At 46.2% G+C, this 72,089-nt stretch overlaps 3 protein-coding genes across 5 annotated transcripts in view; 1 reads left to right on the top strand and 2 right to left on the bottom strand.

Moving 5' to 3' along the window:
* The window catches only part of LOC120942581 (microfibril-associated glycoprotein 4-like), a 17,649-nt gene extending 11,082 nt beyond the window's left edge, over positions 1 to 6,567 (bottom strand). Inside the window, exons 1-2 of one of the 2 annotated variants that reach the window (XM_040355561.1) lie at positions 6,505 to 6,567; positions 2,933 to 2,999 (exon numbers count right to left, since the gene is read on the bottom strand). In XM_040355561.1, coding sequence (XP_040211495.1) covers positions 2,933 to 2,999; positions 6,505 to 6,510 — 73 coding nt within the window. In that variant the 5' untranslated portion in view covers positions 6,511 to 6,567. The remainder of the gene's footprint in view (positions 1 to 2,932; positions 3,000 to 6,504) is intronic. The other variant, XM_040355559.1, reaches the window with a different exon arrangement.
* A 7,550-nt stretch (positions 6,568 to 14,117) lies between these two features.
* Positions 14,118 to 33,115, top strand: LOC120942975 (microfibril-associated glycoprotein 4-like). 2 transcript variants are annotated; one of them, XM_040355986.1, is made up of 6 exons: positions 14,118 to 14,224; positions 16,697 to 16,781; positions 21,886 to 22,055; positions 23,285 to 23,372; positions 25,843 to 26,037; positions 32,749 to 33,115. In XM_040355986.1, the coding sequence occupies exons 1-6, from the start codon at positions 14,219 to 14,221 to the stop codon at positions 33,006 to 33,008; spliced, it is 804 nt and encodes a 267-aa protein (XP_040211920.1). In that variant the 5' UTR covers positions 14,118 to 14,218; the 3' UTR covers positions 33,009 to 33,115. The 2 variants fall into 2 exon arrangements, with proteins under 2 accessions (XP_040211920.1, XP_040211919.1); XM_040355985.1 differs by having other exon boundaries at positions 14,119 to 14,224; positions 23,276 to 23,372.
* Positions 33,116 to 40,256: 7,141 nt separating this feature from the next.
* Positions 40,257 to 70,489, bottom strand: LOC120942974 (microfibril-associated glycoprotein 4-like). Its single transcript, XM_040355984.1, has 6 exons — positions 70,239 to 70,489; positions 60,920 to 60,998; positions 57,097 to 57,260; positions 55,061 to 55,157; positions 47,797 to 47,991; positions 40,257 to 40,630 (listed from the first exon to the last, which is right to left on the bottom strand). The coding sequence occupies exons 1-6, from the start codon at positions 70,242 to 70,244 to the stop codon at positions 40,380 to 40,382; spliced, it is 792 nt and encodes a 263-aa protein (XP_040211918.1). The 5' UTR covers positions 70,245 to 70,489; the 3' UTR covers positions 40,257 to 40,379.
* Positions 70,490 to 72,089: the final 1,600 nt, after the last annotated feature.

The following is a 72,089-nucleotide window of genomic DNA, read 5'->3' as shown; positions in this document are numbered from 1 at the left end:
GGGGGCCCCATAATCTTCTAATGCCCGGGGGCCCCATGAGTTGTCAGTTGTCAGTTGTTGGCCTGAGGGGTGGGGGTGCCGGTGACACTCGGAACAGTTTGGAGCCATTCCGAGCCATTTGGAAATACTCGTAATCACTCAGAAATACTTGGAAATACTCTGTTCCCAAACTTTTCCGAGGGTTTCCGAGATCAGCTGAGCTGTCCCTAGTATTTCTGAGGCTCCCTGGTGCCCCCCCCCCCCACTCTGGCCACATGCGTTATTGCATGCCATAGAAGTCAATGCGGAACGAATTATCTTCCTTTCCATTGACTTGAACCACTGTAGTGTGGTGTATGTCTTCTGTCAAATTTGGGAGATTGTAATTCATTTGTATCTGTCTTATTTAACCACTTGCCGTCGCCGCACCGTCATTTTACGTCCACAAGGTGGCTCTCCTAGGCGAGACCACGTAAATGGACGTCCTACCCTTTAGCCGCCACTAGGGGCGCACGCGCGCCGCCGGAGGCGCGCGCGCGCGCCCCCCGCTCGCCCCCGACTCCCGTGCGTGTGCCCGGCGGGCGCGATCGCCGCCGGGCACACGCGATCGCTCGGTACAGAGCGGGGAACGGGAGCTGTGTGTGTAAACACACAGCTCTCGTTCCTGTCAGCAGGGGAAATGCTGATTTTCTGTTCATACAATGTATGAACAGAAAATCAGTGTTTCCCCAAGTGAGGCCACCCCCCCCCCCACAGTTAGAACACACCCAGGCATACTTAACCCCTTCCACGCCCCCTAGTGTTAACCCCTTCACTGCCAGTGGCATTTTTATAGTAATCTAATGCATTTTTATAGCACTGATCGCTATAAAAATGCCAATGGTCCCAAAAATGTGTCAAAAATGTCCGAAGTGTCCGCCATAATGTCGCAATACCGAAAAAAAAATCGCCGATCGCCGCCATTACTAGTAAAAAAAATATTAATAAAAATGCCATAAAAATACCCCCTATTTTGTAAACGCTATAACTTTTGCGCAAACCAATCAATAAACGCTTATTGCGATTTTTTTTACGAAAAATATGTAGAAGAATACGTATCGGCCTAAACTGAGGAAAAAAAATGTTTTTTTATATATTTTTGGGGGATATTTATTATAGCAAAAAGTAAAAAATATTCATTTTTTTCAAAATTGTCGTTCTATTTTTGTTTATAGCGCAAAAAAAAACAAACGCAGAGGTGATCAAATACCACCAAAAGAAAGCTCTATTTGTGGGAAAAAAAGGACGCCAATTTTGTTTGGGAGCCACGTCGCACGACCGCGCAATTGTCTGTTAAAGCGACGCAGTCCCGAATCGCAAAAAGTACTCTGGTCTTTGGGCAGCAATATGGTCCGGGGGGTAAGTGGTTAAAAATTTCTTGTGTGTTTTTATATTGGTCTAAATCTTTATTCTCTATTATAGTGCTCTTATATACAGTGCCGGATATTAAAGTTCTCCTGAAGAAGCCATTGAAATGGTGAAACATGTAGAGACCCAATCAGCTTGCGCTTTCTGTTTATATATCAAGATCAAATGTTGAATGTATTCAATGTATTCATTTACCGTATATACTCGAGTATAAGCCGAGGTTTTCACTTTTCAGCACATTTTGTTTTTGTGCTGAAAATGCCCCCCTCGGATTTCACCTTTTTGCGCCTGATCTCCCGGGAATTTGGGGACCCGGTACCGGCCAGCGGTAGGTCCCATGGACCCCAAACTTGGTACACATATAGCCCCTTTCTTCCTCTGCAAGTGTGAAAAGTTTGTTGTCCAGGTAACCTACGGCCGAGGAGCACTGATTTTTCAAAGTCGGGCACCCCTTCCATAGACTCCCATGTTAAACGGTCATTTCTCTGGTAAATTTGGGGACGCGGTACCGGCCGTATTTCCCCTGGACCTGCAACTTGGCAATAATGTAGCCCCAGTACTCCTCTACAAGTGTGCAAAGTTTGCTGTCTGGGGGACCTACGGCCAGCAAAGAAACCAATTTTTCAAACCCGGGCACCCTTCCTATATACTCCCATGTTAAACGTAAGTCTAGTCATGGACACAGTGAGGCATGGACACAGTGAGGCATGGGCACAGTGAGGCATGGACACAGTGAGGCATGGACACAGTGAGGCATGGACATGGAAACAGTGAGGTAAAGTGAGGCATGGACACAGTGAGGCATGGACACAGTGAGGCAAAGTGAGGCATGGACACAGTGAGGCATTGGCACAGTGAGGCATGGGCACAGTGAGGCATGCACATGGACACAGTGCGGTAAAGTGAGGCATGGACACAGTGAGACATGGACACAGTGAGGCATGGACACAGAGAGGCATGGGCACAGTGAGGCATGGACACAGTGAGGCATGGACACAGTGAGGCATGGACACAGTGAGGCATGGACACAATGAAGCATGGGCACAGTGAGGCATGGACACAGTGAGGCATGGGCACAGTGAGGCATGGGCACAGTGAGGCATGGACACAGTGAAGCATGGGCACAGTGAGGCATGGGCACAGTGAGGCATGCACACAGTGAGGCATGGACACAGTGAGGCATGGGCACAGTGAGGCATGCACACAGTGAGGCATGGACACATTGAGGCATGCATATAGACACCCTAGACTTATACTCGAGTCAATAGGTTTTCCCAGTTTTTTGTGGTAAAATTAGGCGCCTTGGCTTATACTCGAGTATATACGGTAAATTGAACTTTTAATCTATTAAATTTATATATTTTTCTACATTTTTGTATTTCTTGCATCTTAAAAATTCCACCAAAAAATCTCTCTTTATGTTACAATGAAATAAAACTGTAATTATTGAGCTCCATTAAATTGGTTGCCCCGGGACATTTTCCTATAATTAACATTTCCGTCCTTCATATCAATCACGTGACACCGATCTTCCGGAATAATTTACCTGGTGATGGATGGGCGGGGCTTCCGCTGACGCGGTGAAATTGCCACAAGAAGAAAATCATCAGGATCTAGAGAGAAACGTGGATTGGTAAAGAGGGCCTGTCACATCTATATCAAACAATAAAAGATCGCCACCATATCAATGACGTCAACATCACACAGATATATAAAATTAGGCGGTTGTGAGCGCAATTTTGCGCTCATTTATGAAATGCGTGAAAAAAGGCTCATGGCGCTTGTGGTGCCAATTGGTTGTAAATGGCACCCCAAACGCGACAAAACGGGGATGTATTTTTCATCCGATAAATGTAGCAAAGCGGAATTAACCACTTCCATACCAGGCACTTACGCACCTTCCTGCCCAAGCCAATTTTCAGCTTTCAGCACTGTCGCACTTTGAATGACAATTGCGCGGTCATGCTACATTGTACCCAAACAAAATTGGCGTCCTTTTTTACCCACAAATAGAGCTTTCTTTTGGTGGTATTTGATCACCTCTGCGATTTTTTTTTTTGCGCAACAACTAAAAGAAGACCGAAAATTTTGAAAAAAATTAAGTTTTTATTTTTTTCTGTAATTTTTTTGTAAATAAGTAAGTTTTCTCTTTCAATTATGGGCACTGATATGGTGGCACTGATGGGCACAGATGACATGGCACTGATGGACATCGACGAGGTAGTACTGACGGGCACAGATGAGGTGGCACTGATTGGCGGCGCTGGTATGCGGCACTGATGGGCACACATAGGCGGCACTCATGGGCACACATAGTTGGCACTGATGGGCACTCATGGGCGGCACTGATGGGCACTCATGGGCGGCACTGATGGGCACTCATGGGCAGCACTGGGCACTCATGGGCGGCACAGATGGGCACTCATGGGCGGCACAGATGGGCACTGTGGGGTGGCACAGATGGGCACTGTGGGGTGGCACAGATGGGCACTGTGGGGTGGCACTGATGGGCACTGTGGGGCGGCACTGATGGACACTGTGGGGCGGCACTGATTTACTTGTTGCCAGTCAGTGCCCATTTGTGGGCACTGATTGGCATCTTTTTTTTTTGCATCCTTTTTTTTTTCCCCAGACTTTTTTTTTCAGACTTTATTTTTTTTTTTTTTCAGACTTTTTTTTTTTTTACTTTTTTTCTCTCAATTTTTGTTGTTTTGCCCTTCCCTGGTGGGCATCCCTGGTGGTCCATGTGGCGATCCGAGGGGGGGCTGCGCTGATAAACAATCAGCGCGAACCCCCCTGTCAGGAGAGCCGCCGATCGGCTCTCCTCTACTCGCGTCTGTCAGACACGAGTGAGGAAGAGCCATCGACGGCTCTTCCTGTTTACATCGTGATCAGCCGTGATTGGACACGGCTGATCATGTGGTAAAGAGTCTCCGTGAGAGACTCTTTACCGAGATCGGTGTTGCGGGGTGTCAGACTGACACCCCGCAACAACGATCGCCGCGATGCGCGCCCCCGGGGGCGCGCAGCGGCTAAGAATCCTGAGGACGTCATATGACGTCCGGTCAGGATTCTACAACCACTTTGCCGCCGTCAATCTGTCATTGGCGGGCGGCAAGTGGTTAAAAAAACAAACGAACATCAAAGTTCGGAAATGGTAAATGCTTAGCCCATAAGACCTCTATCACATTGAGGCGTGGAGCCGCGGTGACGGTATAGCCGCGCTATTTGAGCGTTTCTATTTCCCATAGAAAGTAATGGAAACGCTTGATTCAAGCGACTAGCGCGACAACGAGCGTTTTCTACGGGCGTTTTGTCGCTTTAATCAATAGAAATTTTCACCCAGGCAGAAGACAACAAGTGATGAAAAGATGATCATTTTTCCTATTGGCTAAAATAAAAAACGTTGAAGTACAAAAAAGTCGGACGACGCTGTATGCAAACGCGCAAATAAGCATGAATATGCACGACAGAACGCAGAAAAAAAAAACGCCGGGAAAAAAATTACCTACGCTCAGATGTGAATGCAGCCTAAGGGGTCTATTTATAAATGTTTTTACCCAAGACTTACACTGCTTTTCAATTATAGAGCAGAGGGCATGGAGTGGGGCCGAGCTGTCTAAGCACGACCCGGGATTGAGCATGCCTCCATAGCATGCCTCGATAGCAAGTGGCTTGCTATGGAGGCACTCAGCTGGGGGGGGATTCAAGAGCGCCAGCAGGGCACCCCAGAAGAGGAGGACCGGGCTGCTCTGTGCAAAACCAGGAGCAGGTAAGTATAAAGGGCCAGATTCAAGAAGCTATTGCGCCCGCGCAACCATAGGTTGCGCGGCGCAATAGCTGTTTTGCTCCCGCGTAGCGAATGCCCCTGATTCAGGAACATCGCTACGCGGACTGCAGCCTAGGATATGACAGACATAAGCCTCCTTATGCCTTCATATCTCAGGCTGCATTCTTGCGTTGGCCGCTAGGGGGCGCGGCCATTGTGATCGGCGTATAGTATGCAAATTGCATACTACCACCGATTCACAAAAGTTGCGCGGGCCCTGCGCACGCAAGGTACGGAGTTTCCGTACGGCGACTTTAGCGCAAGGTTGCTCCTGCTATAGCAGGGGCAGCCAATGCTAAAGTATAGCCGCCCTTCCCGCTCGTGAAATTTAAATTTCATGTCGTTTACGTAAGTGATTCGTGAATGGCGCTGGACGCCATTCACGTTCACTTAGAAGCAAATGACGTCCTTGCGACGTCATTTGCTGCAATGCACGTCGGGAAAGTTTCCCGACGGAGCATGCGCTGTTCGCTCGGCGCGGGAGCGCGCCTAATTTAAATGATTCCCGCCCCCGGCGGGATCATTTACATTAGGCGCCCTTACGCCGGGCTATTTAGCATAGCGCCCGCACAATTTACGGAGCTACTGCTCCGTGAATCGCGGGCATATCAAAATATTTGCGTGGGCGCAGAGCAAAAATCGTTGCCCTTTGCCCACGCAAATATTGCGCGGATCTACCTGAATCTGGCCCAAAGTGTTTGTTATTAAAAGAAAAATGCGTTTACAATCACATTAAAGCGGAGGTTCACCCGCACATGACACTTTTTCCCCTTAGATGGATGCTCGTTTTGTCTAGGGGAATCGGCTAGTTGTTTTAAAATATGATCCGTACTTACCGTTTACGAGATGCATCCTCTCCGTCGCTTCCGGGTATGGGCTGCGGGAATGGGCGTTCCTATTTTGATTGATAGTCTTCCGACGGTCGCATCCATCGCGTCACGATTTTCCGAAAGAAGCCGAACGTCGGTGCGCAGGCGCAGTATAGAGCCGCACCGACGTTCGGCTTCTTTCGGCTACTAGTGACGCGATGGATGCGACCGTCGGAAGCCTCTCGGAAGACTATCAATCAAGAAGGAACGCCCGCTCCCGAAGACCCATACCCGGAAGCGACGGAAGAAGATGCATCTCGAAAACGGGTAAGTACGGCTCATATTTTAAAACATCTAGCTGATTCCCCTAGACAAAACGAGCAGGAATCTAAGGGGACAAGAGGAAAAATTAAATAAATGGGTGAACTCCCGCTTTAGTGTCACGGGGGCAAATCAGGGGAACACATGGGTCTGACTTACCTTCATGCTGGTCTAGTTGTCTCTCTACTCCACTTACCATCTGACGCTCTCTCTCTATATATATATAGACCAAGTGGCACATTGGAGGGAGGTGGAGGAACTGGAGAGATTTGGGGAAATCCATGCGGTTTCTCATAACGGGAAGTCTTTCAAGCATCTCTGATACAAAACTTATTAAAAAAGAACAAGCAAGTCTTACAAAGAAATTCTGAGAAATTCTGAAAAGGAGGACAAGGCGTTTCCTGGACTGTAGTGCCTCTGGGGTAAGAGAAGAGGAACACTTGTCTACGATAAAAGTCAGGAGTTGTTTACAACAAGGAACTGTTAACCACTTGCCGACCGCCGCACGCCGATATACGCCGGCACAATGGCAGCGGTGGGCAAATGGGCGTACCTGTACGTCCCCTTTAATTTGCCATCTAGCGAGCACGTGCGCGCCGCCAACGGGGCCCACGTGCACGCCACGTACTCCGTGAGCGTGCCCACCGCGAACTCGATTGTTCGCCGGTGGCCCGCGATCGTGTCACGGTGCGGCAGAACGGGGGAGATGCCCATGTAAATAAGGCATTTCCCTGTTCTGCCTAGTAACAAGACAGGGATCTACTGCTCCCTGTCATCGGGAGCAGTGATCTCTGTCATGTTCTAGTGAGACCACCCCCCCCCCCACAGTTAGAATCACTCCCTAGGACACACTTAGGCTCCATTCACATCTAGGCGGACGAAATCGCGGCGTTTTGTCGCCGCAAATCGCGGTACAAATAGCGGCGTTTTGTACCGTGACAAAACGCCGGTATTGTCCGCCTAGATGTGCCCCAGATTGACCCCCCTCTATGGAGATGCTTCCCATCTCCTAGCCGAACGCCGAAAGACGCCTGAAAAAAAGGCCCGGGACCTTTTTTCAGGCGGCAGGCATCAGGCGTCCGGCGTGGAGATGTGAACCATCTCCATAGAGGGAAATGTGTTTCCAGCCCTCTGGCGGCAGCGGCGTAGCGCTACAGGCGTAAAAACGCCTAGATGTGAATGCGGGCTTAGAGCCCATTCACACCTAGGCGTTTTGTCGCCTGTAGCGCGACGCTCACAAACGCCAGAGGGACCAAAATACATGAAAGTCTATGGGGATGGTTCACATCTGAACGCTGATGCGCCTGACGCCCATCGCCTGTAGCCAAAAAAAGTTCCGGACCCTTTTTTGTCGCGCGTATCGGGCGGTTTGGGCGTATTTGAGCGTTTCCATTTCCCATAGAAAGTAATGGAAACGCTCGATTCAAGCGACTTGCGCGACAACAGGCGTTTGCTACGGGCGTTTCGTCGCTAAATGAATAGAACTTGTCGCCCATGCAGAAGATTAAAAAAATCTACCAACATAGCAACAAGTGATGAAAAGATGATAGTTTTTCCTATTGGCTAAAATAAAAAACGTCAAAGTACAAAAACGTCGGACAACGCTGTATGCAAACAAGCATGAATACGCGCGACAAAACGCCGGAAAAAAACACCAAAAAAAACGCCGAACGACCGACGCTCAGGTGTGAATGCAGCCTTAACCCCTTGATCGTCCCTAATGCCGTGTACAGACGGTCGTTTTTCGTGATGAAAAAAAACGACGTTTTTGAAAACGTCCTTTAAAATGACCGGGGGGGGGGGGGGGGGAAACGTCGTTTTATGTCTTCTGAAAAACTACAAAAAAAAAAAAATTCGAACATGCTCGAATTTTTTGTGTCGTTTTTCAAAACGTCGTTTTTTGTGTCATTTAAAATGACCGTGTGTGGGCAAAAATGACGTTTTTTAAACCCGCGCATGCTCAGAAGCAAGTTATGAAGCGAGCTTCAATGGAACAGAGTGCCGTCGTACGTGCTGAACGTAAACCGCGCTTTGCTAGAGCATTTTGAAAAAAACGATGGTGTGTAGGCAACGTCGTTTTTGAAAATGAAGTTTCAAAAACTTCGTTTTATTTCATGATTTAAAACGTCGGTTTTTTTTTCATCACAAAAAACGACCGTCTGTACGCGGCATTAGGCCTCGTACACACGACCAGACATGTCCGATGAAAACGGTCCGCGGTACACACCATCAGACCAAATTCCCCGCGGACAGAATACGCGGTGACGTGGCGGCGGCGATGACGCTGCGACGTGCGCGAACCCGGAAGTTCAATGCTTCCACGCATGCGTCGAATCAATTCGACGCATGCGCGGGATTTCGGGCCAGCGGACATGTCCGATGAGTCGTACTGACCATCGGACATGCTAAGCATGCTAAGAAACTTTTGTCCGCTGGAAACCTGTCCGATAGGCCGGAAAACTGTCCGGTAGGCCCTACACGCGGTCGCACATGTCCGACGGACCAGTTTCCGCGGACATGTTCGGTCGTGTGTACAAAGCCTTAGTGTTTAACCCCTTCCCTGCCAGTGTCATTTACATGGTAATCAGTGCATTTTTATAGCACTGATCGCTGTATAAATGACAACGGTCCCAAAAATAGTGTCAAAAGTGTCCGATGTGTCCGCCGCAATGTCGCAGTCACGATAAAAATGGCTGATCGCCGCCGTTACTAGTAAAAAAATAATAATGATAAAAGCGCCATGCATCTATCCCCTATTTTGTAGTTGCTATAACTTTTGCGCAAACCAATCAATAAACGCTTATTGCGATATTTTTTTTTACCAAAAATAAGTAGAAGAATACGTATCGGCCTAAACTGAGGGAAAAAAAAATTATATTTTTTTGAGGATATTTATTATAGCAAAAAGTAAAAAATATTGCTTTTTTTTGCTTAATAGCGCAAAAAAAACAAAAAAACGCAGAGGTGATCAAATACCACCAAAAGAAAGCTCTATTTGTGGGGAAAAAAAGGACGCCAATTTTGTTTGGGAGCCACGTCTAAAAAAATCGCTGATCGCCGCCATTAGTAGTAAAAAAAAAAATCTATTAATAAAAATGCCATAAAACTATCCCCTGTTTCGTAAACGCTATAAATTTTTCGCAAACCAATCGATAAACACTTATTACGATTATTTTTACCAAAAATAGGTAGAAGAATACGTATCGGCCTAAACTGAGGATTTTTTTTTTATTTCATATCTTTTTTTGAGGATATTGGGCCAGATTCAGGTACCGCTGCGCACTTCTTATGGAGGCTCAGCGTCCCGTTTTTGCCCTGCGCCCCCCGCAAATTATCTGCGCTACGCTTCATTCACGAAGCAGTGGCCACGTAATTTGCGTGGGCGCTCCTCAAAAATGCCCGGCGTAATTTAAATGATCCCGTAGGGGGCGTGGATCATTTAAATTAGGCGCGTTCCCGCGCCGAACGTAGTGCGCATGCTCCGTCGGGAAACTTTCCCGACGTGCATTGCGGCAAATGACGTCGCAAGGACGTCATTTGCTTCAAAGTGAACGTAAATGGCGTCCAGCGCGATTCACGATTCACTTACGCAAACAACGTAAAATTGAAACTTCGCGACGCGGGAACAACGGGTATACGTAGCATTGGCTGCCCCTGCTAGTAGCAGGAGCAGCCTTACGCGAAACCCGACGAACGGAAACGACGTAAACTGCGTACGCAGGGCTCGCGTAGGGTAGTGAATCGGCGTTAGTATGCAATTTGCATACTATACGCTGACCACTACGGGAACGCCACCTAGCGGCCATCGTAAGAATGCAGCCTACGATACGACGGCATAAGAGCCTTATGCCACGCATATCTTAGGCTGCAGTCGGCGTAACAAGGTTCCTGAATCAGGAGCATTCGAAACGCCGGCGCAAGTAAGCAATTGTGCTGCGTAACTATGGTTACGCAGACGCAATTGCTTTTTGAATCTGGGCCATTTATTACAGCAAAAAGTAAAAAATATAGCATTTTTTTTCAAAATTGTCGCTCTTCTTTTGTTTATAGCGCAAAAAATAAAAACCGCAGAGGTGATCAAATACCACCAAAAGAAAGCTCTATTTGTGGGGAAAAAAGGACGCCAATTTTGTTTGGGAGCCACGTCGCACCACCGCGCAATCGTCAGTTAATGCGACGCAGTGCCGAATCGCAAAAAGGGGCAAGGTCCTTAACCTGCATAATGGTCCGGGGCTCAAGTGGTTAATAAGGGGTCTGAAAGACCTGAACCCCCCCCCCCCCTAAGGATTTTTTTTTTTATATACGGCCCGATATGCAGGGGACCCCAGATTTTGACGTTTTGGCTTCTTTTGGTGTAAAAAGTCCTAAATGTGTTCTGAAAAAGCCAACGTATGCATTCCCGGTATAAAGAACGACGGCTTCCTCTTCCATTGTTCTGATGCCGCGTACACACCATCGTTTTCTGCGATGGAAAAAAGCGACGCTTTATGTGCTTTAAAAAAACGTCATTTTTCAAACTTCAATTTGAACAACGACGTAGCATACACACCATCGCTTTTTCACAACGCTCTAGCACAGCGCAGTTCCGTCAATCACGCACTACGTCACTATAAAGGGTCGTTTCCATGCGGAAGACGGCCTCTTTTGCTGATATCGTGTTGCTGCGTGTTAGTAAAAGTTTGGTGAGATACGATTCGTGATTTTCAGTGACTGTGCTTTAAATTTCGTTTTCTTGTCTATAAGCTGAAAAACACCTTAACGAATGTGCTGATTCCATTCTGAACAGTCGTTTTACATGAATGAGCGCTGCCGTCTCCTAACTTGCTTCTGAGCATGCGCGGGCTTAAATCGACGTTTTTACGTACACACGGTCAATGTTTAGAACACAGAAAACGACGTCGGCCAAAAACGACACATAAAATTGAAGCATGCTTCAATTTTTTTCTGTCGTTTTTTAGAAGACATAAAACGACGTTTTTGCCCACACACGGTCAATTAAATTGACGTTTTTGAAAATGACGTTTTTTTCCATCGCAGAAAACGATGGTGTGTACGCGGCATCAGCCATCTAAGAATCTTTGTTTTTCAGAAGGAAAGTCCCAACTTAAAGGGGAACTCCGGGAAACATACAAAAATAACAGATACGCTGCGGTCTGTCTGCAGACATAAAACACCCACTTTTGTTTTTTCCGAGTCGCCCCACAATATGGGTTTTATTACCTATTGATTCTGCCGGCAGATTTGCTATTTTCTCTTTTATTTTCTATTTTCTACTTACAAGTGTTACTGAAGTTGGGCTTTTGTCCTTTATTTAACCACTTCAGCCCCCGGACCATTTGGCTGCCCAAAGACCAGAGCACTTTTTGCGAATTCGGCACTGCGTGGCTTTAACTGACCATTGCGCGGTCGCGTGACGTGACTCCCAAACAAAATTGGCGTCCTTTTTTCCCCCACAAATAGAGCTTTCTTTTGGTGGTATTTGATCGCCTCTGCGGCTTTTGGGCCAGATTCACGTAGATCAGCGGATCTATAGATCCGCTCGATCTACGTGAATTAAGATCCGCTCCCGCAAGTTTGAGAGGCAAGTGGCTAATTCACAAACCGCTTACCTCCAAACTTGCGGCGGCGGATCCTAAATCCCCCGGCGGAATTCAAATTCCGCGGCTAGGGGGAGTGTACTATTTAAATCAGGCGCGTTCCCCGCGCCGATTTAAATGCGCATGCGCCGTCCGGGGAATTTCCCGGCGTGCATTGCTCCCACTGACGTCACTAGGACGTCAGTGGTTTCGACGTGAGCGTGACTTGCGACGCGCGTGTTTGTGAATCGGCGTACGCAAACGACGTTAGAAAATTCAAATTCGACGCGGGAACGTCGGCTATACTTAACATTGGCTGCGCCTGATAAAAGAAGGGGTAAGTATACGACGGAAAAGCCGCTACGGAAACGTCGTAAGAAGACTGCGTCGGGTCCGCGTACGTTCGTGAATTTGCGTATCTCGCTGATTTACATATTATTCAGTGTAAATCAGCGGGAACGCCCCCGGCGCCATTTTTAAATTGAAAAAAAGATCCGACAGTGTAACACTGTCAGATCTAGCCCTATCTATGTGTATCTGATTCTATGAACCAGGCGCATAGATAGGACCAGTGTAAGTCAGAGATACGATGGGGGATCTGGAGATATCTGTAGATAATACACCGTCGTATCTCTTTGTGAATCTGGCCCTTTATTTTTTGCGCTATAAACAAAAATAGAGCGACAATTTAGATTTTTTTTTTTATATTTCTTACTTTTTGCTATAATAAATATCCCCCAAAAAAGAAATTCTTCCAATACTTCTGGTGACAACCTGGAATTTTTTCACTTTAGAGGGATTTCCTCTCACTTCCTGTTTTGTTTATGGGACAGGAAGTGAAGGGAAACACAGATGGCAAAAACCTAAAACCTAAAACAAAAAAACAACTTATGGGGTTTATAACTCTCTCTTACTGTATACAAAATGAAAGGCCTTTAGTTCTGCTTGAACCGCTTGCCGACCGTATACTGTACATACACGACGGCAAGGCGGCTCCCCTGTGCAGAATCACGTACCTGTATGTGATTCCGCACCTCAAGGTCTGGGGTGCACACGCGTGCCGCCGAAGGCCAATCAGCGGGTCCGGAGGACGCGATGTCCACTGACCCCTCCCCATTGTTCGGGAGACAGGAAAAACGTCAGTCTGCCTATGTAATCAAGGCAGATCGCTGTTCTGTGAGATGGGAAGGCTGTGATCCTGTGTTTCTACTACTGTAAGCATGAACACGGATCTCTGCCTTCCCACAGTACAGTCACCTCCCCCACACAGTTAGAAAGCATACATTTAACCGATTGATGACCGGCTCATGCCGATATACGTCAGCAGAATGGCACGGCTGCGCAAAGTGATGTATATATACGGCAATTCGAATTTTGCGCTGTTCATGCGCGCGCCCCTGCTGCGAGCTCCATGACCGTGTCCGTGGGACCCCAAGGACTCGATGTCCGCCAGTGTTCCGGGATCGGGTCACAGAGCTGCAGGATGGGGAGAGGCCAGTGTAAACAAGGCATCTCCCTGTTCTGCCTAGTGACACAACACTGATCATAGGCTCCCTCTCATCGGGAGCAGCGATCAGTGACGTGTCACAGTAAGCCACGCCCTAGGACACACTTAACCCTTCCTAACCCCCTAGTGGTTAACCCATAAGTGGCCCATCAGTGGCTATCAGTGCTTCCCATCAGTGACCATTAATGCCACCTATTAGTGCCCATCAGTGCAGCCTCATCAGTGCCCATCAGTGCTACTTCATCAATGTCCATCCGTGGCTGTCAGTGCTGCCTATCAGTGACCATTAATGCCACCTATCAGTGCCCATCAGTACAGCCTCATCAGTGCTGCCTAGCAATGCCCATCAGTGCAGCCTCATCGGTGGCTATCAGTGCTGCCTATCGGTGACCATTAATGCCGCCTATCAGTACAGCCTCATCAGTGCCACCTATCATTGCCCATCATGTGTTTCGTGACCGCCAGTTGTCATTCTATATGTGACAGCGCTGAAAGCTGAAAATTGTCCTGGGATTGTGTTGAAGGGGTTAAATGTATATGCAGTCTGACTTCATTAGAGTAATCAAATATTTACCCCCAGCTGAGCTCAGCAAAGAACACCAGGCCAAAGGTCCTGCTATTATTAACCAAGGTCCCGCTATTATCTACCAGAAATGCATAAATCACGATAAGCCCTTGGCTCAGATTCCGAGGATGATGGAACCATTCTTACAACACTGGGTGGGGTTTAGAAGCACAGATATAAATACCCCCCACCCCCAGACCAGCCATTACACTGGGAAGCTGAACAATGCAGGTGAGTTCAACAAATCCTACTGGATGGGGATGAAGGGGAATGGATGTAGGACCCACTTTAAGTAATGGAGATTGACCCAGGGGCGTTTGCCTGGGGTGCCATGTTTTAGGAGGGCGGCGTTTGTACCGGGATAATGCAGCTGCAAGCATCGTGTTTTAGAGCCTGGCGGTCGGCTCTCTTGTAATAGCAACCAGAGCGGCTAACCAACCACTCAATTGCTATTACAAGCAGCGGGAGGGGACGTTACCGGCTTTCCCAGGTTCTCCCGTCCCACCGGAGACCCAGCCGGTGTGTCCCGGGTCGGCTTTGATTGGCTGTCCTTAACAGTAAACTGTGTATATATATATATTTTAACAGAGACCCTAAAGAATAAAATGGCAGTTGTTGTAATATTTTCTGTCACACTACATTTGTGCAGCGGTCTTTCAAACTATTTTTTTGGGGGGGGGAAATTTCACTTCAATTAATTGAAAATAAATAACAGTAAAGTTAGCCCAATTTTTTTTTTTGTGAAAGATGATGTGACACCGAGTAAATAGATAACTAACTTGTCACGCTTTAAAATTGCGCACACTTGTGAAATGGCGCCAAACTTCAGTACTTTTTTTTCTACAGGTTACCAGTTTAGAGGTACAGGGGAGGTCTAGCGCTAAAATTATTGCTCTCACTACAACGATCGCGGCGATACCTCACTTGTGTGGTTAGAACGCCGCTCACATACGCGGGCGCGACTTGCGTATGCGTTCGCTTCTGCACACGAGCACGGAGGGATGGGACACTTTCATTTATTTTTTTACTATTATTTATTTATTTATTTAACGTTTTATTTTTACACTGTCCCTTTATTTATTTATTTTTTCTCTTGTATTCCTATTACAAGGAATGTAAACATTAAGACCCCTTTCACACTGGGGCGGTTTGCAGGCGCTATTGCTCTAAAAATATCGCCTGCAAACCGACCCTAAACAGCGGCTGCTGTTTCTCCAGTGCGAAAGCCCCGAGGGTTTTCACTTTCACACTGGAGCGGTGCGCTAGCAGGGCCGCTCCAAAAGTCCTGCTAGCCGCATCTTTGAAGCGGTGAGAGGAGCGGTGTGTTTACCGCTCCTCCGCCGCTCCTTCCCATTGAAATCAATGGGAAACCGCGGCTATACCGCCCGCAATGCGCCTCTGCAGAGGCGCATTGCAGGCGGTATTGATCCTTTTTCTGCTGCTAGCAGGGGTTAAAACCGCACCACTAGCTGCCGAATACCGCTGCAATTAGGACGGTAAAGCGCCGCTGAAAATAGCGGGGCTATACCACCACCCCCATTGTGAAAGGGGCCTAAGGATGACAGGTCCTCTTTGTTGAGAGATCTGGGGTCAAAAACACCTCACATCTCACATTTACACTTAAAAGCAAAAATATATAAAGAAAAATTGACATTATGACTTTAGGAAAAAAATAATAATTGTTTATGGAGGTCACTCCAGTCCTCCAAGGGCATAGAGCTGAGTTGGGGCCATCTTGCCTGCACTCGACTTTCTGCCTAGGCTTCGGCCGCATCGGAAACCCCAAAGGGGGGGGGAGGGGGGCTTGGTGATCTTGCGAAGCTGCCGTTTAAAGGGATTGTAAACCCTCCTGCTTTTTCACCTCAATGCCTCCTATGCTTAAGGTGAAAAAACTTCTGTCAGTGACCAGCCCCCCCCCCCCTCTGTTTTACTTACCTGAGCCCTGGAATGTCCCACGCCAAGGACGCGCTGTTTCTCTGCCCGGGGTTCTCGACTCTTCATTGGATAGATTGATAGCAGCGCAGCCATTGGCTCCTGCTGCTGTCAATCAAATCCAATGACATGGGTGCTGGGGGGGGCGGGGCTAAGTCCTGCATGCGGCTGCTATGGACGCAGAGTGTATGACATGGGAGAGCGCTTCTCCTAGGGGGGTTATCTGATGCGGGGAGGAGCCGCGAGAGCCGCCGGGGGACCCCAGAAGATGGTGTTCGGGGGCCACTCTGTGGAAAACGAGCTGCACAGTGGAGGGAAGTATAACATGTTTGTTATTTTTATTTTTCTAATTGAACCTTTAGTGTCACTTTAACCACTTCCCTACCGCACGCCGTCATATGACGTCGCTGACTTCCGGGGGGGGGGGGGGGGATATCTGAATGATGGGGGAAGCTATAGGCATCATTCAGATATCATTCTTTCCAGCCAGCGATTCTGTGCCCCATAAGAACGATCATAACTTCCGCCGCTTGATCGTTCTTATAGGCGATGGGAGGGGACGTCCTCCCGCCGCCATCCGGTGCTTCTCCGGGCTCTCCCGTGCCATCAGAATCGGCCGCCCGGGTTCCCGGATGTAAACAGATTGTGTCTTTTTCAACCTGACTAACTCTGTAACTATGTAATTCTGTAACTATAATGTAACTCTGTAACAATGTAACTCTTTAACTCTGTAACTCTTTAACTCTGTAACTCTGTAACTCTATCACTCAGCCCCGATCGTTGGACCTCGCTTTGCTCCTTGTGTTCTGCTTGGCTCCTGTTATCGCCTTCCAACCGCCTCTCAACAAGAATCACCGTGAGTATTATTTCCCTCTTCTACTTTATTGTAAAACACGTCAGATATTATTTTCTGTACTGGGATATCAACCTTCCCTAAATATTTGTGAATGTGACTAAGAAGTAGATTACGAGAGCCAATGTTTTATCGGAAGATTTACTCCCCTTTCCTGACCGGGCCAGTTTTTGCGATTCGGCACTGCGACGCTTTAACTGACAATTGCGCGGTCGTGCGACATGGCTCCCAAACAAAATTGACGTCCTTTTTTCCACACAAATAGAGGTTTCTTTTGGTGGTATTTGATCACCTCTGCGGTTTAAATTTTTTGCACTATAAACAAAAATAGAGCGACAATTTTGAAAAAATACTTTTTGCGATAATAAATATCCCCAAAAAAATATATAAAAAAATATATTTTTTTTCCTCAGTTTAGGCCGATATGTAATTCTTATATACAGTTTTGGTACAAAAAAAAAAATCGCAATGAACGTTTATTGATTGGTTTGAGCAAAGGTAATAGCGTCTACAAAATAGGGGATAGTTTTATGGCATTTTTATTAATAATTTCTTTTTTTTACTTGTAATGGCGGCGATCATAGTTTTTTATCGTGACTGCGACATTATGGCGCACACATCGGACAATTCTGACACTATTGTGGGACCATTGGGGTAGATTCAGGTAGCAATTACGCCTGCGTATCCATAGATACGCAGCGTAATTGCTAAGTAGCGCCCGCGTATCGACTTTCTGTATTCAGAAAGATCGATACGCCGACTGTAGCCTAAGATATGACTGGCATAAGGCTCTTATGCCGTCGTATCTTAGGCTGCATTCTGACGCTGGCCGCTAGGTGGCGTTCCCGTAGTGGTCAGCGTAGAGTATGCAAATTGCATACTAACGCCGATTCACGAGCGCCCGGCGTTCAAGTTTTACGTCGTTTGCGTACGTCGCTTCCGTTGTAAGGCTGCTCCTGCAATTAGGAGGCGCAGCCAATGGTAAGTATAGACGTCGTTCCCGCGTCGCGATTTTTGAAATTTACGTTGTTTGCGTAAGTGAATCGTGAATGGCGCTGGATGCCATTTACGTTCACGTCAAAGCAAATGACATCCTTGCGACGTCATTTACCGCAATGCACGTCGGGAAAGTTTCCCGACGGAGCATGCGCACTACGTTCGGCGCGGGAACGCGCCTAATTTAAATGATCCACGCCCCCTACGGGATCATTTAAATTACGCACGCTTACGCCGGCCACTTTTACGAAAAGCCCCCGCAAATTACGGAGCAAATGCTTCGTGAATGAATCGTAGCTCAAGTAATTTACGGAGGCGTAGCGTAAAAACGGGACGCTGCGCCGCCGTACCAGTGCGCGCCCCTACCTGAATCTGGGCCATTGTCATTTATAAAATGATCAGTGCTATAAAAATGCATTGATTACTATGTAAATGACACTGGCAGGGAAGGGGTTAACCGCTAGGGGGCTAGGAAGGGGTTGAGTGTGTCCTAGGGAGTGATTCTAACTGTGTGAAATTGCGAACGTCAAGAACGCAGTCACGTACGACGTCACAATAAAACGGAAGTTCCCTTCCCTTTGGGCTCCTTCTGCTAATCTCATGTTAGTAGAAGTTTGGTGAGAGACGATTCGCGTTTTTCAGCTTCGTGCTTTTCAGTCCGTTACCGTTCTTTGCAGCGTGACGAATGCGCTAGTTTTACCAGACCGAGCGCTTCCGTCTCGTACTGGATTCAGAGCATGCGTGGAATTTTGTGCATCCGAATTGTCCACACACGCTCGGAACTTACGAGAACGGATTTTGTTGTCGGAAAATTTGGAGAACCAGCTCTCAAATTTTTGTTGTCGGAAAATGTCCGATGGGGACTACACACGGTCGGAATTTCCGACCAAAAGCTCCCATCGAACATTTGTTGTCGGAAATTTCGAGCGTGTGTACGCGGCATAACAGTGGATATCCAGTGGAGCGGGATCAGTCTTCTAGCCACTGTCATCATGTGAGTGACCAATTTCTTAGCATATTCAGGTCGTCCTGGAAAGGATAAGCCAAGTAAGCAGTGTAAATGGTCTGATGCTGAGGACCAGGGCAGGACTTAGGGTGGTGGGGGCCCCTGGGCTTAATAATCAAAGGGGCCCCCTGGAGCAGAGAAGCAGGGGGTTGTTACTGCCGACCGATCATAGTTGTTGAGGGGGGTGGGGGGCTGGTGGGTCCGCCGACCGACCTATCAAAGTTGTTGGGGGGGGCAATGCGCCGACCGATCAAAGTTGTTGAGCTTGGGAGGCAGCCGCTGGACGGACTTCTTTTTCTTACTTCCTCCCAGGGCTGGCTTCAGTTATTTTGGGGCCCCTTACACAGCTGCAGTGAAGGGGCCTCCTGGAGCATCGAAGTTGTTGAGCGGGGGCCTGCCGAGAATTACCTCCATACACCGAAGGTGTTGAGCGGGGGGCGAAATTGCGGGAGTGGGTTGCCACGATTGCCGTGAACGGGGATGGCCGCGAAATTGTGTGAGGGGGTTGCCGCGATTGCCGTGAAATTGCGGAAGGGGATTGACGTGAAATTGCATGAGGGGATTGCCGCGAAATTGTGTGAGGGGGTTGCCGCGATTGGGGGGTTGCCGCGATTGGGCCCGGGGCCACCTATTGGGTGGGGCCCATGGGCTTGAGCCCAGTTAAGCCCAATGGTAAGTCCGGCCCTGCTGGGGACATTTCTAGTTCTTGCTGCAGCACTTGGAGCATGTGGGGTCAAAAGGTTGGTATGAAGGAACATTGGCAAAATATGTGCTATAAAGACCCCGAGGTTCGGACACATTGCCAGCAATTTTTGGGGACAGTTGGGTTGGGTGCGTGTGAGGCCGGGTACACACGGACAAACATGTATGGTGAAAGCGGTCCGTCGGACCGTTTTCACCATACATGTCTGCCAGAGGGCTTCTGTACGATGGTTGTACACACCATCGTACAGAAGTCCGCGCGTAAACAATACGCGGGGCGTGTCCGCGGTGTCGCCGCGTCGATGACGCGGTGTCGCCGCGTCGATGACGCGGTGTCGCCGCGACAATGACGCGGCGACGTGGGCGGCCCGCCTTTAAAATGCTTCCACGCATGCGTCGAAGTCATTCGACGCATGCGAGGCACGGCGGGCGGCTGGACATGTACGGTAGGTCTGTACTGACGACCGTACATGTCCGAGCGGGCTGAATTCCAGCGGGCTGTTTTAAAACAAGTCCAGGAATATTTGTCTGCTGGGAAAAGGCCCGGCGGGCAAATGTTTGCTGGAATTCGGCCCGCTCGCGCCCACACACGACCAAACATGTCTGCTGAAACTGGCCTGCGGGCCAGTTTCAGCAGACATGTTTGCTCGTGAGTATGGGGCCTAAGACCTCCGGGGTTCTCTACCAAAATTTACTGTATAGTTAGTTTCCAAATACAACACACATGTAGAAGGCTTTGCAGTCACTTCCCATATTTCCTCCCAGCATACAGGATGAATGGGGCGTTGGAGAGTGGATCCCCATCTTGTCATATAAAGGTGTTGGTCCTCAGGAATCTGAGGAGATTCATGTAGAAGCTTTGAGAGGAAGGAAATGGGTCTCAGTTGAGAAGAGTCTTGGCTACAAACCTGTTCAAAGGCTGTGGGACGCTGTAAAATCACAGAGGATCAGGGCTTGTTTCCAGCAGGAATGTGGGGGAGTGCAGTTCCGGCACCTCCAGCACTGAATGTATGCAATGCCAACGGGGTGCTGGGGTGTGATGGAGGATCTACTGATACTGGCTGTTTGGGATGCTTATTGTTGCTGGAGGGGATCTATTTTTACGTGGCAAATCAATCTATTGTTGCTGGTGGAGGATCTTTTGTTACTGCAGGGGATCTACTGTTTAGGGAGGGGACTACTGTTGCTGGCTGCTGGAGAGTCTATTAATGTTGACTGCTGGGAGATCTGTTGTTAGTGCTGGGGGTCTATTGTTGCTAAATTACTTAGCATTACAAAATTATACTTTTAGAAAGTCTATAAAGCTCTATATTCTCTAAAAGGGGCAGTACTTGGAGCTGGGTAGGGGGTGGAACCAAGAGGTGGTGCTCAGGGGTGGGTAGGGGGCAGTACCAAGGATCAGTGCTTGGAGGTTGGTAGGGGTCGGATACATGAAGAGATCTAGAAGGGGGGAGTTCCTGCACCTTCTTTGTTTCCCCGAAAATAAGCCCGGGTCTTATATAAATTTTGGCAACAAAAGACACAGTAGGGCTTATTTTCGGGGTAGGTCCTACCATGTAATGTGCTGTCTTCTCTACCCCTCTCTCTCCATGCCTGTCAGGAATCCCCAGTGTGAACTGAGTTAAAATGCTTGTAAAATCCTATAATCCCCTCTATTACAGTATTGTATAATGTACAACGTGTGTGTTTCTGTAATATAATTGTGCCAAATATCTTCGTTATAGCGCAGATTCGTGCTTCTGTGACCCGCCGGAGCTCTCTTCCCCGCAATCATATTACAGAAACACTCACATTGTACATTATATACTACTGTAATAGAGTGGATTATAGGATTTTACAAGCTTAGGGCTTATTTTTGGGGTAGGGCTTATAATGCATCTCTGAAAAAATAAATGGAGAGGATTGTTTAAATCAGTGGTCTCCAAACTGCTGGGGCCGGAGGCGGCCCTTTGCTTGAATTTATCCGGCCCTTGTGAAATTATTCCTGCCACCAACGCCAACAATGGGGCATAATTCCTTCCACTGGCACCAACAATGGGGCACTATTCCTCCCAACAATGCCAACTATTTCTCCCCCTAATATCCAAAGATCTGGCATTGTTTACTCTAACTGGGCACAGTCCAGCCCCCCTAAAGTCTGAAGGACAGTAAACTGGCCCCCCTTTGGAGACCCCTGGTTTATTTGAAGGCAATTTGTCAAACAACCTAAATTTGCCAGTAACTGGATAAATAAAGTGTCTAAGCTTGGAACAGTTTGGCTTGGGCCCAAGGCAACATTTGTAGTGGGACAGACTATCCGTTATATCTGGGTGGGCCTGAATCTCATCCCCAAATATGAGGTAATAATTTTGAGTTGCACATCTTATGGAGAGAGAACTCTGACGCTATAATTTCTCTTTCCAGTGAATAGTTGTCAAGATTCCAGCTTTAAAACCTGCTTCCCTCTGGACTGCAAGGATGTGTATGACAGCGAGTTTACCGCAGACGGCGTATATCTGATCTTCCCCAATGGACGGTATTCAGCTCCAGTCCCGGTATACTGCGACATGACCAGTGCAAATGGACCATGGACAGTAAGTGATGGTCCCCTCCCCCACAGTGATGTAGAGATATATTGTTCCCCTTTACTAACCCTTGTGACATTTTCATTATAGATTATACTTTCCTTCATCAATGTCTGTCCAGCCTGACGCTGAGATCTCTTAAACAGTTAGCCCACCTATCTATCCCTCTATCCCACAATCCCTCTATCCATCTATCCCTCTATCCCACTATCACTCTGTCCATCCCTCCATCTATCTCTCCCTCCATCCCTCTATTCCACTCTCCATCCCTCTATTCCACTATCCATCCCTCTATTCCACTATCCATCCCTCTATTCCACTATCCATCCCTCTATTCCACTCTCCATCCCTCTATTCCACTCTCCATCCCTCTATTCCACTCTCCATCCCTCTATTCCACTATCCATCCCTCTATTCCACTATCCATCCCTCTATTCCACTATCCATCCCTCTATTCCACTATCCATCCCTCTATTCCACTATCCATCCCTCTATTCCACTATCCATCCCTCTATTCCATTATCCATCCCTCTATTCCACTATCCATCCCTCCATCCCACTCTCCATCCCTCTATTCCATTTTCCATCCCTCTATTCCACTATCCATCCCTCTATTCCATTATCCATCCCTCCACCCCACTCTCCATCCCTCTATTCCATTTTCCATCCCTCTATTCCACTATCCATCCCTCTATTCCACTATCCATCCCTCTATTCCACTATCCATCCCTCTATTCCACTATCCATCCCTCTTTTCCATTATCCATCCCTCTATTCCACTATCCATCCCTCCATCCCACTCTCCATCCCTCTATTCCACTATCCATCCCTCTATTCCACTATCCATCCCTCTATTCCACTATCCATCCCTCTATTCCACTCTCCATCCCTCTATTCCATTTTCCATCCCTCTATTCCACTATCCATCCCTCCATCCCACTCTCCATCCCTCTATTCCACTCTCCATCCCTCTATTCCACTCTCCATCCCTCTATTCCACTCTCCATCCCTCTATTTCATTGTGTGTAATGTGTGTAATGAGTGTAGTGTGTGTAATGATTGTGTATATAGGGTGTTCTGCTTTTACTTACCAATCTGTCGGTTTTCTCTCTCTGTGATGTAATATTTGCATTATGTGTGTAGAATTGTACAATCCCCCCAGGGGACAGTATTGATCGGAGCACATCGCCCCATCACTATGATCCAATCATTTCATGTCTCTTCTTCAGGTGTTTCAGAAGAGGTTTGATGGAAGTGAGGATTTTAACCGAGGCTGGGAGGACTACAAGGCCGGATTTGGACAAGCCGACTCTGAGTATTGGTTGGGTAAGGCTTTTATTTTACACCTTCCTGAATATTACAAAGTCCCTCTACTCTACACATAGAAAGAATAAAATCCTTAAAGGGGTTGTAAAAGTTCAGAGGTTTAAAAAAAAACAAAAAAAACACACATGCCATACTTTCCTCCTCTGTGCAGAGAGTGGCCCCCGATCCTCCACTTCTAGGGTCCCCCCGCAGCGCTCCAGGCTCCTCCTCTTCTTGAGTGCCCTGTCAGAGAAGCGCTCTTCTTTGGGACACCCGTGCGGGCGCGCTCCCATGTACTGTTGCTGCGTCCGTAGACACAGACAGCAGGACTCGGCTCCGCCCCCCAGTGCCCGCGTCATTAGATTTGATTGGCAGCAGTGGGAGCCAATTAGGGTGACCACGTGTCCCGGATTGCCGGGGACAGTCCCACATTTTGCAGGTCTATCCCGGGCACAATCATTCCAGGACAATACAGTGTCCCGGAATGAAACTGACACAGCCACCTCCCTGCGCCAATCTGATGCCCCCAAAAAATGCCGCCACATCACCGCTTTCCTCGCTGACAGCACTTGTCCTGCCCGGGAATGCCTGGAGGAGCACAATCCCCGCCCCCTGCTTGTGATTGGAGAAATCATAAATCCCGCCTCTTGTGTTCAATCACTGTGCTGTGATTCGTTACAGCACAAGCTGATTTTTGGGAAGGGAGGGTGTCCCTGAATGGTAGTTTGGAAATGTGGTCACCCTAGAGCCAATGGCTGTGCTGCTATCAATCTATCCAATCAGGACACGAGACACCGGCCGGAGCTGGTGTGCCTGTTCCCATTGTATGAATTACGGGGCTGAGGTAAGTATAATGGGGGCTCGGGGGGGGCTGCTGAATGACAGAAAGTTTTTCACCCTAACGTATAGAATGCATTGAGGTGACAAATCTTGAGGGTTTACAGCTCCTTTAACCACTTCCTTCCCCGCCCATTGTCATATGACGTCCGCAGATGGGATATCCCATCCTGGGCGGGCGTCATATGACGGCCTCGGCTTCCCCGCGGTATATATGGGGCGCGTGTGCGCCGCCGAGGAGCCGATGCACGTGCCCGGCTGTCGCTCGTGACAGAGCAGGAACCTGGATCTGTGTGTGTAAACAGATCCACGTCCTGTCAGGGGAGAGGAGACAGATCGTGTGTTCCTAGTATATAGGAACACCGATCCGTCTCCTGCCCTAGTCAGTCCTATCCCCCCTACAGTTAGAACACACAGTCAGGTAACACATTTAACCCCTGGATCGCCCCCTAGTGTTAACTCCTTCCCTGCCAGTGACATTTATACAGTAATCAGCGCATATTTATAGCTCTGATCGCTGTATAAATGTCAATGGTCCCAAAATATGGTCAAAAGTGTCCGATCTGTCCGCCACAATGTCACAGTCATGATAAAAATAGCTGATCACCGCCATTATTAGTAAAAAAAATAATAATAATAAAAATGCCATAAATCAATAACCTATTTTGTAGACGTTATAACTTTTGGCAATCAATATACACTTATTGCCATTTTTTTTTTTTACCAGAAATATGTGGAAGAATACATATCGGCCTAAACTGAGGAGAATTGTGTTTTTTACATTTGGGATATTTATTAAAAAAAAAAAATAAAAAAAATTTTACTATAATTTTCGCTCTTTTTTTGTTTATTGCGCAAAAAAAACGCAGAGATGATCAAATATCACCAAAAGAAATCTCTATTTGTGGGGAAAAAAATTATAAAAATTTCATTTGGGTACAGTGTTGCATGACCGCGCAATTGTCATTCACATTGTTACAGCGCTGAAAGCTGAAAATTGGCCTGGGCAGGAAGGGGGTGATAATGCCCGGTATTGAAGTGGTTAAAGTGTCATTGTTTTAGTTTTTTTTATATAACAAACCTTACCTACTTACCTGCTCTGTGTAATGGTTTTGCACATAGCAGCCCAGATCCTCCTCGTCTCGGGGTCCCTCGTTGGCGCTCCTGGCTCCTCCCTCCTGCTGGGTGTCCCCACAGCAAGCAGTTTGCAATGGGGGCACCCAGAGGAGGCGTGCTCCCCGATCATTGGCTCCGCGTGTCCATTCACACATAGAGCCGCAATGTGGCCCTGCCCCCTCCGTCTCCTGATTGGCTCACTGGCTGGGATTGAGTGTTAGTCCTGGGAGAGGCAAGACTGTCGTGGACATCGCTGGATTGAGAGGGGGCTCAGGTATGTATTGGGGGGTGGGGGGGCTCCACACATATTTTATACGTGATCCTGCGCACGGCTGCCGCCCTGTAGCAGTAAAACCGTTATTGGGCAGAAGACAAGCGGGTAATGTTGGGTGTTTTTTATTTAAATTTATTTTTCAATTAGTTACAGTAATATTATGCTATACTAGTATTTTATCTTTCACTAGTTTGAGGGGGAAATATATTTGAATATATATTTTTTTATTACTGTCAATAAACCTCTCTGTCATTTCTGGCCCAGGTCTGGAGAACATCTACCAACTCACCCTGCGGAGGTCCTACCGCCTGCGCATCGACCTCACAGATTACGACAATGACGCCCGTTTTGTGACCTACAATACCTTTTCCCTCTCACCTCTCGCCATCTCCGGAGTGGAAAAAAGCTACAAACTGTATATTGATGGGTTTAAAGAAGGAGATTCATCCAGACCAGCTGGTGAGGAACCAAAGAATGGATAATGGGAGGGAATAGAGGGATGGAGAGTGGAATAGAGGGATGGATAGTGGAAGAGAGGGATGGATAGTGGAAGAGAGGGATGGATAGTGGAAGAGAGGGATGGATAGTGGAAGAGAGGGATGGATAGTGGAATAGAGGGATGGAGAGTGGAATAGAGGGATGGAGAGTGGAATAGAGGGATGGAGAGTGGAATAGAGGGATGGAGAGTGGAATAGAGGGATGGAGAGTGGAATAGAGGGATGGAGAGTGGAATAGAGGGATGGAGAGTGGAATAGAGGGATGGAGAGTGGAATAGAGGGATGGAGAGTGGAATAGAGGGATGGAGAGTGGAATAGAGGGATGGATAGTGGAATAGAGGGATGGATAGTGGAATAGAGGGATGGATAGTGGAATAGAGGGATGGATAGTGGAATAGAGGGATGGATAGTGGAATAGAGGGATGGATAGTGGAATAGAGGGATGGATAATGGAATAGAGGCATGGGTAGTGAAATAGAGGCATGGGTAGTGAAATAGAGGCATGGGTAGTGAAATAGAGGCATGGGTAGTGAAATAGAGAGATGGATAGTGGAATAGAGGGATGGATAGTGGGATGGAATAGAGGGATGGATAGTGAAATAGAGGGATGGATAGTGCAATAGAGGGATGGATAATGGAATAGAGACATGGATAGTGGAATAGAGGGATGGATAGTGGAATGGATAGTGGAATAGAGGGATGGATAATGGAATAGAGGGATGGATAGTGGAATAGAGGGATGGATAGTGGAATAGAGGGATGGATAGTGGAATAGAGGGATGGATAGTGGAATAGAGGGATGGATAGTGGAATAGAGGGATGGATAGTGGAATAGAGGGATGGATAGTGGAATAGAGGGATGGATAGTGGAATAGAGGGATGGATAGTGGAATAGAGGGATGGATAATGGAATAGAGGGATGGATAGTGGAATAGAGGGATGGATAGTGGAATAGAAGGATGGAGAGTGGAATACAGGGATGGATAGTGGAATAGAGGGATGGATAATGGAATAGAAGGATGGAGAGTGGAATAGAGGGATGGATAATGCAATAGAGGGATGAATAATGGAATAGAGGGATGGAGAGTGCAATGGTGGGATGGAGAGTGCAATGGTGGGATGGATAATGCAATGGTGGGATGGATAGTGGAATAGAGGGATGGATAATGGAATAGAGGGATGGATAGTGGAATAGAGGGATGGATAATGGAATAGAGGGATGGATAATGGAATAGAGGGATGGATAGTGGAATAGAAGGATGGAGAGTGGAATAGAAGGATGGAGAGTGGAATAGAAGGATGGATAGTGGAATAGAGGGATGGATAGTGGAATAGAGGGATGGATAGTGGAATAGAGGGATGGATAATGAAATAGAGGGATGGATAATGGAATAGAGGGATGGATAGTGGAATAGAGGGATGGATATTGGAATAGAGGGATGGATATTGGAATAGAGGGATGGATATTGGAATAGAGGGATGGATAGTGGAATAGAGGGATGGATAGTGGAATAGAGGGATGGATAGTGGAATAGAGGGATGGATAGTGGAATAGAGGGATGGATAGTGGAATAGAGGGATGGATAGTGGAATAGAGGGATGGATAGTGAAATAGAGGGATGGATAGTGAAATAGAGGGATGGATAGTGAAATAGAGGGATGGATAGTGGAATAGAGGGATGAATAGTGGAATAGAGGGATGGATAGTGAAATGGAGGGATGGATAGTGGAATAGAGGGATGGATAATGGGATGGAATAGAGGGATGGATAGTGGAATAGAGGGATGGATAATGGAATAGAGGGATGGATAGTGGAATAGAGGGATGGATAGTGGAATAGAGGGATGGATAATGGAATAGAGGGATGGATAGTGGAATAGAGGGATGGATAGTGGAATAGAGGGATGGATAGTGGAATAGAGGGATGGATAGTGGAATAGAGGGATGGATAGTGGAATAGAGGGATGGATAGTGGAATAGAGGGATGGATAATGGAAAAGAGGGATGGATAGTGGAATAGAGGGATGAATAGTGGAATAGAGGGATGGATAGTGAAATGGAGGGATGGATAGTGGAATAGAGGGATGGATAATGGGATGGAATAGAGGGATGGATAGTGGAATAGAGGGATGGATATTGGAATAGAGGGATGGATATTGGAATAGAGGGATGGATATTGGAATAGAGGGATGGATAGTGGAATAGAGGGATGGATAGTGGAATAGAGGGATGGATAGTGGAATAGAGGGATGGATAGTGGAATAGAGGGATGGATAGTGGAATAGAGGGATGGATAGTGGAATAGAGGGATGGATAGTGAAATAGAGGGATGGATAGTGAAATAGAGGGATGGATAGTGAAATAGAGGGATGGATAGTGGAATAGAGGGATGAATAGTGGAATAGAGGGATGGATAGTGAAATGGAGGGATGGATAGTGGAATAGAGGGATGGATAATGGGATGGAATAGAGGGATGGATAGTGGAATAGAGGGATGGATAATGGAATAGAGGGATGGATAGTGGAATAGAGGGATGGATAGTGGAATAGAGGGATGGATAATGGAATAGAGGGATGGATAGTGGAATAGAGGGATGGATAGTGGAATAGAGGGATGGATAGTGGAATAGAGGGATGGATAGTGGAATAGAGGGATGGATAGTGGAATAGAGGGATGGATAGTGGAATAGAGGGATGGATAATGGAATAGAGGGATGTATAGTGGAAAAGAGGGATGGATAGTGGAAAAGAGGGATGGATAGTGGAATAGAGGGATGGATAGTGAAATAGAGGGATGGATAGTGGAATAGAGGGATGGATAATGGGATGGAATAGAGGGATGGATAGTGAAATAGAGGGATAGAAAGTGGAATAGAGGGATGGATAGTGGAATAGAGGGATGGATAATGAAATAGAGGGATGGATAATGGAATAGAGGGATGGATAGTGGAATAGAGGGATGGATATTGGAATAGAGGGATGGATATTGGGATAGAGGGATGGATATTGGAATAGAGGGATGGATAGTGGAATAGAGGGATGGATAGTGGAATAGAGGGATGGATAGTGGAATAGAGGGATGGATAGTGGAATAGAGGGATGGATAGTGGAATAGAGGGATGGATAGTGAAATAGAGGGATGGATAGTGAAATAGAGGGATGGATAGTGGAATAGAGGGATGAATAGTGGAATAGAGGGATGGATAGTGAAATGGAGGGATGGATAGTGGAATAGAGGGATGGATAATGGGATGGAATAGAGGGATGGATAGTGGAATAGAGGGATGGATAGTGGAATAGAGGGATGGATAGTGGAATAGAGGGATGGATAGTGGAATAGAGGGATGGATTGGAAGGAGGGAAAGAATAAACTGATGGAGAAAGGACAAAAGAATGGATGGATGGCATGGATGGACAAATATACAGTAGGATGGAGGAATAAATGAATAGATGGAGGGATAGATGGATGGAGGGAGGGATAGAGTGAGGGATAGAGGGATAAATGAATAGATGGAGGGGTGGAGGGGTAGATGGAGGGATAGATGGAAGGATAGATGGATGGAGGGAGGAATAGAGAGAGGGATAGATGGATAGATGGTTAGAGGGGTAGAAGTCTGAAATTCATGAAGACCAGTTGGTGATGAACCAACATCAGAGAATGGATATTGGGATGGATGGATGGATGGGTAGACAGAATAAATTGATGGAAAATTAACAAATGGTGGATGGACAGGTGAACAGTGGGATGGATGGATTGATAATGGGATGGGTGGAGGGATAGATGATAGATAGAGATATAGAAAAATCAGTTTCAAAAACTATTTGAAACTGATTTGAAAAAAAACGTTTTGAATCGATCCGAATTTGAAACTGCGCTAAAACATAAAAAGTGAATAAAAGCTGCCAGTACCAAAAAAATTGTGGATACAAAATAAAAAAAATGTGTTATGTGCTAGGTACAGCGCTACAAATATTGATGAAAGAAACCCCAATGATGAGGTATGATAAAATGTGTGAATGAAAACAATTAGGCTCCATGCACACTGAAGCTGATAAACTGCAGTTTATTGGCGTTTTGGCTTTTTTTTTTTTTAAAGCCCATAAACTGAACTGTATGTTAGCCTATGTGCCCATGCACACCTGGGCGTTTTTTAGTGTTAATGAGATTTGGAGTTTATTGGCTTTCTTCTGAACGCCCGAAATTTGCGTTCAAGATTCCCGTTTTCTCTGGGGAAAAAACGCTAAAAAACGCTTAAAACGCTCAAAACCGCGTTTTTGAGCGTTTTTTATCCATTGAAAAAAAAAAAGCTACACTCAAAAACGCTGATTAAAGCTATTGCAAAAACGCTAAAAAACTTTGAAAGGCTCCCTGCAAAGCTACTGGCGTTTTTTAATAGCTTTTATCAGCTTTTATCAGCTTCAGTGTGCATGGAGCCTTAGACATAAACAACAGCACTGTGATGAAACATGTGTATATAAATTACAATCATGTGAAAAATAAATGAAGTGCAATAGGAAAGTCCCAAAATCGCTAAATAATGCGTGTTAATGGATGAATCCTGGAGGTTCATTCATCAGGTGAATCGATCTTTATAAAGAAGATAGAAAATACTTCCTTCCACCAATGGAGACAGCCAAGCGCTGGCGATGTAGTCTCCTTACCATAGAGAGTGACTACTATCACGGCGGGCAGTCAACTCCTCCCCCTTATACCAACCCCTAACCCAGCCCTAATATTAACCCCTCCCCCTCATATCAACCCGTAACCCAGCCCTAATATTAACCCCTAAACCTAACATTAACTCCTTACCTTCATACTACTCCTATCCCCAAATCCTAACCCTTATACTAATCCTTTTTCTATTCAAATTCAAATTGATTCTATTTGAATTTTGGAAAATAGTTCTATTCATTCTATTCTATTCTATTCTTTTATTTTCTATCCTATTTTGTTCTGTTTTAATCTATTATATTATATATATTTTTTTTCTGTTATATTCTTTTCTTTTTTTTATATTCTATTCCTTTATTTTCTATTCAATTTTTTGTTCTCTTTGGAAATTCGAAAACGATTCGAATTCAAAAACTATTTGAAACTGATTAAAAAAAAAACGTTTTGCATCGATCAGAATTTGAAAAATTTGAATCAACTTGAAAATGAAAAAAACAAAGCGAATAAACAAAACGAATAAACAAAACAAATGAAACAAATTTAACTATGTGAATTTATGTAAATAACGAAACAAAACAAATGTTTTCGATCACATGTGTAACCCAACCCTAATATTAACTCCTTCCCTTCATACCAACCCCTAACCCAACTCTAATAATAACTCCTAACCCTAATATTTACTCCTAACCCCAACCCCTAACCCTTATACTAACCCCAACCCCAATGTTAACCCCTAACCCTAATACTGACCCCAATTCTAACCCTAACTTATCTAAATATATAAATTAATAATAATAATCATAATAAATAAAATACATTAACCCCCCCTAACAAAAAAAAAAGTTAAATAAAAAAAAAACAAATAAATAAACAAATAATAATAATATATAAAATACATTAACCCCCCTAAAAAAAATGTTTTATGAAATAAAAATACATAAACAAATAATAAATACGTAATAATATTAATAAATTATTAATATAATAATAAATAACAAGTAGATATTAATAAATTTAATAAAATAAAAATCATAATAGATTATCCCCTATCCCCCCCCAACAAAAAAATAACAAAAAAATAACAATAATAAATATATAAATAATAATAATATTTTTTTTAATAATAAATAAATCATATTAATCATAAAAAATAAAATACATTAACCCCCCCTAACAAAAAAAAGTTAAATGAAAAAATAATGATAATCATAATATATAAAATACATTAACCCCCTAACAAAAAATAGTAAAATAAAAAAAACAAATACATAAACAAATAATAATAAATTAGTAATATAAGAATAAATAACAAGTAAATATTAATACATTTAATAAAATAAAAATGAATAGAAATCATAATAGATTATAACCTATGCCCCCCCCCCCCAACAAAAAAATAACAATAATAAATATATAAATAATAATAATAATTTTTTTTTATAATATAATAAAATAATAAATAAATAATAAAAATCATAATAAATAAATTAACCCCCTTTAACAAATAAAAAGTAAAACATAAAATGAATAAAAAAAAATAAAAAAAAACATAGCGACAAATGATTAAATAGAAGATATTTTTCTCTATTGGCTAATAAAAAAGCCAGAGCTCAAAAACGCTTTAAAAGTGATGTACAAAAATGCCCAAAAAAACGCACAAAAACGCGACGTTCAGGTGTGAAGGCGGCCTTCTATCCATGTAGAGTTGGTTTTTATTCCAACGTGTTTCTTGTTGTTTTCAAACAATTCACATTAGAAAATGACACGGGGTGAAAGGTCGGTTACAGGAGTGATCGGTACATTTGGGTTGGATGGGCACCATATAATAATTCTGATGGAAACAGAATAACAAAATAATCCTAGAGGGGGTCGGGGAGAGTGGGGGGGGGGGGGGCGCTGATGGGAGAGATCCTACCAAATTTATTATTATTTGTTTTTAAAAGATCAGACAAATTATATATTTTTTTTTATTCTATGTAACTGTAATTCGAATTCTTGCAGGCGACTCACTCAGGGACCACAATGGCATGGCGTTCTCCACCCACGACAGAGACAGAGATACTTGGCCTGGAAACTGTGCCAGTGTGACGAAAGGAGCATTCTGGTACTACGGATGCACCAGCACCAACCTCAACGGTTTATATTCCAAAGACCCCACCTGCCTGACCAGATTCCAGTATTGTATGATGACCTGGTTGTCATGGAGAAGTTCCTCACAACACCCCTTGAAGGCCGCCCAGATGAAGATCGCTGTGAATTAGTGAATTTCTGCTGACCTCCACATTCCTACTACAAGAAATAAAAAATGATCAGTGTAACGGACCTATGAACCATTCTGCCTACAGAGGACTGCATGACTTGTATTCTGAGCTCAAAGGGTTAATTATACAAGGGACTTTTTCACTGCTAAATGCTAATTGACGCTCTGTTGTGTATTACCAGTTAACAGCCTCCTGTCAGGTGTATGCTAACGTGATGATCTGTGAGTGTGTATTGTTCTAAAGGTTAATTGAATTCTATTGAGAAAGGAATGTGCCCGGCCAGGTCATGTTAAGTGGATTTCGGTGCTGGAACGTCTAGAGACTGATTGATTCAAGGAGATGTCATTATTTCAAAGCATGTGTATTGAAGCCCCCCCTGTGTGAGATGGGGGGGGGGGGGCGGAGAGTGTCATTGTCCCTGTAAGTTGTTGTAACCATATAAAAAGCGAGGTGAAATGTGCAATAAAAGTCAGTCTTTTTGACCCTTCAACGTAGTCTTGTCTCGTTCGGGAAGGGGAACTCTCTCTCTCTCTGGATCTATTGGACGGGGATACCGGCGGTGCATATCGCAGCTTGCCAGGGAAAAGGACTTCTCCAACGGCTGAGACCCTCTCCCTAGCTGGGTAGCCGTTACAATCAGCGCTTCCTAACAAAAATAAAATAAAAACATTATTAAGACCCCTTTAACACGGCAGCGTATTGCAGGCTCTATAGCGTAAAAAAATAGCGCCTGCAATCCCCCCTTAAAAAATCTGTTACATTCACACTGGAGCATTGCGCTAGCAGGACGGTAAAAAAAAAAAGTCCTGCTAGCCAATGCTGTATCCTGGCCTAGGCCAACAAGGCCCAGGCCTAGGGCAGCACTTTGCAGGGGGGCAGCACGGAAAGAGTCCCCGCCGGCTTTGACGGTCCTATCAGCCTGGACCACAAACCTTCCTCACTGTAATATATGTTTTCTGCTGCACCATTGGCATGGTTATATCTTCTTAGTCCTCGCAATAAAATTATTAGAAATTTGTGCTTAAAGTAGAATTTATAGGCAACACTTTTTTTTTTTTGGATAGAGTAAGGGGGGGTTATACCCCCTGCCAGTTATTTTTTTTTTTACTATCCCTGTCCCATTACAGAGATTTTCCTTCACTTCCTGCCCCATAGCCAAACAGGAAGTGAGAGAAAATCTATGCAAAGGGAATCCATTGCCCTCCCCCAGGCCCTCAGAACTAGTGTCCCCACTCGAAAATTACAGGGCAGATCTTAACCACTTGCCGCCCGCCAATGACAAATTGACGGCGGCAAAGTGGTTGTAGAATCCTGACTAGTGTTGAGCAGAATACGCCATATTCGATTTCGCGATATATCACGAATATATAGCCGAATATTCGAGTAATATTCGCTTTATTCGAAAATAATTGCGAAATTTCGACAACAGCGGAAGGAGCACTCTGATTGGCTCAGAATATTCGTGATATTTTGCACTCTGATTGGCTCAGAATATTCGTGATATTTTGCACTCTGATTGGCTCAGAATATTCGTGATATTGTATCGAAATTTCGCAAAATGCGAATGCGATATTGATGGCGAAATTTCGACAACAGCGGAAGGAGCACTCTGGCTCAGAATATTCGTGATATTTTGCACTCTGATTGGCTCAGAATATTCGTGATATTTTGCACTCTGATTGGCTCAGAATATTCGTGATATTGTATCGAAATTTCGCAAAATGCGAATGCGATATTGATGGCGAAATTTCGACAACAGCGGAAGGAGCACTCTGATTGGCTCAGAATATTCGTGATATTTTGCACTCTGATTGGCTCAGAATATTCGTGATATTGTATAGAAATTTCGCAAAATGCGAATGCGATATTGATTGCGGAATTTCGACAACTGCTGGCTCTGATGCAAAAGAAGGGCGGAGAAAATAATCGCGCAATATTCCTATTGCCGAATAATCGCAATGCGAATTTTCGGCAATATAAAATGATGGCTTCAGCTACTCGGCCCAGGGTCTCTAATCATACCAGCAATGCTTTTAGACGTCGATGGAGATCTCTAGGATGTGATCTGTTCTAAAAATAAAATTGAATCGAATATTCGGAATAGCGAATATTGACCGCGAAATTCGCAATATATTCGCGAATACTCGAATATGCCATATTCGAGCAGAATATTCGCAATACGAATATTCGTGAGCAACACTAATCCTGACTGGACGTCATATGACGTCCTCAGGATTCTGAGCCGCTGCGCGCCCCCGGGGGCGCGCATCGCGGCGATCGTTGTTGCAGGGTGTCAGTCTGACACCCCGCAACACCGATCTCGGTAAAGAGTCTCTCACAGAGACTCTTTACCACGTGATCAGCCGTGTCCAACCACGGCTGATCACAATGTAAACAGGAAGAGCCGTTGATGGCTCTTCCTCACTCGCGTCTGTCAGACGCGAGTAGAGGAGAGCCGATCTGCGGCTCTCCTGACAGGGGGGGTTCGCGCTGATTGTTTATCACCGCAGCCCCCCCCCCTCGGATCACCACACTGGACCACCAGGGAAGGGCAAACCAAAAAAAAAGTCTAAAAAAAAAGTCTAAAAAAAAAAAAAAAAAAAAGTCTGAAAAGAAAAAAGTCTGGAAAAAAAAGGAAAAACATGCCAAAAAAAAAGATGCCAATCAGCGCCCACAAATGGGCACTGACTGGCAACATAAGTAAATCAGTGCCGCCCCAGTGTCCATCGGTGCCACCCCACAGTGTCCATCAGTGCCACCCCACAGTGCCCATCAGTGCCACCCATATGTGCCGCCTATGAGTGCCCATCTGTGCCGCCCATGAGTGCCCATCAGTTCCGCCCATGAGTGCCCATCAGTGCCGCCCATGAGTGCTCATCAGTGCCGCATACCAGCGCCGCCAATAAGTGCCACATCATCTGTGCCCGTCAGTACTACCTCATCGATGTCCATCAGTGCCATCTCATCTGTGCCCATCAGTGCCACCATATCAGTGCCCGTAATTCAAAGAGAAAACTTACTTATTTACAAAAAAATTACAGAAAAAAATAAAAACGTATTTTTTTTTCAAAATTTTCAGTCTTTTTAAAAATAAAAAAATCGCAGAGGTGATCAAATACCACCAAAAGAAAGCTCTATTTGTGGGGAAAAAGGACGCCAATTTTGTTTGGGTACAGTGTAGCATGACCGCGCAATTGCCATTCAAAGTGCGACAGTGCTGAAAGCTGAAAATTGGCTTGGGCGGGAAGGTGCGTAAGTGCCCTGTATAGAAGTGGTTAAATAGCAAGGGGCGTGGCCTTGACAGGAAAGGGTGGGTCATATTTAAATTAGGGGGTGCACGAGTTTAGTCAGGCCTAGGGCAGCACAAAACCTAAATACACTACTGCTGCTAGCCACATCTTTGGAGCAGTTTGTTTACCGCTCCTCCACCGCTGCTGCCTATTGAAATCAATGGGACAGCGCGGCTATACCGCCCGCAATGCGCCGCTTCAGCAGCGTATTGTGGACGGTTTTAACCCTTTCTTGGCCGCTAGCGGACGAAATGCGCCGCAAATCCGCCCATAGCGTCAGTGGTAAAAATATCGGCGTTTTACCGCCGACGCTATGGGCGACTCAGTGTGAAAGGGCTCTAAAGCCCAACTGACTTTTCAGCATAAATCCGCATAAAAACACATGTCGGGCACAACAAAGCAAAGAAGTGTGCAAAGTCTGATGCCGCGTACACGCCATCGGTTTTCTCGTCGGGAAAACTGTCATGTTTTCTTTTGAGACGAGAAAACCGCAGAGATTCACGACGAGAAAATTTCGAACACGCACTAAATTTTTCTCGTCGCAGTGTTTTTTTTCCCTATGCAGTTTTCCCCATAGGGAAACACTGCCAGGGAAGCATTCACACGGCCGGTTTTCTCGACCAAGAGAAAACCTGCCAGGAAAAACATCCGTGTGTATGCGGGGAAAAGGGACCAAGCCGGTCCTCGGTTTTCCAGTCGGGTTTCTCGGTGGTGTTTTCACCACTGAGAAACTCGATCGTGTGTACGCGGCATTATAGACATTTATTTTTACAAAGCAGACACGGACTCCGTAGAAAAGCCTGTCCGCTGTCAGTCTTCTACAGAGAAGGACCCTTGCTCTCTTTATGGAAGCAGCGGTCTCTCTGCAGAGGTCCCCTTTCTGAGTCACAGCTAGGGTTCTCTAGGGCAGTGGTCATCAACCCTGTCCTCAGGGCCCACTAACAGGCCAGGTTGTATGTATTACCTTGGGGCAGTGTTTCTCAATTCCAGTCCTCAGGCCCCCCCAACAGGTCAGGTTTTCAGGATTTCCATTATTTTGCACAGGTGATTTGATCAGTTTCACTGCCTTAGTAATCACCACAGCCTTTTCATCTGAGGGAAATCCTGAAAACCTGACCTGTTGGGGGGGCCTGAGGACTGGAATTGAGAACCACTGCCTTGGGGAGATGCAGTCTAGAATATTACAATCACTGAGCAGCAAATGATATCACCTGGGATGTATTTCAGTTATCTTGCAAACCTGGCCTGTTAATGGGCCCTGAGGACCGGGTTGATGACCACTGCTCTATAGAGAATGAGCTTTGCTGATTGGAGAGCTAGAGGTCTAATCTAGCAGTGAAGAATGGGTAGACAGGGGGCAGTGCTGCCACCATATAACAGGAAGTCCCTGAAAAAGGATCTTCATGGCAGGATCACCAGGAATTATTTTAGTGAAAGCTGCAGATTCAAAAAGATTGAAAATGATTGTTGAGCTGATAAATGGAATGTGAGATTTCAGTGATCGGGATAATAAATGATCGACTTTCCAATGAAGTGTGTGCGCCTCGTTGTGTCTCTGTGTCTTTTATGAGATGATAATGATAGAAGTACAATGAACACAATGATTGTCTTTAGGAAAGAAGGACTAATAAATCCAGTGACCGGGGTACCGGGGTCTCTGGGATGGACTGTCAGCCCGATGTCAGTGGTTCTGCGTGGGTGGGATCCATTTATAGAGAGGAGAAGGTGGGGAACATTTTGGTTAAGGAGGAGTCTACACCAGTGGTGGTCAACTTACTTCATACAGAGGAACTCCAGTGTGACCCCTGTAGAAAGAGGACATTTTTAACACGTGTCAAGCGATATGTCAAAAGTCTCCTTCTCTTCGTTCCCAATATACAGACTCAGGTTTCCTTAATTATATAATTTTCCTTATTCTTCCAAAGACAGGACAGCAAACAGTCAATGCTTACATATTGGCAGCTGATAACACATGGCAGGATAATACTTCAGAAGAAGGAATTAGATGGTACATCTCTCTGCTGGATAGGGTCCCTTCCCCGTCGGGTCGGGTGACCCTGAGGTCCCTACCCAGCTACGCACACTACATGTGTTCTTATACTGTTTTAAAAGCCAAGCTAAGCATAATTCATATTTAGAATAGCTCCAAGGAAGGTGGCAAGCTTCTGTCACAAACGTAACACCCACTTGTGTATATTTAAGTAACACATCTCCACCCACTGTCTTGGCGTAGGACTTCAAGAATAGATGTAGTGTCCTGTAACTGACCTTGTCTGTCCTCAAAACCACCATGTTTAACCAATGATTCAGAAACGTTTATCACATAAAAATATTAATAAACTTAAAATCTAACAGACCCCTGAATTCTCCAACAGGTCACACATTATATTCAGTACATGGAGAAAGTGCTTAGAGACTGCAGACTACAGGAGATGGTCAGAGACTGCAGACTACAGGAGATGGTCAGAGACTGCAGACTACAGGAGAGGGTCAGAGACTGCAGACATAGTACAGGAGATGGTCAGAGACTGCAGACATACTACAGGAGATGGTCAGAGACGGCAGACTACAGGAGATGGTCAGAGACGGCAGACTACAGGAGATGGTCAGAGACTGCAGACTACAGGAGATGGTCAGAGACTGCAGACTACAGGAGAGGGTCAGAGACTGCAGACATAGTACAGGAGATGGTCAGAGACTGCAGACATACTACAGGAGATGGTCAGAGCCTGCAGACATACTACAGGAGATGGTCAGAGACTGCAGACTACAGGAGATGGTCAGAGACTTGTTATTAGTTACGTGTTCCCCTGCTTTCCCTGGACTAATGAACACCTCCCTTTCTATGAAAGGCAGATAAGGAATTGGGGGGGGGGGGGGTATTCTACAGTCCTAACACACTTCCTGTCCTAGTGTGACAATGCTGCTCCCCTACTGATACAGTAGGGGAGCAGCCAGGGATAATCCACTCACAGGATGGAGGCTGCAGGACTGGCAGACTTGGTCACTCGAATGGAGATGGACAAAGGGGGGTTGGTCTGTAGTCGCTGGCCATAGCCTAGGACCGCACAGACTGGCAATGTAGAAAGCAGGAGCCGGGAAGGCAAACCACACAACGGCCTCTATCCCAGCATATGTTACAACAGACATTCCACTCCAAGACACTTCCCCCCACCCATGGATTCAGGGTTGGGTTAAATTGTCCAATGACAATAGACACACAGGTCAGGTGTGTTCAAACTTCAGTAAACAGTCTTATCAGCAAGGGGGGGGGGGGCTGCTGGAGGAGTCCCCCTCCCTTCACATGGACATCCATCCCATTACATAGGGTGACCAAGTGTCCCAGATTGCCCGGGACAGTCCCGCATTTGCAGGTCTGTCCCGGGCACCTTCATACCAGGACAATACAGTGTTCCAGAATAAAACTGACACAGCCACCCCTCAGAGCTGACCTGATGCCCCACAAAAAAGGCGCCACCTCACCGACAGTACTTGTCCTTGTCAGGAAGAGGCACAAGCCCCGCCCCCTGCTTGTGATTGGAGAAATCATAAATCACACCTCTGTCTAATCACTGTAGAGCCAGCGTTGGAACAAGGTAAAACAGGCCTCGGCTGGCCAGGAAAAGTACTGTCAGTGAGTAAAGTGGTGATGCGGCGGCCTTTTTTTGGGGGGGGCTGTGATTCGTTACAGCACAAGCTGATTTTTAGAAAGGGGGTGTCCCTGAACGGCAGTTTGGAAATGTGGTCACCCTAATCCCATAACATCCATTTCTTCCAAGGCAGACAGAAACAATGGAATACAACCACACCCCAAACGATCACAGCAAAGAGTACATATCACAGCAGGGGACAGCTCTCTGGGGTGTAAGGCACAAGGAGGTGCAGAGACCGTGACAATCACCAAATTAAAATAAAGGGGAGAAATCCAATAGAAGAAAACTGATGCAGCCACCACATCTAAGGACTGGACATCTACAGTTTATTACAGTTTTTTGAGTTGAGACAAGCCTAATAATATTTATATTGCAAAGTTCTCAGCAGAAACCCTTCCAGTGCTATGAAGGGGCAAACAATCTTCAGTTCACCCATTGGCGGCTATCTTCATCTGGGTGCTCTTCAGGGAGTATTTCTGCCCTCGCCATGAAGACCAGGTCATGCCAATGGCGTATTGCTCATTCAGGCCTCCCAGGTATAATCCGTTCAGGTTGGTGCTGTGGCAGGCGTTGTACCAGGATCCCGCCTTGAACATGCTGGCGCAGTTTTCGGTATGCCTATCCCTGTCGCGGTCGTGGGTGGAGAAATTCATGTCTTTTTGGTTCCAGAGAGAATTGCCTGTTCAAAGGAAAATAACATTTAGCTCACTGGAGATTTCTGTTGACTAAGTACTTTTTAGATGTATGACCAACGAGTAAAGAGGAGAGTAGAGAGAGAACACCTCTGTCTGAATATTCGCCATACCGACGGAGATCCAAGCCTGAGACTGGGAGTGAGGATAACCGGGGGCAGTGCAGCACCTCCCACATTGCAGCACCTCACCAAAATGAAGAGTGGAGACTCCACTCACCCTCTGCTTCCCACCGCTGATCACCAGAGGCTTTTGGGGAGAAACCCTGTTCTACAGTGAGAGGGCTATTTGCCCATTGCTTATACCGCTAGCAATGACAGAGCCACTGAGAGCACGATAACAAGTGTACCCAATCCATATCACACCCATATCTCACTCTATACCGCACTTCTTCCAAACCTAGACTGCACCTATACCAACCCATACCCCCCAACTGCCCCTAATTTTGAGGGACTGTCCCTGATTTGGAGCAATGTCCCTCTGTCCCTCATTTTCCTAATTTGTCCCTAAATTTTGGTCTGATGTAAAAAGTTGTATATAAAATGCATTTTTTATCCATCAAAAAGTGTTTTCCAAGAGCCAATATAAAGGAATAGTAGTGGTAAAAAAGCACTTGTGGGTTTAACCAATCGTATGTTTTTGTAGAATTCTCCTTTAACCACTTCCGGACCGCCTCCTGCACATATACGTCGGCAGAATGGCACGGCTGGGCACAAGCACGTATATATACGTCCTGTACTTGTACACAGCCGTGGGTCGCGGGCGCGCTCCCGCGGTGCGCTCCCGCGACCTGGTCCGAAGCTCCGGGACCGGACCCGCGTGTCCCGCGGACCCGATCGCCGCTCGAGTGCGGCGATCGGTCCCCGGAGCTGAAGAACAGGGAGAGCCGTATGTTAACACGGCTTCCCCGTGCTTCACTGTGGCGGCGTATCGATCGCGTCATCCCCTTTATAGGGGAGACACGATCGATGACGTCACACCTACAGCCACACCCCCCTACAGTTGTAAACACTCACAAAGTGAACCCTAACTCCTACAGCGCCCCCTGTGTTTAACTCCCAAACTGCAACTGTCATTTTCACAATAAACAATGCAATTTAAATGCATTTTTTGCTGTGAAAATGACAATGGTCCCAAAAATGTGTCAAAATTGTCCGAAGTGTCCGCCATAATGTCGCAGTCACGAAAAAAATCGCTGATCGCCGCCATTAGTAGTAAAAAAAATAAAAAAAATAAAAATGCAATAAAACTATCCCCTATTTTGTAAACGCTATAAATTTTGCGCAAACCAACCGATAAACGATAATTGCGATTTTTTTTACCAAAAATAGGTAGAAGAATACGTATCGGCCTAAACTGAGGAAAAAAAATTATATATGTTTTTGGGGGATATTTATTATAGCAAAAAGTAAAAAATATTGCATTTTTTTCAAAATTGTCGCTCTATTTTTGTTTATAGCGCAAAAACTAATAACCGCAGATGTGATCAAATACCACCAAAAGAAAGCTCTATTTGTGGGGAAAAAAGGACGCCAATTTTGTTTGGGAGCCACGTCGCACGACCGCGCAATTGTCTGTTAAAGCGACGCAGTCCCGAACTGTAAAAACACCTTGGGTCTTTAGCCAGCATATTGGTCCGGGGCTTATGTGGTTAAGGGGGCGTGGCAAGGGGTGTGCCCTATGCCTGCATACTTTTGCCAATAGGTGTCCCTCATTTCCATCTCAGAAAGTTGGGAGGTATGCCAACCCTACACCAAGGCCCGTCGCTACAAGGCAGGCAGACCAAGTAATTGTTTGGGGCCCTGAGCTCAGGGCCGCCATCAGGGGGGTACAGGCAGTACACCTGTAAGGGGCCCGGAGGTCCCCAGGGGCCCAGATGGCAACCACCTTTTTTTTGTAAGGGGCCTGGAGGTCCCCAGTGCCCCGGATTGCAACCCCCTTTTTTTTTATATTTAAAATATATATACCGTATTTATCGGCGTATATCGCACACTTTTTTGCCCTGAAAATCAGGGCAAAATCGTGGGTGTGCGATATACGCTGATACCCCCTTCCCGTGCCGTGTTTGAATGCCTGCGCCGACATATACCAAGCGCAGTACACTCGGGTACATTCGGCCAGGCTCGGCTTCGCTCGTAGTCACGCTCTGTGACGTTTATGCGTGAGAAGCCGAGCCTGGCCCAATATACCCGAGTGTACTGCGCTCGGTATACGTCGGCGGAGGCTTCAAACCGAGCGCGGGAATTTGACATGAAGACAGCGCGGGAGAAGCCGGGAGGACACCACCGAGGCCGCAGACGGATGCCGGACCGGACAAGGACGCCGATGGACGATGGGCAACACACCAAAACTGTAAGTAGTAAAATGTAACAAAATGTTCTTTTACAGGATTTTAGGGTCAAAGTTAGGGGTGTGCGCTATACGCCGGAGCGCGCAATACCCCGATAAATACGGTATTTATTTTTTATTTTATTTGTAATTAAAGGGCCCAGAGATCCCCAGGGCCCCGGGTGGCAACACTCCCCTTATATATATATATATATATATATATATATATATTTTTTTTTCATTATATAAAAAAAAATTATTATAGATTTTTTTGGAAACACCCTTTTTTTATTTTATTTTTATAAAAAAAAATTATATATATATATTTTTTTTTTTATTAACCACTTAAGCCCCGGACCATTATGCAGGTAAAGGACCTTGCCCCTTTTTGCGATTCGGCACTGCATTGCTTTAACTGACAATTGCGCGGTCGTGCGACGTTGCTCCCAAACAAAATTGGCGTCCTTTTTTCCCCCACAAGTAGAGCTTTCTTTTGGTGGTATTTGATCACCTCTGCGGTTTTTTATTTTTTGCGCTATAAACAAAAATAGAGCAACAATTTTGAAAAAAAAACAATATTTTTTACTTTTTGCTATAATAAATATCCCCCAAAAACATATATAAAAAAAAAATTTTTCCTCAGTTTAGGCCGATACGTATTCTTGTACCTATTTTTGGTAAAAAAAATCGCAATAAGCGTTTATCGATTGGTTTGCGCAAAATTTATAGCGTTTACAAAATAGGGGATAGTTTTATTGCATTTTTATTATTTTCTTTTTTTTTTTACTACTAATGGCGGCGATCAGCGATTTTTTTCGTGACTGCGACATTATGGCGGACACTTCGGACAATTTTTACACATTTTTGGGATTTTTGTCATTTTCACAGCAAAAAATGCATTTAAATTGCATTCTTTATTGTGAAAATGACAGTTGCAGTTTGGGAGTTAACCACAGGTGGCGCTGTAGGATTTGGTGTACACTGTGTGTGTGTTTACAACAGTAGGGGGGTGTGGCTGTAGGAATGACGTCATTGATCGTGTCTTCCCTATAAAGGGGATGACGCGATCGATGCAGCGCCGACACAGTGAAGCACGGGGAAGCCGTGTTTACATACTGCTCTCCCCGTTCTTCAGCTCCGTGGAGCGATCGCGACGGAGCGGCTATAAACAAATAGCCGCGCCGTCGTCCCGGATCGCTCCCCGAGGGAACCCGACCGCCGCAAGTCGCGGGGGGGGGTCCCGATCGGACCCCCGACCCACGTCTAGGCAGGGACGTACAGGTACGCCAATGTGCCTGTACGTGCCATTCTGCCGACGTATATGTACATGCGGCGGTCGGGAAGGGGTTAAGTGTGACAACATATGTGTTTCTAACTGTAGGGGGGCGGGGCTGGACGTGTGATGTCCTTGATCGTCTTTCCCTATATCAGGGAACAGACGATCACTGACACTGCCACAGAGAAGAACAGGGAAGGTGTGTTTACACTCACCTCTCCCTGTTCTTCAGCTCCGGGGACCAATCGCGGCTGGGTTTAACATTTTTAACATTAGTTCGAGGCTAATTGTGGAAGCAGAATCGGGTGTTTTTTTTTAAATCCGAGCAGTACTTACCGTTGTAGAGAGCGATCTTCTCCGCCGCTTCCGGGTATGGTCTTCGGGACTGGGCGTTCCTATTTGATTGACAGTCTTCCGACGGTCGCATACATCGCGTCACGAGTTGCCGAAAGTCGGTGCGGCTCTATACGGCGCCTGCGCACCGACGTTCGGCTACTTTCGGAAACTCGTGACGCGCTGTATGCGACGGTCGGAAGGCTGTCAATCAAATAGGAACGCCCAGTACCGCAGCCCATACCCGGAAGCGGCGGAGAAGATCTATCTCTAAAACGGTAAGTACTGCATTCATTTAAAAAAAAAAACACCCGATTCCCCTTCACAAAATGAGCCTCAATCTAATGTTAAAAATTTATTTTTTGGGTGAACCTCCACTTTAAGTGGTTAAAGGGGCCCGGAGGTCCCCAGGGCCCTGGGTGGCAACCCCCCCTTTTTTTTATACATTTTTTTTCATTATTTTTTTTATATATATTTTTGTTTGACAACCCCCTTTTTCATTTTATTTTTATAAAAAAAATATATATATATTTTTTATTAAAGGGCCCAGAAGTCCCCAGGGCCCCGGATGGCAACCCCCACCCTGAAAGCTCAAAAACACAGTACCGATCTCTCACTGTGTTCATTCAGAAAGGGAAGGGGCCGGTAATTGACATTACCCCTTCCCCCACTCATTCTGAAATATCATCTATGTGTGCCCACTGCAGTAGCCAATGGAAGAGGAGGGAAGCCAGCCATGCTGTGGGAGGGTTCACTGGGCAGCAGGGGGAATCTGCACTGCAGGGAGTGATTAGGGTGTGCCTGGGCAAACCTGGCACACCCTGGGCACACGCCTATGCTTCCATCCATTTTCTTTCCATCTATTCTTCTGTCCATCTATGCCATCCATCCATTTATCCTTTCATCAATTTTCCATCCATATATTCTTTCCTTCCATCCTTCTGGTCATCCAGGCATCCATCTATCCATTCATCCATTTATTTTCCATCCATCCATCCATCCATCCTTCCATGGGCGTCCGCTGAAGTTTTTTCAGGGAGGGGCGCTTTGGCAGCGGCGATACACAGTCACATTTAACCCTTTCTTCAAATGCTAGCAGGGGTTAAAAGCGCCCCGCTAGCGGCCGAATAGCACAGCTAAAACGATGGTAAACCGCCACTAGCCTAGAGAATGTACAGAACCCCCTTCAGCACAGATGGACCCCACCTTCAGCACAGACTCCCCCTTCAGCACAGACCCCTCCATTCAGCACAGATGGACCCCCCTTCAGCACAGACCCCCCCATTCCGCACTGACCCCTCCATTCAGCACAGATGGACCCCCCTTCAGCACAGACCCCCCCATTCCGCACAGACCCCCCTTCAGCACATACCCCCCTTCACCACAGATGGACCCCCCATTCAGCACAAACCCCCCTCCCCCATCCCATTCAGTACCTCAGATCAGCCATCAGCGCAGCACAGGCACAGCAGGTTCCCTCCCCCTGCGTACACATAAACACTGGAGGGGAGGCAGCTTTACTCTGCCTGTGTGAAATCCAACCTGGGACCGCTCAGACAGCCATGGCCGCAAAACTCTTCAACACCTTTCTCGATTTTCCAGGGGGGGTCAATTGCCCCCCCCCTTGCCCTATGGAGCGGATGCCCATGCATCCTTTCTTCCTTTCACCCATCCATCAATTTTCTTTCCATCAATCCTACTGTTCATCCATGCCATTGATCCATTCATCCTTTCGTTCATTTTCCATCACTTTATTCCTTCCATCCATCATATTGTCAATTTTGCATCCATTTTTTCATTCAGCTCCATCTTCTTCTATCCATCTGTCATTTTTCCTCTTTCCATCCCTCCCTTAATCTTTCCATCCATCCATCTACAATCTTTTCTTTCAATCCATCCATCCATCCACAATCTTTTCTTTCAATACATCCATCCATCCATCCATCCACAATCTTTTCTTTCAATACATCCATCCACAATCTTTTCTTTCAATACATCCATCCATCCATCCACAATCTTTTCTTTCAATACATCCATCCATCCATCCACAATCTTTTCTTTCAATACATCCATCCATCCACAATCTTTTCTTTCAATACATCCATCCATCCACAATCTTTTCTTTCAATACATCCATCCATCCATCCACAATCTTTTCTTTCAATACATCCATCCATCCATCCACAATCTTTTCTTTCAATACATCCATCCATCCACAATCTTTTCTTTCAATACATCCATCCATCCACAATCTTTTCTTTCAATACATCCATCCATCCACAATCTTTTCTTTCAATCCATCCATCCATCCATCCACAATCTTTTCTTTCAATACATCCATCCATCCATCCACAATCTTTTCTTTCAATACATCCATCCATCCATCCACAATCTTTTCTTTCAATACATCCATCCATCCATCCACAATCTTTTCTTTCAATCCATCCATCCATCCATCCACAATCTTTTCTTTCAATCCATCCATCCATCCATCCACAATCTTTTCTTTCAATCCATCCATCCATCCATCCACAATCTTTTCTTTCAATCCATCCATCCATCCATCCACAATCTTTTCTTTCAATACATCCATCCATCCACAATCTTTTCTTTCAATCCATCCATCCATCCATCCACAATCTTTTCTTTCAATCCATCCATCCATCCATCCACAATCTTTTCTTTCAATACATCCATCCATCCATCCACAATCTTTTCTTTCAATCCATCCATCCATCCATCCACAATCTTTTCTTTCAATCCATCCATCCATCCACAATCTTTTCTTTCAATCCATCCATCCATCCATCCACAATCTTTTCTTTCAATCCATCCATCCATCCATCCACAATCTTTTCTTTCAATCCATCCATCCATCCATCCACAATCTTTTCTTTCAATCCATCCATCCACAATCTTTTCTTTCAATACATCCATCCATCCATCCACAATCTTTTCTTTCAATCCATCCATCCATCCACAATCTTTTCTTTCAATCCATCCATCCATCCACAATCTTTTCTTTCAATCCATCCATCCATCCATCCACAATCTTTTCTTTCAATACATCCATCCACAATCTTTTCTTTCAATACATCCATCCATCCACAATCTTTTCTTTCAATCCATCCATCCACCTCTACTCTCCCTTTCTCTTCCTTCCGTCTTGTACTCCAGAAGTAACCATCCATCTATAATGCTGCTTTGGTTCCTCACCAGCCGGTCTGGACGGATCTCCTTCCTCGAACCCGTCAATGTACAGCTTGTAGTTGTCTTCCTCAGCAGAGATGGCGAGCGGCGAGAGGGCGAATTTATTGTAGATCACAAAACGGGCGTCATTGTCGAAATCTGCCATGTCGATGCGCAGGCGGTAGGACCTCCGCAGGGTGAGGTGGTAGATGTTCTCCAGACCTGTGCCACAAATCCGCTGTTATTGATTTACACCAGTAATTTACCCTCACATATAAAACCCTGATGAAGGGGAGGTATTACAGTAAAACCTGAAACATGTTGGCTGTGATAACAATAAAGTAAAGATTTTTTGAAGGTGAACCTATTTTGCATCACTTTCTGAATAAGGCTTTGGTTCTGCAGATTGGAGTAAAGCCTTTACTACTATAGTGCAGCTCCACAGCACACCGGCCACAGGGGGCGCTCTCTTGGCATTCATAGAATTACTTTTAGCTAGATTCAGAGAGAGTTACGGCGGCGTATCAGTAGATACGCCGTCGTAACTCTGAATCTACGCCGTCGTAAATTGAAGCGTATTCTGGAAACCAGATCAAATTAGGCTAAGATACGAGCGGCGTAAGTCTCCTACGCCGTTGTATCTTAGGGTGCAATATTTACACTGGGTGGCGCTTCCGTTGTTTTCCCGCGTCGAATATGCAAATGAGCAAGATACGCCGATTCACGAACGTACGTACGCCTGTCGCAATTAGTTACGCCGTTTACGTAAGACATACGCCGGCGTAAAGATAAAGCTGGTCTCTAGGTGGCGCAGCCCATGCAAAGTATGGACGTCGGAGCAAGCGTATCTTTTTACGTGGTTTGCGTAAGTCGTACGCGAATACGGCTGTGCGTAAGTTACGTTCACGTAGTAGGCAGTGTTCGACGTATCTTAGGCATTCTATCCGACGCATGCGCACTGGGATACGTCCACGGACGGCGCATGCGCCGTTCTTTCAAAGCGTCATTTACGTGGGGTCATGGTTTATTTACATAAAACACGCCCACCTCAACACAATTTGAATTAGGCGCGCTTACGCCGGCCCATTTACGATACGCCGCCGTAACTTAGGATGCAAGTGCTTTGTGAATACAGCACTTGCCTCTCTAACTTATGACGGCGTAGCGTAAATGAGATACGCTACGCCTGCCTAACGTTAGGCAGGTCTTACTGAATCTGGCTATATATATTTTTGTTCAATTAATGCAAGGCGTTCTTTGATTGGACAAGGTGGAGATTATGACTGCCCCTCCTCTCCACCTCATCCAATCAGAGAAAGAAAACGCCATTTCCGGCACATTCCACTAGAAAAAAAAGTCCTGTGTGTCTCTATAGAGTAAATTAACACTTCGTTGGTACCCACAAGTTGTACTTGCTACTAAACAGCGGCAACAACTCGTTGGTTGGGGCCCGGGCCCCTCAGGACACCTGGGTCCCCTACATGTGTATAGGCTGCCCCCCCCCCCTTCCAATGGTAGCCCTGCTGGACCAAAGTTGGTATGCAATTAGACATGTAGACATTTATTTACATAATTTAATTTCGTTAAATTTGTTTAACCACTTAAGGACCGCCACACGACCATTTACGTTGGCAGAATGGCACGGCTGGGCACATGGATGTACAGGTACATCCCCTTTAGGATGCCCAGCCATGGGTCACGAGCGTGCCGCTGGCGGCGTGCTCGCGAACCCGGTCCTGTCCTCCATGACCGCAGGGAACGCAGACCCGATCGCCACGGGGGCCCGCGATCGGGTCACAGAGAGGAAGAACGGGGAGAGGTGACTGTAAACAAACCTTCCCCGTTCTTCCTAGTGAGCCTGTCACTGATCGTCTGTTCCCTGTGTTAGGGAACGACGATCAGTGATGTCACACGCACAGCCACGCCCCCCCCACAGTAAGAACACTCCCTAGGAAACACTTAACCCTTACAGCGCTCCCTCCTGGTTAACCCTTTCACTGCCAGTGTCATTTTCACAGTAATCAGTGCATTTTTATAGCACTTTTTGCAGTGAAAATGACAATGGTCCCAAAAATGTGTCAAAAGTGTCCCATGTGTCCGCCATAATGTCGCAGTCACGAAAAAAAAATCGCTGATCGCCGTCATTAGTAGTAAAAAAATTTATAAAAATGCCATAAAACTATCCCCTATTTTGTAAACGCTATAAATTTTGTGCAAACCAATCGATAAACGCTTATTGCGATTTTTTTTACCAAAAATATGTAGAAGAATACGTATCGGCCTAAACTGAGGAAAAAAATGTTTTTTTAGATGTTTTTTGGGGGATATTTATTATAGCAAAAAGTAATAAATATAATTTTTTTTCAAAATAGTCGCTCTATTTTTGTTTATAGCGCAAAAAATAAAAACCCGCAGAGGTGATCAAATACCACCAAAAGAAAGCTCTATTTGTGGGGGAAAAAGGACGCCAATTTTGTTTGGGAGCCACGTCGCACGACCGCGCAATTGTCAGTTAAAGCAACGCAGTGCCAAATCGCAAAAAAGGGGCCAGGTCTTTTACCTGCACATTGGTCCGGGTCTTAAGTATTTAATTTGTTTTTTGAATTTGTTTTGTTTATTCGTTTTCGAATCTATTCAAAAGGTTTTCGAAGTCGAATCGTTTTCCAATTTTCAAAAAGAAAAAAATAGAATAGAAAATAAAGGAATAAAACAGAAAAAATTAAATAGGAAAAGTATTCAAAAACGATACGAATTAAAATTTCGTCCGTTTTAATTTTTGTTCGTTATTTCGGATTTGTTTAAATTCGTTACTATTCTAATCCGGGAATTTGCATAAATCCGAATTTCCGAATGACGTAAATTCGTCTGAATTTTAATTCGGAATGAAACAAACCTGGAGCTTTAAAGAGGAAGTAAACCCTCTTAAAATAATCCTGAAAAAAAAAAAAAACACCTGCAAGAGAAAGGCATAATGAGCCAGTATGCTATGCATACTAGCTCATTATGTGGCACTTACCTGAAATCTAAAGCCCCCGAAGTCCTCCTCGTTCCCCTCTGCCTCTGCCGCCTCTGCCGCCGCCGCCATGTCCCCTCGGAGCTTCTTCCTGGTATCGCCGCTCCGGCGCTTTTAATTTTGCCGCAGTGGCGATGACGTCACTCCCGCGCATGCGCGCGGGACCGGCATAATCCCAGCATGATCCCATTCAGAATGCTGGGATGCTCAGTGCGCCTGTGCCTTAGACATCGGTGCAGTGTTTTCTGCATATATCGCCTTAACCGTGTAGGTTTAGGAGATATTTCTTGCACCTACAGGTAATCCTTAATCTAGGCTCACCTGTAGTTGCAAGCTGTCAAAGTGGGTTTACAACTACTTTAACCACTTGAGACCCGCGCTATTGACAAAAGACGTCAACAGCGCGGCTCTCAAGTGCCAAGTTGACGTCTTTGGACATCATTTAAAGTGCATTACCTGCGTGCGCCTCTGGGGGGCGCGCAGCGGGTAAACACTGTTCCGGCGCATCGCTGAAGAGCCGATGCGTGTACCTGGCGGCCGCGATGTCCGCCGAGTACACGCGATCGTCGGTGACACAGCAGGGACGTGGAGCTCTGTGTGTAATGATGAGGTGTAAACACAGAGCTCCACGTCCTGTCAGAGGAGAGAGGAGACCGATCTGTGTCCCTTGTACATAGGGACACAGCATCGGTCACCTCCCCCAGTCACCCCCCCTCCCCCCACACAGTTAGAACACACCCAGGATACACATTTAACCCCTTCCTCACCCCCTAGTGTTAACCCCTTCACTGCCACTCACATTTATACAGTAATTAGTGCATTTTTATAGCACTGATCGCTGTATAAATGTGAATGGTCCCAAATTTGTGTCAAAAGTGTCCGATACGTCCGCCGCAATATCGCAGTCCCAATAAAAATCGCAGATCGCCGCCATTACTAGTAAAAAAAAAATCATAAAAAAAAAATCATAATTCTGTTCCCCATTTTGTAGGCGCTATAACTTTTGCGCAAACCAGTCGCTTATTGCGATTTTTTTTTTTTTTACAAAAATACGTTGAAAAATACGTATCGGCCTTAAAAAAATTGTTTTTTTAAAAAAAAATTGGGATATTTATTATAGCAACAAGTAAAAAAAATATATATATTTTTTAAATTGTCGCTCTATTTTTGTTTATAGCACAAAAAATAAAATCCGCCGAGGTGATCAAATACCACCAAAATAAAGCTCTATTTGTGGGGAAAAAAGGACGCTGATTTTGTTTGGGAGCCACGTCGCACGACCGCGCAAATGTCAGTTAAAGCGACGCAGTGCCGGAAGCTGAAATTTCGCCTGGGCACGAAGGGGGTTTATGTGCCCAGTAAGCAAGTGGTTAAATATACAGTTTTGTTCTCTAATCTATATGTTCAATAAGGGCAACAAAGGTCCCGTTGATCCTGACAAAAATCTAGTCAGCTGATAACTTCCTCTGCTGCACTGATATTGGTTTGCATTTGTTACCAGCAATCTGTGAGGGCTACAGGACTCCAGGAAGTCCATAACAGGACTACAGGCCATGTTATGGACCTGAGGGGACAGGTAGGTGCTCTGTAGTCCTAAGGCCCCTTTCACACTGGGGCGGTGGGAGCGTCGGCGGTAAAGCGGCGCTATATTTAACGGCGCTTTACCGTCAATTTTGCAGCGCTATTTGGCTGCTAGCGGGGCACTTTTACCCCCTGCTAGCGGCCGAGAAAGGGTAAAAAACAGCGCAAAGCGCCTCTGCATTGCCGGCGGTATAGCCGAGGTGCTCCATTAATTTTAATGGGCAGGAGCGGTGGAGGAGGGGTATACACACCGCTCCTTCACCGCTCCAAAGATGCAGCTAGCAGCACTTTTTTTTACCGTCCTGCTAGCGCACCGCTCCAGTGTGAAAGCCCCTCGATCAGCCATAACATTAGGACCACTGACAGGTAAAGGGAATATCTTGTTACAATGGAATCTGAAAATTGGTAGGATATATTAGGCAGCAAGTGAAAATGTTGTCTATGAAGTTGATGTGTTGAAAGCAGAAAAAAATGGGCATGGCAGTCTGTTGTGGCCCATGGTGGCCCATGTCCACAGCCAAAAGCTTCTACAACGGTCACATGAACATCAGAACTGGTCTGCGGAGCACTGGAAGAAGGTGACCTGGTCTGATGAATGACGTTTTCGTTTACATCATGAGGATGGCCGGGTGGGTGGGCAGCAGGCCCGGACTGGCCATAGGGCATACCGGGCATGTGCCCGGTGGGCCATGGCGGCCCGCGGGCCGGTTGCGGCCCGCGAACGGCCCTCGGTGGGCCGCATGTCACATCTCCCCAGGGGTGTACCAAGGGGTTGCAGGCTGAGAGGGGACGCCCAGTTTACCTGATAGCAGAGATCCCCCACCTCCGCCACAGCGCCAGATAGAGAGAGATGAGCAGGGCGATTTCTCCCCTCCCCTTGCTGCCCGCAGGACCAGTTAGAGGAGAGGAGCTGCTTCTACTCCTCCCCCTCCTCTCGTCCTCTCCTCCTGTGTCTGCCAAAGAAAGATAAAGATAGATAGATAGATAGATAGATAGATAGATAGATAGATAGATAGATAGATAGATAGATAGATAGAGAAAGGAAGATAGATAGATAGATAGATAGATAGATAGATAGATAGATAGATAGATAGATAGATAGATAGATAAAGAAAGATAAATACAAAGAAAGATAGATACAAAGAAAGATAAAGATAGATAGATAGATAGATAGATAGATAGATAGATAGATAGATAGATAGATAGATAGATAGATAGATAAAGAAAGATAAATACAAAGAAAGATAGATACAAAGAAAGATAAAGTAAGATAGATAGATACCAAGAAAGATAAAGAAAGAAAGATAGATACAAAGATAGATCGATACAAAGATAGATAGATACATAAATACAAAGATAGATAGATAGATAGATAGATAGATAGATAGATAGATAGATAAAGAAAGATAAATACAAAGAAAGATAGATACAAAGAAAGATAAAGATAGATAGATAGATAGATAGATAGATAGATAGATAGATAGATAGATAGATAGATAGATAGATAAAGAAAGATAAATACAAAGAAAGATAGATACAAAGAAAGATAAAGTAAGATAGATAGATACCAAGAAAGATAAAGAAAGAAAGATAGATACAAAGATAGATCGATACAAAGATAGATAGATACATAAATACAAAGATAGATAGATAGATAGATAGATAGATAGATAGATAGATAGATAGAGAGAGAGAGAGAAAGAAAGAAAGGTGAAGAGAGAGAGAGAGAAGGGAATGAAGGGCACCAGAACAGTGTCTGTCGGGGAGAGTGGCCGCCCACTCTCCCCGACAGACACTGTTCTGGTGCCCTTCATTCCCTTCTCTCTCTCTTCACCTTTCTTTCTTTCTCTCTCTCTCCCTATTATCTATCTATCTATCTATCTATCTATCTTCCTTCATTTCTATCTATTTTCCTATCTATATCTATCTATCTATCTTCCTTCCCTTCTTTCTTTCTATCTTTATCTATCTTTCTTTATCTATCTATCTATCTATCTATCTATCTATCTATCTATCTATCTATCTATCTATCTATCTATCTATCTATCTATCTATCTATTTATCTATCTATCTATCTTTGTATTTATGTATCTATCTATCTTTGTATCGATCTATCTTTGTATCTATCTATCTTTGTATCTATCTATCTATCTATCTATCTATCTATCTATCTATCTATCTATCTATCTATCTATCTATCTATCTATCTATCTATCTATCTTTGTATTTATGTATCTATCTATCTTTGTATCGATCTATCTTTGTATCTATCTTTCTTTCTTTATCTTTCTTTGTATCTATCTTTTTTTATCTCACCCCACATCCCATCATTAACCCCTGCTGCGCCCCAACGACCCCCCCCCCCCGGGCCGCTCAGTCTAAAATGCCTGGGTCTATTTTTTGTCCCAGTCCGGGACTGGTGGGTGCGCCACTTACCTGGGGAAGAAATGGTACCAGGATGCGGTATAAGAAGGCAAGTCGGTACAGACCGTGTGATGCTTTGGGCAATGTTCTGCTGGGAAACCTTCCATCCTACCATTCATGTGGATGTGACTTTGGTGCCCGTGCCTCAATGGGTCAGGGCTGTTTTAGCAAAACGGGGCCAACACTCAATATTAGGTGGGTGGTCATAATGTTATGGCTGATCGGTGCATAACGGACCCGTCCAATAATACTGGCGGAAAATGAAAGCCTTACCCAGCCAATACTCTTTGTCGGCATGCCCAAATCCGGCCTTGTAGTCCTCCCAGCCTCGGAAAAAATTCTCACTTCCATCGAACCTCTTCTGAAACACCTGAAGAAGACGAATCGCATTGCTGGGTTATTTTACACTGCTGATCTGTAGGCATGAGTTTCACATTTTTGTTAAAGTGTTTCTAAAGGCAGAAGTTTTTTTTACTTTAATGCATTCTATTAAGGAAAAAAATAAAAAAACTTCTGTGTGCAGCTCCCCCGCTCTCCTTATACTTACCTGAGACCAATGTTGATTCCCTGCTGTGCACGAGAGCGACTTCACTGCTCAGGCCTGGACTAGGACACAAATGTGGCCCTGGACTTCATTTAGACCGGCCCACTTTAATTTTGCAAACACGCACAAAAACAAGTGAAGCGGGAGGGCTAACGACACGCAGGAACATTGCTCCAGCCTCATTGGCTGGAATTTCAGAAACCGGCATTGCTGCACAGCCATTGGCTGCCTTTCAGCAATACAGTGGCGCTAAGGCTGAGGTCGGCCGGACAAACCCCCCTCTGGCCAACCAACCCCAATGGCCACCCAAGACCAGCCCCCCCCGTTTACTGGCCGTTAACCATTCTACTTTATTTCTCTTATAGGCAGTACAAATGAATGGGCCATGCAGCCATTACTTTGACAGACTGTTACCGAAACCGGCCCGCTGAGCCATCGGCCCACTGGGCAAACTCCCGGTAGTCCAGATGGCCAGTACATGCCTGTCACTGCTCTCTCTCCCTCTCCTCACTGACTCAGAGGCAGCAGCACTGGCTCACTGGCTCACTGGCTCCTGCTGCTGTCAAACACTGCCAGTAGGGAGGGAGCACTGGTCCAAATCATTTGGTGGAGGGGGGATTATGGTGAGGGGGGTTGTTTCTCAGGGGTTGGGCTTGGCCTCTTAGTTCCAGTGAAGGAACTCTTAAGGCGTCAGCATACCAAGACATTTTGGACAATTTCATGCTTCCAACTTTGTGGGAGGAGTTTGGGGACGGCCCCTTCCTGTTCCAACATGACTGCGCACCAGAGCACAAAGCAAGGTTCATAAAGACATGGATGAGCGAGTTTGGGGTGGAGGAACTTGACTGGCCTGCACAGAATCCTGACCTCAACCCAATAGTACACATGTGGAATGAATTTGAGCGGAGACTACTAGCCAGGCCTTCTCATCCAACATCTGTGTCTGACCTCACAAATGCTCTTCAGGAAGAACGGCTAAACATTCCCATAGACACACTCCTAAACCTTGTGGACGGCATTTCCAGAAGAGGTGAAGCTGTTATCGCTGCAAAGGGCGGGGCCAACTCAATATTGAACCCTACGGACTAAGACTGGGATGCCATTAAAGTTCACGTGTGCGTAAAGGCAGGTGTCCCAATACTTTTGGTAATACAGTGGAACCTCGCACGCGGTTAACGAGCGTTTCGCAATACGAGCATTGTATTTGAAAAAATCATAACTCGGTTGTTGTCTTGCAAGACTAGCAGGATTCAGGCCAAAGTCGTGTGCAGTACCGCGTTTGGCCTGAGGTGGGGGGCGCCAGAACCGAGCAGAAAATGCTCGGAAAGACACGGAAATACTCAGTTTCCGAGCCTTTCCAAGGCTTGCCAAGATCAGCCCAGGTATCCTTGGGCCTTTCCGGACGTTTCCGAGACTCTCCGGCGCCCCCCTCCCCCACCTCTGGCCACATGCGGTATTGCATGCCACTGAAATCAATGCGGAACAAATTATTTTAGTTTCCATTGACTTCTATGGGGAAACTCGCTTTGATATGCGAGTACTTTGGATTACGAGCTTCTCCTGGAACGGATTATGCTCGCAATCCAAGGTTCCGCTGTATAGTGTGTCTCTGTGTAAATCATTTCGATGTATGGGGGGGTTTAAAAAATGGTTTGTGCCCAGATATGCTTTGTACCCTACTGTTGGATGGGGGGGGGGGGGGGGGGTCATAGGAAAAGTGCACTATGGATCTCTACACAACTGTCTGTCAGCTCCCATTACTTACTGTCCATGGTCCCTTTGGAGTGGTCATGTCGCAGTAGACTGGGACAGGAATTGAAAAACATCCTTTGGGGAAAATCAAATATACTCCATCCGAGGTCATACCACTCTCATACACATCCTTGCAGTCCAGAGGTTGGCTGGTGTGGTAGAGTTCACAGGTTTTAACTGGAAGTACAAAATATAGAGTAAGTCTTTTGTTTCCTGAACCACTAGCCGCCTCAGTTTTACGGCGGCAGGTCGGCTCGGCTGCGCGAAATCACGTATTATTACGTCATTTCGCATTTCAGCCAATAGGGGCGCGCGCGCCACCGGCGGCAAGCGCGCTCACCCCCTGGTGCCGCGCGCGTGCGATCAGCAGCCGGGCACCCGCGATTGCTCGTTACAGAGCGTGAACCGGGAGCTGTGTGTGTAAACACACAGCTCCCGGTCCTGTCAGGGGAGAAATTACTGATCGTCTGTTCATACAATGTATGAACAGCGATCTGTCATTTCCCCTAGTTAACCCCTTCCTCGCCCCCCTAGTGTTAACCCCTTCCCTGCCAGTGACATTTTTACAGTACTAATCAATGCATTTTTATAGCACCGATCGCTATAAAAATGCCAATGGTCCCAAAAATGTGTCAAAAGTGTCCGATGTGTCCGCCATAATGTCGCAGTACCGATAAAAATCGATGATCGCCGCCATTACTAGTAAAAAAAAATATTAATAAAAATGCCATAAAAATATCCCCTATTTTGTAGACGCTATAACTTTCGCGCAAACCAATCAATAAACGCTTATTGCGATTTTTTTGTATGAAAAATAGGTAGAAGAATACGTATCGGCCTAAACTGAGGAAATTTTTTTTTTTTTTTTAGATATTTTTTGGGGATATTTATTACAGCAAAAAATAAAAAATATAATTTTTTTTTCAAAATTGTCGCTCTATTTTTGTTTATAGCGCAATAGATAAAAACCGCAGAGGTGATCAAATACCACCAAAAGAAATCTCTATTTGTGGGGAAAAAAGGACGCCAATCTTGTTTGGGAGCCATGTCGCACGACCGCGCAATTGTCAGTTAAAGCGACGCAGTGCCGAATCGCAAAAAGTGGCCCGGTCATTGACAAGCAAAATGGTCCGGGGCTGAAGTGGTTAAAGCTGAATTCCAGCATTTTTTGGATTGTTAAATTGGTTCAGCTTGGACCAATGTAAGTATGTGCCTCTGGGAGGTGCCTCTTCAAGTGGTCATTGGTATATATATATATATATATATATATATATATGAGAAGCTGTAAAAATACTGCTGGGCTCTGAGGAAGAAGGTATCCCTTCGAAACACGTCAGCTGGCAGTGGCCCTTGAAATCTCCCCTGTTACCATCTAGGAGTCTGTTGTCAGAAGACCAATTGTCATCTGGAGATCACTTGTACGGCGAGTCTTTTCCCACATGTTTGTAGTTTTTTATTTCATTTTTAATGAAAATATTTCTAAGGATAATGCACAAGGGAAAACGAGAGCTAAATAATAAAAATCATTCGTTAGTCATTACAGAAATATTCAGTTTTCCCTATGATTCACGTCCTAGTAATTACCATCTGACCAGCCTAATAAAAACCGCGACAAAACGAAGGTCAACTAGCAGCGTCAAGTGTTCATCATACAATAATTGCATTGTGATTGTGCAGACAGGGCCTTAAAAACTGGTTTACCTTTCAACAGCCTCCGGTGTTCTGCCGAATAAGTTCCCCCCGGCGGATAAGGACCCCCCCCCCCCCCCCGACTTCGTCTCAGCTCTACATGTTCGGCTATTTTCGGAGGCTCAGTTCAGATTCGTACAGCGCAAGCGCCACGCTGCACCTATGCAGTACAGGGGGGTCCTTATCTGCCGAGGGAACTTTTTCGGCAGGACACCAGGGTCGTGTCAGAACGCGGTGACGTAAAACACAACGACGTGCTGAAAAAAATGAAGTTTAATGCTTCCAAGCATGCGTCGACTTGATTCTGAGCATGTGTGGATTTTTAACCGATGGTCGTGCCTAATAACGATCGGTTTTGACCTATCGGTTAGGAATCCATAGGATGATTTTAAAGCAAGTTCCTATTTTTTTAACCGAAGGTTAAATAACCTATGGGGCCCACACACGATCGGTTTTGACCGATGAAAACGGTCCTTCAGACCGTTGTCCTCTGGCTATCCTATCGTGTGTACGAGGCCTTATTCTTTCTCTCCCTTTTTTTTGTTCCTTACCCTCTTTTCCTCTCCCTTCCATGTATTCTCTATTTTTATTCCTTCTCTTACTCCTTGGTGGGGGTTGGGGGGGGATTTGATAAGTGCCAATGCTGGAGGGAGATCTGATCAGCCAACTTAGGTGCTCTGGATCAAAGTCATCTGCTGATCTGAGAACTGTAGTGGGGACTTTTAATGGCCATTAAAATCACAGGTAGTGTTACTCACTGTGTCTCTGACTTTGCGGTGTCTCGCAGCAGTGACACCTATGCCAAAATCAGGAGATAGGGTCTCCTCCAGTCCCTCCCACTTCACATTCCTCATCAGTCAGCTGACCTCTAGTCTCTGCCCCCCAACCCATGCTGTGAACTAAATGGGTGGCTGTGAAGAAGCTGAGTGGGCGGCCGCGGGCTCCAGGAACAGCCCTGCTGGGGGGGCCACCGGCTCCAGGAACAGCCCAGCTGGGTGGCCACCGGCTCCAGGAACAGCCCTGCAGGGGGGCCACCGGCTCCAGGAACAGCCCTGCCGGGGGGCCATCGGCTCCAGGAACAGCCCTGCCGGGGGGCCACCGGCTCCAGGAACAGCCCTGCCGGGGGTCCACAAAAAGGCTGGGAGAGCAGTGTGGGCTTCAGGAACAGCCCAGGATATGGTGACCCCCGGCAAATCGTCATTCGACCCCCAAGTTGACACTGTACTAGATCATTTCAGGCTGGATCCTTTTGCAGGTATAGCTAAGTAAAACATTAAAAATACGGTACCTGTGCTGTTTAAAATCCAGTATTACACTGCCTCACCCTGCTCTGTCAAAAACAGGTCCCTGTTCCCCCCTCCCCCTAAAAGGTGCCAAATGTGACTCGGGGGGTGGGGTGGATAACCGGATATATTTTACTGTGACAGGAAGTCAGGTAAGTCTGAGGGTGTTGTCACAGACGGGAGATACATTTCTGCCTTGTTTAGAAAATTCACCAATTACTATCAGGTGTCGGCTGCAGAAGTAGCCAGCAAGGTTTAAGGACGTTGGATAGCTTCAGCTGTTCAGAATGAGGCAATTAAGGCCTCTATAAGTTGTCCAGAGGATTACTACTCAATGCTGCATCCTGAGGCTTGTTGAGTTAAGGAGAGCAGTGAGCTGAGGAAGACTTCTGAAGGTGAAGTGGTAGTTGATATATTTGCTGTGGGATAAGAAAATCAAAAAGACCATTGTTTTCTGCTGGAAGACCAGCAGTGTCTGCCCAGCAGTAGGCTGTGCCAGATTCCCTAGGTAGGTTCCTGTGTTGTGAAGGTAGACGGCCCAAGTGGCCAGGGTTTATGTTTTGTTTTGTTTATGCTGTTTGGATGCTTGCACTTGTTTCCAGCAATATGGAAGAATAAACCATAACCCTTGTTATTTCAACCGCCCACGGCTGCCTCTCTGTATAATTCAGTGTGTAGTGACCCCACTCAGGAGGTCCCACACCCCCGCTACCGAGCTAACCCCTTACATTACTTTTGAGTGGAACTCTGCTTTAATAACAATAACACACACTCATGGAAGTATTGTACACCAGTGCAGAAAGTAATACTTTACATTTTTATAATTAATCAGGAGAAGAGACAAGAGAGACATTTTTTACTCACGGCGATTCTGGTTGAGAGGCGCTGCAAAAACAGGAGCCGAGCAGAACAACAGGAGCCAGGCCAGGTCCAAAGACAGGGGCTGAGTGATGAAGGAAGGAAAGAATGGTTACGGACCTTTTACAGTAGTTGTTACTCTGAATATAATTGTAGAGTTTACTCCAATAGAAGCCAGTGGAGTTTTGCCCAGGTTCTTCCCCAGTGGATTTCCCCGCAGCCAGGCACATGATCTGAGCCACACTTTTCCTCAATAACCAGCAGTTGGGGCTGGTGCTCCAATTTTTTTTTTGGGGGGGCGCAAACAAACAAACAAAAACATCAATTGCAGCCTCACTGTGCCATCAAACGCAGCCACTGTGCCATCAAATGCAGCCACTGTGCCATCAAACGCAGCCACTGTGCCATCAAACGCAGCCACTGTGCCATGCCATCAAACGCAGCCACTGTGCCATCAAACGCAGCCACTGTGCCATGCCATCAAACGCAGCCACTGTGCCATCAAACGCAGCCACTGTGCCATCAAATGCAGCCACTGTGCCATCAAACGCAGCCACTGTGCCCATCGATTGTCACCACTGTGCCCATCAATTGTCACCACTGTGCCCAGCAATTGTCACCACTGTGCCCAGCAATTGTCACCACTGTGCCCAGCAATTGTCGCCATCACCACTGTGCCCAGAAATTGTCACCACTGTGCCCAGCAATTGTCACCATCACCACTGTGCTAAGCAATTGCCACCAGATTGCTTCCCCGTCCCCCAGCACTTACCTTTCTCTGGTCAGCCACGCTCCCTCGATGTCTTCTCCCAAGTCCTGCCCTCGATGTCACTTCAGCCAATCAGGTTACCGGTAACCAGACCCGGTGAACCTGATTGGCTGAGACGAGTGTCAGTGTTAACCAGGGAACGCACCCCCCCCCCCTGCGTCCCCTGGTTAACTATTTGGAAGCCGATTACAGCCCACAGGCTGTAATCAAAAAGCCTATCAGAGCCGCTGGCTCTGATAGATACTTCCACACAGCCAACCAGCTGCCGTTATTCAGATGGCCGGCACTCACCAGGGGGCCGGCCATCTGAATAGTGGGCGGCAGCGGCGACAATACATAGAGATTCATGCAATGCATGAATCTCTATGTATTGTACACGTGATGGCACAGGGGAGAGAGGGGGCGGCGCTCCTGCGCCCACTATGGACGCAGCACCACTGATATCCAGTCTAGGGGTGTTGTTTTTATTTTTGGAGAACTTGGATAGGGTTGAGGGAACTGAGTGGGATACTCCAAAAACAGAAACTGTGTACAGGTTGAGGACAGTGAACTCCTTTCTGAAAAGCTGAAGCAGAGGTAGGGGCGTTGTTAGGTGCCAAAAAGACCAGGGGCTTCAGCCCGAAGCCAAGCCGGCACCGGGGGGGGGGGGGGTGCGGGCAGTACCTGTTACACATACACATATGTTACACATACAGTACCCTGACCTTCGTGAGTGTGTGTGTTAGTACACACACACACACTGACATAACCTGCATACACTAACACAACCTGATTACCCTGACCTGTCCTGCATACACTGAACTGACCACACTGACCTGACCTGACTACACTGACCTGACCTGACCACACTGACCTGACCTGACTACACTGACCTGACCACACTGATCTGACCACACTGACCTGACTACACTGACCTGACTACACTGACCTGCATACACTACACCAGTGGTTCTCAACCTTCTAGTGACGTGACCCCTTGATAAAATTTCCCAAGTTGTGGGGACCCCTGACAGTAAAATTATTTTCATAGTGTGGGTTGTCAGCACCCAAAACAAGTAATTTGAGCCCCTAACCCATGGATATTTATCGCTCCCTCAGTGCCTTCCACTCGTACAGTATTAAAACCCCTTATAGTACATTTTAGGGTTTACCACTCTTTCTCTTGGTTCTCCTTTCTTTCCCTTTCATCTCTCTCTATCCTAATTCCTTGTTTTTTTCCCCCCATCCCTCTCTCTAACTGTCTTTCTTGCTCTCTCTTTTTTTCCCTTTCTCTGACTTTTTCTTTGTTCCTCCCCCTTTTATTATCTCCCTTCCTGGGAGAACAGTGCAGGCCTCAGGAACAGCCCAGGATTTGGTGACCCCTGGCAAATCATAATTTGACCCCCAAGGGGGTCCCGACCCCCAGGTTGAGAACCACTGCACTACACTGACCTGACTACACACTGACCTATATACACACCGATTGATTAAAATAGATTCCGCTCTACGGTGGGTATATGGGCTGCTGCCCCCCCTGATAGTCCTCCCGAAGGAGTAAAAACTTGGATTATTTGGATGAAGGATAAATTATTTGGATAAAAAAATGTGACAATATGTATAAGTGAGATCTTTGACTAAATAGGTTGTAGGTTCCTAATTATCCAATGATTGGCAATACCTGTGCCTGCCCGTGATTAACCAGTTCCCGACCCCCGCATGTACATATACGTCCACAATATGGCACGTACAGGCACATGGGCGTACATGTACGTCCTCGCCTATTAGCGGGTGGGGGGTCCGATCGGGACCCCCCCCGCTACATGCGGAGGTCGGGTCCGCTCGGGGAGCGATCCGGGACCACGGCGCGGCTATTTGTTTATAGCCGCTCCGTCGCGATCGCTCCCCGGAGCTGAAGAACGGGGAGAGCCGTATGTAAACACGGCTTCCCCGTCCTTCACTATGGCGGCGCATCGATCGCGTCATTCCCTTTATAGGGAAGACACGATCGATGACGTCATTCCTACAGCCACACCCCCCTACAGTTGTAAACACATACTAGGTGAACCCTAACTCCTACAGCGCCACCTGTGGTTAACTCCCAAACTGCAACTGTCATTTTCACAATAAAGAATGCAATTTAAATGCATTTTTTGCTGTGAAAATGACAATGGTCCCAAAAATGTGTCAAAATTGTCCGAAGTGTCCGCCATAATGTCGCAGTCACGAAAAAAATTGCTGATCGCCGCCATTAGTAGTAAAAAAAAAAAAAATAATAAAAATGCAATAAAACTATCCCCTATTTTGTAAACACTATAAATTTTGCGCAAACCAATCGATAAACGCTTATTGCGATTTTTATTACTAAAAATAGGTAGAAGAATACGTATCGGCCTAAACTGAGGAAAAAAAATGTTTTTATATATGTTTTTGGGGGATATTTATTACAGCAAAAAGTAAAAAATATTGAATTTTTTTCAAAATTGTCGCTCTATTTTTGTTTATAGCGCAAAAACTAAAAACCGCAGAGGTGATCAAATACCACTAAAAGAAAGCTCTATTTGTGGGGGGAAAAAGGACGCCAATTTTGTTTGGGAGCCACGTCGCACGACCGCGCAATTGTCTGTTAAAGCGACGCAGTCCCGAACTGTAAAAACACCTTGGGTCTTTAGGCTGCATATTGGTCCGGGGCTTAACTGGTTAAGATATCTAGCAGTGAAAATTATATAAGTGCAATAAAATTCTTCAATAAGACCAAAATAAATGTATAATAGCTATAAACTGGCCGTTAGTGCAGTAGGTGGGTTGCTGATACAAATCAAATGATGGCAGTCCACTGTGCCTCCAAAGACACTATCTATACAAAGCAAACATATACAAATGAAATTGATACAGTCCCACACCAATGTTGCTGTATTATAAATGGCTGTGCTTCAACTTAGTTTCTTATAGGTGACTTGTGATGCAGTGATAATGATGGCTCTGCGGCTTGTTATCATCCATGCTCCCCTCTATGAGGTCCCCACTCACCAGATAGTTGTCCCCCTGAGGGGGTGTTGAGCTTGGGATTTTTGGGGATGTCAGCAGTGTACCTCAGTTCCGCTTGATGCTGCCACCGATCTGCTTCCTCCAGGGGATAGTACTCCAAACCAGGACTTGGAGACACGTGTGAGCGTGATGGTTAAAAAATATAAAGGGAGATCCGCATAGTGTGGTAAAAAATGGTAGGCCGTTTTATTAAAAAATACGATAAAACAAATAAAAGTTGCCAATGGCAAAAAGAAGCAATGCCAGTAAGAAAAAAAAATATATAATATATATATATATATATATATATATAGCACCTGCAGGTGCTCTCCGTGTGGTGCGCTGTTTATACACACTGACCTACCTCAGCGGTGTCACAGCAGGCACGAGGACTGGAGCCTGGAGGGTAAGGGGTAGGAGAGCCAGTGGCGTCACTAGGGTTGGTGTCACCTGGTGCGGTAATACTTGGTGACACCCCCACCCCCTGGCACTAAGCAGGCTACTGCGTCGGCGCGGCTCTCCCCCTTAACCTACCACAACGGATGGAGCTGGGATGGAATTGGGTGGATGGATGGAGCCGGGATTGGATTGGGGTGGTGGATAGAGCTGGAATGGGATCAGGGGAATGGATGGAGTAGGGATGGGATCGGGGGGTGGATGGAGGGGGGATAGGATCAAGGAGGGGGGATGGAGCGGGTATGGGATCTGGGGGGATGAATGGAGCCAGGATGGGATTGGGGGATGGATGGTGCCGGGATGGGATGGGATAGCTGGAGTGGGTATGGGATCGGGGGCTGGGTGGAGCTGGGAAGGGATCGGGGGGAATGGATTGAGGCAGGATGGGATTGGGGGAATGGATAGAGGCGGGATGGAATCAGGGGGTTGTATGGAGCGAGGATAGATGGAGTGGGGATAGATGGAGTGGGGATGGGATCAGGGGGGATGGATGGCGCAGGGATAGGATCAAGGAGGAGGGATGGAGCGAGTATGGGATCGGGGGGGATGAATGGAGCCAGGATGGGATTGGGGGATGGATGGTGCCGGGATGGGATTAGAGGGATAGCTGGAGTGGGTATGGGATCGGGGGCTGGGTGGAGCTGGGAAGGGATCGGGGGGAATGGATTGAGGCGGGATGGGATCGGGGGAATGGATAGAGGCGGGATGGATAGAGGCGGGATGGAATCAGGGGGTTGTATGGAGCGAGGATAGGATCAGGGGGGATAGATGGAGTGGGGATGGGATCAGGGGGATGGATGGAGCCGGAATGGGATCGGGGGATGGATGAGCGGGATATAGGATCGGGGGTGGATGGAGCTGGATGGGATTGGGGGGTGGATGGAGCCGAGATGGGACCTTTGATTTGGGGGGGGGGGGGGGTTAAAGGATATGTGCTAGAGGGGTACTTTGGGAGGGGAGAGGAATTGCGCTGGGGGAGGGGTCAAACTTCATATCTGCCCCCCCTACTTCTAGTACAAGTCCGACACCTCTCTAACCCAAAAGAAAGAGCACCCTCTAGCACCTATTCTCTAACCCCCCTAAAATAACTCATGGCAGCATAATTGTTACCTGCAAATGCCCCCCCCCCCCCCAACCACTATGGTCCCCCTCCTCTGCAATACAGTACTTCTGTAGGCTAGCATACCTCAGAGAAGGTGCAGTCCACTGTAGCGTGGATGGTGTCCCATGGTGCCTGTGTACACTTCCGAGCTGAGGAGAAAGCAGCAGTGGGTTCTAATTGTGGCCGCGCTGTGTGGAGGTGTGTGTGGGGATGGTCGGACCCCGGGCACCCAGTCTGTCTCTGCCTCACTCCCCCCTCCCCATACATCGCATGGAGATATCGGAAGGGAAGGAGGGAGCCGCGGCGCCAGTCTGAGCCGGGTGTCACCCGGGTACGGGCCACACCCCCATAGCAACGCCACTGAGGATAGCCGAGGAGCCTGAGAGGAGAGCCGCCCGCCTGAGCGCCGAGCGATGTGAATTTGTAATTCCCGCCTTCTGGAGCCTGCGGAACCTATGATGGACGTCACACGTCCTGCGGCGCGGTATTGGAGCAGTGGGACGTCCATCACAGGCTCCAGAAGGTGGGACCGGCTGCTATGGCACTCGGTTCGGCGGCTCTCGGGAACAAATCGTTCCCGGCGGTCGCCGCTCGGCTCGGGGCTCACAATAGTGAACCTGCATGCTGAGACTCTGGGCTTTCCGGGGACCCATTCAGGGCTCCAGCCACCCAAGCCCGGGCCTCCCGACGCCCCTGAGCAGAGGTCCTTGCATATAGCAGACTATGGACTTGGCTTGTAGTAGGAGCGGTTAACAGAACACAAGCTTCTTCCTGCAGGGGTCTCCAAACTACGGCCCTCCAGTTGTTCAGGAACTACAATTCCCATCATGCCTAGTCATGTCTGTGAATGTCAGAGTTTTACAATGCATCATGGGATGTGTAGTTCCGCAGCAGCTGGAGATATCTGCTTAGAGCAGCAACAGCAGAGTCCCTTCACAGAGAACTAGTGCAGCACCCTTTAGTGGTACCAGGATGTGTACAGAGTTTTTTGTAGTATGGGTCAATTTCCAGGCTTAGCTGGCAGCCAAGCCTGTGTGTGTGTGTGTTTTTCTTCCTGGTCAGGGTTTCAGTGACTCAGGGAGAGCTGGGTGACTCACAGGCAGCATCACTGAGACCTCCCACTTTTTTCTAGAACAGGCTGGAACAGAGGCTCTAATAGGCTTCAAAATAGGGTGGGCTCGGGCGCAGAGAATGCAAATGGAGCCAACCCAGGTGTGTTACAACAGCAAATGTATGTCCGCTATTGTAACACTGATCGTCTTCCTGGCCAGTCAGGAAGCGGGATTTGAGACCCGTCAACCAATTGGCTGAAATGACAGGCACTCCTATTGGATGCCTAGGAGGATGGGAGGAGCCACACGCTGGGACCTGCTGATGGAGGAGAGGACATGGAGCCGCTGCACGCTGCCTGCCACCCGCCATCCGCTACCCACCTAGTTGAGGTAAGTGCTGGACCGACCGGCAGACAGCGGGGGAAAGGTTACGCTCAGGGGGTGGCTGTTTAGCCACCCCCCCTAAAAAAAAAAAAAAAACAGCCGCCACTGTTGGATAGATAGATACGTAGAAATGATTTTCCAATTTTTGCACATGTTAACATGCACATTTTTGGCTTTTTGATGACTAGTTACCCCCCCCCCCCCCCCCATCCAACATTATACTGTATATTTTCTGAAAGCGGAGAATAAAATGGTGCTTCTTGCAATTTTAGGTCAAAAAACATAAGCACAGTTTTTTAGTAAAAAAAAATACACTAGCCCAGATTCAAGAAGCAATTGCGCCTGTGTAACCATAGGTTACACAGCGCAATTGCTTACTTGCTCCGGCGTTACGAATGCTCCTGATTCAGGAACATTGTAACGCCGACTGCAGCCTAAAACCTGCGCGGCATAAGGCTCTTATGCCACGCATATCTTAGGCTGCATTCTAGCGATGGCCGCTAGGTGGCGTTCCCGTTGTGCTCAGCGTACAGTATGCAAATTGCATACTAACACCGATTCACAACGTTGCGCGAGCCCTGCATACGCAATTTACGTAGTTTGCGTACGTCGGGTTTCGTGTAAGGTTGCACATCCTAAAAGCAGGGGCAGCCAATGCTAAAGAATACCCGTCGTTCCCGCGTCGCGAAATTTGAAATCTACGTCGTTTGCGTAAGTGATTCGTGAATGGCGCTGGACGCCATTCACGTTCACTTTGAAGCAAATGACGTCCTTGCGACGTCATTTGCCGCAATGCACGTCGGGAAAGTTTCCCGACGGAGCATGCGCTCTACGCTCGGCGCGGGAGCGCGCCTAATTTAAATGCTTCCCGCCCCCTACGGGATCATTTACATGAGGCGCCCTTAAGCAGGGCAAGTTTACACAGCGCACACGCAATTTACGGGGGCGCAGGGCAAAAACGCTGCCCTGCGCCTCCGTAACTAAGGGGAAAATCTACCTGAATCCGGGCCACTGAAGGTAATTTTAGTGCACAAAAACAGAGTCTATTACCCAATTTTTGTATTAAAAATATAAAAATGTAATATAAAAATGTAAAATATAAAAGATGAGGCTGTGCCGAGTAAATAGATACCCAACATGGCATAGATAGATGGACAGACAATAGAGGACTGTGTAAAATTAACAGAGCAGCTGATGGGCTGACATAATATAATCAACAGGGTTGAACAAATTGCGGTTAACCACGTGCCCTACGGAAGGTTTACCCCCCTTCATGACCAGGCCATTTTTTTGCGATACGGCACTGTATTACTTTAACTGACAATTGCGCGGTCGTGCAACGTGGCTCCCAAACAAAATTGGCGTCTTTTTTTCCCCCGCAAATAGAGCTTTCTTTTTGTGGCATTTGATCACCTCTGCGGTTTTTATTTTTTGCTCTATAAACAAAAAAAAGACCGAAAATTTTGAAAAACATTTTTTTTTTAACTTTCTGATATAATACATATTCAATTAAAAAAAAAGTTTTTTTTGTTTTTATCAATTTAGGCAAATACGTATTCTGCTACATATTTTTGGTAAAAAAAAAAATCCCAATAAGCGTATATTGATTGGTTTGTGCAAAAGTTATCACGTCTACAAAATAGGGGATAGATTTATATATTTTATTATGTTTACGAGTAATGGCTGTTAACAGCGAATAATAGCGGGACTGCGACATTGCGGCGGATAGTTTTTGGGGACCAGTGACATTATTACAGTGATCAGTGCTAAAAATATACACTGTCACTGTACTAATGACACTGGCAGGGAAGGTGTCAACATCAGGGGCGATCAAAGGGTTAAATGTGTTCCTAGGGAGTGCTTTTTGACTGTGTAGGGGGAGGTGCTTGCACTATGGGAAGGCAGAGATCTGTGTTCCTGCTTAGCAGAAACACAGGATCACTACATTCCCTTCTCACAGAACAGCAATCTGCCTTGTTTACATCTGCCTGTCTCTCGAATGGTCAGAGGGTCCCGGCGGAGAAAGCGTCCGCCGGACCCGCTAATTTGCTCCGGCTGTGTCCAATAACACGAGCACGCCCCAGACCCAGAAGTGCAGAATCACGTACAGGTACGTGATTCTGCACAGGGGAGCCACTTTGCCGCTGTATATGTACAGTATATGGTCTGCAATCGGTTAAAGTAGAACTGAGGCCCCTTTCACACTGGGGCGGGAGGTGCGGTGGCGGTAAACCGGCGCTTTACCGTCGGAATTGCGGCAGTATTCGGCTGTTAGCGGTGTGGTTCTACCCCCCGCTAGCGGCCGAAAAAGGGTTAATGCCGCCGGCAATGCGCCTCCCCTTCTGCCCACTCCTTCCCCCCGGTCCTTGTCTGACCTTACAACCTACATACAGCAATACAAGCTTGTGTAAAATGTATTTTCTGTAGATGGAGTTGAATTCCATTCAAACAGCTAAATAGACAGCGGAAACTCCCAATGAATGAATTATTAATCCAAGGATTTCTAATTGTGTTCAGCCCGTCCTGTGACTCAAACATCTAGCACTCTCTTGTACTCACTTGCATTGTTCGTCCTCCCAGTATAGTGGTTCTCCTCTTAGTATAGTGGTTCTCCTCCCAGTATAGTGGTTCTCCTCCCAGTATAGTGGTCCTCCTCTTAGTATAGTGGTTCTCCTCCCAGTATAGTGGTTCTCCTCCCAGTATAGTGGTTCTCCTCCAGGTATAGTGGTTCTCCTCCAGGTATAGTGGTTCTCCTCCCAGTATAGTGGTTCTCCTCCCAGTATAGTGGTTCTCAACGTGGAGGAGATGTTTATATAATCCGTCTACACAACGGAATTTCTCAATCACCCCCCATTGTTAGGATTTCATCAGCTGAGCCAAAAACTAACATTGGAGAGAACACTTCCAGTTATCTATACTGCTGCAATACTGGAAGTTTAGCTGAACCTTCACCTGGGCACCGACTTCCCAGCATTCTGTACACTGTGCAGCGCGTTTCATAATCTGGACTTTTCCAGACTTTAGAAATACTGACAACTACACAGTATGAGGGTCTTCCGACATGGATAGATACCCATTGAAGGTAATTGGATAGGCTACAAGGCTCTTGGACTACATTGTTGTTGTAAAATGTAAAGGAGATTATGCAGAGATTCAGATTGCATCCACCCTGAATTGAAAACGGATGTGTTTTCTCTAGTTTAAATGACTATGGTATGTTCAGCTGTCTGAGATCCACCCTGAATTTGAAACATTGATGTCTGTTTTGTTTATGTCTATTTGATAATACTGGCATGTTGCTTTTGCTTAACCCTCTGTAGATCTGTCCACCTTACAATGTTTTATTATCTCCTCTGACTTACCCAAAATCACGGCCCATTAATTTTATTGCCCTCTTGTTGATCTGTTTTTGACCAAAGAATTTTGCCCTGTTGATCAGCATAACTTTAATACCTCCTGATTAGCTAATTGAAATGCACCCACCCCCTATCTCTGTCACTATAAATGTAAGCATCCTTTAGGGGGAAGCATTAGCAGGGGGCTCATAGCGTCTGGGGCTCATTCTTCAAGTGGGGCGTTTCTATAAGTGGAAGCACTTCGGCTCTGCACTTCAGCGATTGTACAAGGCAGAGAAGTATTAAATGACTTGTCTTTTATAATACAGGTATCACTTTTTTTTTTTTTTGGGAGGTTTTACTTTTCCTCCCCTTCCTAAAATGCACTGTCTACCACTGCTTCTGACAGCTGTGTCTTCTATCCTTAAACTGTCTTCCCTTCACCCCTCTTCGCCACCCCACACCTTGTATATATCACCCTCACTTCTGTCCTCTTCTTATTACTGCACTCACCAACTCATGCTAATTCTAAAACCAAATGCCCAATGCTCCAAATCGCTGGGGCATGTCCCCTCATATAAATCGCATTCCCACATTACCTCCCTCACCCTTCTACTTCTCCTATCCTCTGGTGATGTCTCCCCAAACCCTGGCCCTCCATCTAACTGTGCTCAACGCACCCATTGCCCTACACCCTCTGGATGCAGTCGCAATCCACACAATCTAATTCCCATTTCCCTTCTTCCCAAGACCAGACTCCCTTTCTCTTGCGCCCTTTGGAATGCTCGCTCCATCTGTAACAAACTCACCCCCCTCCATGATCTCTTTATCGCTAACTCATTTAATCTTCTCGCCATTACTGAAACCTGGCTTCATGAATCCGACACCGCGTCTTCTGCTGCTCTATCTCACGGTGGTCTTCTTTGGACTCACTCCCCCAGACCCAGTGGACGCAAAGGAGGGGGTGTTGGAATCCTATTGGCCCCACATAGCACCTTTCAGGTGCTTCAGCCACCTCCCTCTATGTCACTCTCCTCATTTGAGGCGCATTGCATTCGTCTCTTCTTCCCAGTTT

Source organism: Rana temporaria, chromosome 6 (genome assembly GCF_905171775.1).
Source record: "Rana temporaria chromosome 6, aRanTem1.1, whole genome shotgun sequence".
Taxonomy (NCBI): Eukaryota; Metazoa; Chordata; class Amphibia; order Anura; family Ranidae; genus Rana; species Rana temporaria.
Note: the sequence above shows the minus strand (reverse complement) of the source record. Positions and strands in the feature narration are given on the sequence as shown.

Coding starts and splice junctions, on each gene's coding strand:
- LOC120942975 (XM_040355985.1), top strand. Junction 16,782..21,885: donor GCCTCTCAACAAGAATCACC/GTGAGTATTATT, acceptor TTCTCTTTCCAG/TGAATAGTTGTCAAGATTCC. Junction 26,038..32,748: donor AGATTCATCCAGACCAGCTG/GTGAGGAACCAA, acceptor GAATTCTTGCAG/GCGACTCACTCAGGGACCAC.
- LOC120942974 (XM_040355984.1), bottom strand. Junction 55,158..57,096: donor CTCCAAAGGGACCATGGACA/GTAAGTAATGGG, acceptor CGTCTTCTTCAG/GTGTTTCAGAAGAGGTTCGA. Junction 40,631..47,796: donor AGATCCGTCCAGACCGGCTG/GTGAGGAACCAA, acceptor TCCTTTGAACAG/GCAATTCTCTCTGGAACCAA.